The sequence below is a fragment of the Amblyomma mixtum genome, chromosome 9 (assembly GCF_055824585.1).
Source record: "Amblyomma mixtum isolate Tamu chromosome 9, ASM5582458v1, whole genome shotgun sequence".
Taxonomy (NCBI): domain Eukaryota; kingdom Metazoa; phylum Arthropoda; class Arachnida; order Ixodida; family Ixodidae; genus Amblyomma; species Amblyomma mixtum.
In genome coordinates, this window is record NC_143020.1 from 48,129,315 (window position 1) to 48,201,403 (window position 72,089).

The following is a 72,089-nucleotide window of genomic DNA, read 5'->3' on the forward strand; positions in this document are numbered from 1 at the left end:
GCTGGCAGAATGCGAGCCGGCCACCTCTTGGGAGCGCATGGACACCTTCAGGCCGCTGACGCAAGCATATAGGGCTATCACCCACTCTACCTCTTCCTGGATAATTTCTATCAAATTCTCTGGTAACGCTTTCAGACGCGCACCCTCCCATCCTCCTATATCCTATCCCAGATTCTCCCGGAAACCTACACCCCCACCTGCTTTCTCTGACGAAGCTTTCTCTGCTTTCTCTGACGTAACTGCACAGTTGTGGTCTACCCCCCGAGGTGGGACACCCCGCTCGCACCACTTCGACCCCTTGCTTCAGCTTCAAATATCATTCGGCCTCTCCCGCTATGTCCTACGCTGTTGTGCGCCTGCGGCTGGTAGTTGCGTTCACAAACACCGATTCCGTTCTCATTAGAATGGCAGACTCTTCAGCATGTGAGCAGTGCGGTTGCGATGAGACATCGGGCACCTACTCCGTGACTGCCCTCGTGTTCAGCGAGAGCCCGCCGTCCTGACTGCTACTCTCCGCCGCATGGACTTTGTCGTTTAACAGAATTCAAGATTCTAGGGCCGTGGAAAAAAGCGCAGCGCCTCCAACTGAAGTAACGCAGGGCGCCGCGTCTACAGGTCACGCGTGGCTAACCGCCGCCGCTGCGCGACGACTCAAAGTGTCTTCGGTAATTTTTTTATATTTTGTTTTTGATGTTCTTGCGACTGAGAGAAAGAAAACATAATCTACAGCTGGTATGACGTCACAGCGGCGGTAGCGCCACAGGTGCGCAGCGCGGCAAACGCACTTCGTAACTGCAGCCGGGATCTCTGAAGGAGCGAGTTGGTCGCCCATAATCTACAGCTCGTATGACGTCACAGTGGCAGTAGCGCCACAGGTGCGCGGCGCAGCGTAAGTGCAGCCGGGCTATCCGAAGGAGCGAGTTGGTCGCCCATATTCAATCCGCTAAAGGTCAAACGTAACTGCGGCCGGGTCACGCGAAAGATTGAAAGTGCGAGTAGTATTCCTTTCGCAATAAAACCTTCATCACAAAGGAAAGCGATAAGAGCGCTCCTGAGGTTCTTAAAGGACTCGAGGTTGTGTTCCCGTCTATAAACTTTAAGCCTTAATTTGCGCCTTCTGTTGCCTTGTCATAGCGGTCGATGGACAATTGAAAAACTCATTTTGTTGCAGCTCGTTTTCCTTTCTTTCCCCTTTGTTCTCCTCCCCACGTGTAGGGTAGCCTGCTGGGCGTCGTCTTCTTAACCTCCCTACCTTTCCGTCCCTCTGTTTCTCTCTCTCTGTTCTCTCTGAACCTACCCTCTTGCCACACTTAACCATGTCATTTACTCGTGTCCAACGGATCATTGCCCGCGGGGCCTGGAGCGCCTGACAGGAGACCCTGTTGCGCACTGAGGACCCGGACACGCAGAAGATCACGACAGACTGGCGAACTGATGATCATCGACCGTCATGAACTCCTGAACACTCAGTGCAGTAGGGTCGTGCTGGGGCCCAAGGGCCCTAAACGCCTTTTAGTGAAATAAAGGTCTTTCCTCTTCCTGCAAGATTATCAAGCGCTATGCATGAATGCTGCAGGCTGTCAGAACAGTAAATACTAACCAGACAAACTAGCTGAAAATGAATGGTATATTATGTGGCGTTAACATGTCAAAAGTGCGTAACCTTTTAAGAGGCTTTAACAGAGGATCCTCCGGAATAATTTCCACCGCCAAATTTTTTGTAAGGGGTACTTACATCGGACAGCACACAGACGTTTCTGCTTTCAGCTTCTATCGAAGTGCATTTCCAGCGGCCGGTACTTGACCAGCGACTTCGTACCCAGCAGGCAAATGCAGCACCGCTAACGGACCATGGAGTGTTGTACTTATTGCCAGGATCTTTGAATCATTGAGTAAGACATCTGGAGCATAAATAATCGCGAATTCTGTAAACGTTTGCGCACAAATGAAACAACACATTTCGTACATGAATTCATTCACAGTAAGGCCTATGTTAATAGCATAACAAGAAGGTCAATGTGGGAGATTGACATTTTGTAATATTCCGTACAGCTTCGCAGCAACATGGACAAACACGGACACTCACATATGTGGTCTTCTTGATCATTATCTTAATGCTCATTCCTTGGAGGTCAATGTAGGCAGAGCTGTGAGACTTCAATCATCTCTGACTGCTATGGAGGCCCAGCTCTATGTCTTGGAATTCACTTTGTTCGAAGTGCACAGTAAAAAGGTCCTGGACTTTATTTGTTCGAACCTAACATAAAGGCACTAAAATTACGCCCAATTCAATTTCTTAAATCGGTTTGATCTGAAAAGGTCCGTATCCTTGAAATGCACGTTGCAGCTAGCTATCTGTAGAGTAGGAGTTACTCGCAGGGATAGGAAGAAGTTAACAAAAATAGGAAGTAAGGGGCGTGGTGAGACGGTGTACCCTTTGATAGCGGTGTACCACTGTGTACTTTCAGGCATTACTTAGAGCTGAAAAGCATTTGCAGTAGACGTGCATCTCGCAAGGTGGTAGCTGGCTTTTTTTTTTTTTTTTACTGAGCACCCAACCCTCTCCAATTTATACGCCTAACAACCTTTGGCGATCGACGAAATTTGCACCGTAAATCCTTGAACACAGGCGCGGCCTATTTGACGACCAGTGAACCAGTCGCAGACAGATGCTGGGTTTTAAAAAAGCCAGTTTTGGTTTAATCATTACTACGGAGCAGTGCGGAGTGAGGCCCTTTGCAATTTGCGCAGCAAGGCGCCAAATTGGCCAATTAGCCGTTCAAGCGTAGTGTTGATGAGGCATTTTGAATTTACGTACGGGAAATTCACCTATGCAAGACGCAAACTGTATCACGTCATAATTAAGTTAAAGTTGGAATCAATCTCCTGACAAAAATCATGATTGGTCATTTTGTTCATAAAAGCAAAGAGTCAAAGCAGCGCTCTAAAAAAGACAGCAAGAAAGTGGCGTAAATGACTGTTCTCATTTACCTCATCCTCTCCTTTTAAAGCGGTCGCGTTGAAGGTCCGGTTGTCCAGAATATCCCGTGTCGGCGTTTTAGGCGTAGGCGATGCAAGAGAAAAATTACGAGCATGACTCTGGCAGATGGGGACAAGAGAGCAACCTAGGAGGCAGGTGGACAACCTAGGTCACGTGACATTGTGGCGTCATCAGGACCTGCGCACCTGATAATGAATAACGAGCCCATTTTGCCACATCTCACTTAAATTAATGATAGATCGCTCGGGAAGGCCCACCACTGGGAGCACCTGCCATCGCATCGCTGCACCACTGTGCCAGAAGGGTTGTGAGGACTTGGAGTCCTCACACCCCAACATACATGGCGAGCATACACCACCAACATACACCACCACATACATGGCGAGCATATCGATGATGGTTTTGTTCCGGTGCTTGGTCAGTCCGTTGGTCTGCGGATGGTATGCAGTTGTCCTCCGATGGCTGGTTTGGCTGTCACGCAGGATGGCTTGCGTCAGTTTCACTGTGACTGCTGTTCTTCTCTCCGTGATGAGCACACATCGAGGGCGCCGTGCCACAGCAGAATGCCCTCCACGAAAAATTTGCCGACTTCTGCTGCTGTTCCGTTCGGTAGGGCTTTTGCCTCGGCGAAGCGAGTCAGGTAATCAGTCGCTATAATGATGCACTTATTTCCAGATGTTGACTTCAGGAAAGGGCCAAGCAAGTCCATGCCGATCTGCTGAAAGGATCTTGAGGGGAGTTGAATGGGATTCAGAAATCCTGCGGGTCGGGTTGGAGGGGTCTTTCGTCGCTGACAATCTCGGCAGGTTTTCAGATAATGTGCGACATCGGCAAACAGTCGGGGCCAGCAATACTTGTCTTGAATGCGGCGGAGAGTGCGACAAACCCCGAGATGTCCAGCTGTCGGCTCGTCGTGTGAAGCCTGAAGAACGTCTCTGCGCAGACTTGCAGGTACAAGGAGATAGGCTGTTTTGTTCGCCGCTTAGTTCTTCTTCACGAGGACATCATTTTGTAAATATAACGAAGACAATCCTCTCCTGAACGAGACGGAGGGCGAAGAAACCTTGCCTTCCAAGTACTCGGCGATGCATTTTAGGTCGGGGTCCGAGCGTTGCTGTTTTACAAAAGAGCTGGAGCTCATGGGTTCCAGAAAGACGTCCTCATCGTCGTCCGGCGGCGGTGCGTCTACAGAGGCTCGTGACAGGCAGTCGGCGTCAAAGTCCTTGCGTCCGGACTTGCAAACGACGGTCACGTCAAACTCCTGGAGGCGCAGGCTCCATCGAGCGAGGCGGCCGGAGGGGTCCGTCAAACTGGCAAGCCAGCACAGCGCGTGGTGATCGCTCACCACCTTCAATGGTCGTCCGTACAAGTAGGGGCGGAATTTCAACGTAGCCCAGATGATGGCAAGGCTCTCCTTTTCGGTTGTCGAATAATTAGTCTTGGCTTTGGACAGGGACCGGCTAGCGTATGCGATGACTTTCTCCACTTCGTCAGTTTTCTGAACACGGACAGCGCCTAGAGCCACACTACTTGCGTCAGTATCAATTTCAGTCTCGGCATTTTCAACAAAGTGGGCAAGGATCGGCGGGGACTGTAAACGACGCTGAAGTTCCTTGAAGGCTTACACTGGCGGCGTTCCCATTTAAATGGCACGTCTGCCTCCATCAGCTGGGTCAGTGGCTGGGCGATGCGCGAAAAGTTCTTGACAAATCGTCGGTAATACGCGCACAGTCCGAGGAATCTGCGCACAGCTTTCTTATCGACCGGTGGCGGAAACAGCGATAGCAGCTGCTTTCTGCGCTTCTGGGTGTACTCCCTCCTTACTAACGATGTGGCCTAGAAATAGCAGCTCTTCATAGGAAAAGTGGCAATTCTCCGCTTTCAAGGTTAGGCCGGACAGTTTGGTTGCGTCCAGTACTGTTCGAAGCCTTTTTAGGTCATCCTCAAAGTTCGAGGTGAAGACAACGACGGCATCTAAGTATGCCAGACAAATCTGCCACTTCAGGCCTGCCAGTACTGTATCCATTACTCGCTGAAATGTCGCTGGTGCGGAGCAGAGACCAAACGGCATCACTTTGAACTCGAAGAGGCCGTCTCGAGGGATGAATGCGGTCTTCTCGCGATCTGTTTATCGACCTCAGTTTGCCAGTAGCCTCTCTTGAGGTCCATTGATGAGAAATACTTAGCATTGCAGAGCCGGTTCAGTGTGTCGTCGATGCAGGGGAGGGGGTAGACGTCCTTCTTTGTGATGTTGCTCAAGCGGCGGCAATCAACGCAGAATCGAAGTGTGCCGTCTTTCTTTCTCACTAGAACAACCGGTGCGGCCCAGGGGTTTTTTCAAGCTCTATGGCGTTCTATGTTTCGTTATATAGGAAATTGGAAGCCTGATATTAACAGAGAAGCTCGACTTCCTGAATAAACTGGCGCTTAAAGTTCCCCTCCATATGTTTTCCTTTTTTGCTTCTGATATCAATAAGGCATTTTCATTCAGTGGTTCACATTGTTGCGTTGTATAGGAAATTGGAAGCCTGATATTAACCGAGAAGCTCTACTCCTTGCATAAACTACGGACTCTCTTTTGCCTTACACAATAATACAGCGACTGTGCATGTAATTTCGTGTAATTCCGCACTTCCATAGAGATCAAAAGCATGCGCAGCAGCTATGTTTGCGCTGACAAGTTTGATGTAGGCACTCGTGAATCCATATGTGATGTGTTGAGTGAAAGCTGGCGCGACCTAAATTTTAAAAAAGTTAAAATATTATGATTGGTGGCAGTGGCGTGATGCAATCATTGCAAAATATTCCGATGGTAAGACCCTCCAGTGATGCCGCCTATCCACCAGTTGTATCAGGCGTGAGTAGCGAAAGCAAAATATAATTTCATAATATTGATATCAAGCCGAGAAGCTTGAGCAAGGAAAACAACTGGCAAAACCCAATCTCCATTCCCAAGAGATATTTGGCTAGAAATGCAGCCTGCAAAGGTTACAAATTCCCCACTGCGATTCGTTTCACGGGATGCAAAATATTCGAAAAGAAAAATAGTTCACGCTGTTATCACGTGCGAAGCGAAAAAGTTCAGTGCTTTCCGAATAGGCAAAGCAATGCAAAGAAGAGCAATAGCACATGTTTTTTTTGTGCTTTCTCCTTCTCCATCCCAACTGTCGAGTAGTGTGGAGAACGCTTGAGCTGTGAAATCATTCTCCTTGGACCCTTTTAGGCTGTAGAGTTAAGCAAGCCTAATCGTGTTTGGTGCTTATGTTGTATGTGGAATTGAACACTGTTATGGCGAGTGTGAGTGCTCGAGGGTGCGGGAATTTCAAAGGTTTCTGAAATAATAGATTTCATAATATAATTCCTGAAATACAGTGTAGAAAGAGAGTGATAAGCTGTCATTTTTTTTTTTGCAAACAAGAGAAAAGGCAATGCGGCACAGATCTGCCAATGTGTTTCTTCCAAGTGAATTGGCATCTTTATCATTTCCTGATTGATTTATAATTCGGCTACGTACACGGGAATACTCAGAGACTTAGGTAGGCTTACGCCACAGCGCGCCCTGCGAACAAGTCCTCATTGCTGGTCGGTGTCCCCGCTGTACAGATGGCCTCCAACTGCGCCACATGGGGATTAGGAAGTCCGCTAATAATGGGCTTTAGTTGGCATGCGCACACCCTGTAAAAAGACGTGGCAGTTTCTCCATATTGTTTGCACTCTATCTAGTGTGACGGGTACTACTGGTGGAGTTTGAGGTGTTAAGAGAGCGTCAGTTGGTAGTCGGCGGATGGTGCCTTGTCTACAGTTTAGTGAGGAGTGGGATATGTCTGACTAACCTCTCTGCAGGCCTGTAGGCTCCGGGCAAATGCTGTTTATTGGCTGTATAACATATTCCTCTCCCTTGTCCGCCAAGGAGGAATCCCAATGTAAGAGAGCTCGGGAGTGCTGGTGGGTGGCATCATTCTCTCCATTTATTTCGATGTGCCCCGGAATTGACATGATTGAGGTTTGACCAGGGGAATCTTTAGGTTTCAATTTAATTACCGTCCATTTTAGAGCTTCTGATCCCAACGCTTCTTCCATTCTCGGTTGTAAGGAGAAGGGAAGCCAGCCAGTAACAAACCCAACAAAAAGAAACAGGAAGAAGGCAATTGAGAAATCAGATTAGAAACTATTTAATAAATAAGACTCACCTGGACAAGAACCCAGTGCCTCGTGTCACAAGACACCATGAATACTGGCACGTACCGCATGGTCTCCAGTCACTAATATATGTCCTATCTTCTCTGCTTAATTAAGTTTGAGTTTACAAATGATTCCGACTGCTGCGTAACGGTCAACTACATCCGAAATCTGTTGCTATAGTGTGTTGTTTTTGCGTGCCTGTGCAGTGTACGGTGTGAAATATTTTGTCACTTTTCCATTATTAGAAATTGATTTCTTGAATTCATTTTAATTAGTTGCTTGTTTGTGAATGTCCCTCGAGTCTGTGTATTGTAAGGAGCCAAGAGTGCTGACCATTCTGTTTTTTGCGCAATGTCTGCTTTATCTTTTTGTTGTTTTTTTAGGGGGGGGGGGGGTAACAATATTGTCACCAGACAGGACGTGCGGCTCCGGTAGTGGTGCTGGTAGTGGCTGCACCGCTCGCTGGGTTCCCTCACGGATGACGTCCCCTGTTGAAGGTATGCTTGCCGAAAGAGCATCCAAGCGGAGGTGTCGCAGTTCTTCGCGGACAATGCTCCGTACAACCTCTCGCAGCGCCTCATCCCCGGGGCCTGGCAAGGACGCGAAGTAGTGAGTGGCCGCTACATTCGCCTGACGGCCGTATTGGGCGCTCCGTTCTTGCAACGAACGTTCCATGCTCGTGGCTTCTTTGGCGAAGGCGGCGACGGTTAGCGGAGGGTCGCGCATGAGGCCAGCGAACAGCTGCTCCTTCACCCCACGCATAAGGTGCCGTACCTTTGTAGCTTCGGGCATGGCAGGGTCGGCCGGATTGAAGAGGCGTGTCATGTCCTCTGTAAACAAGGCCACGCTCTCGTTGGCCAGCTGTGACCTGGAGTGAAGAGCAATCTCAGCATTTTCCTTCCGTTCACTCGAGCTTAATGTGGCGAGCAACTCGCGGCGAAAAGCTGCCCAGTTGGAGAAGAATGCGTCGTGGTTCTCAAACCAAGTTTTCGCCGAGTCGACCAGTGCAAAATACACATTCATCAGCTTCCGCTCGTCGTCCCACTGGTTGAATGCGGTCACACGGTCAAAACTGGCCAACCAACCCTCTACATCCTCGAACCGGTCGCCGTGGAAGGATGGTGGCGACCGAGGTGCGAGAAGGACGAACAGCGGAGCACTGCCGGAGCACTGACCTGTCTGGCTGCCAGTGGTGGACGTCATAGCTCTCACAGACCTTGCCATGGCTCAAACTCGGGTTGCAGGCCTCGCAGGCGACGGCTCGCTTTGTGGACGGGTGTGGCGTCCGCGCGTTGGGAAGAAGCGTCACGGCTGTCGTCGGGGTCAGCGTACATGGGATGGTACCCAGCACCTCCACCAAATGTCACCGACAAACGCAGCAGGAAGCGGGAAGCACAGCCGTTTCCTAGGACGAGGCTCGCCGAACCGCGAGCTCATGCAAGACAAAGACGACGCTCGGCCACACGCTGAGAGTGTTAAGGTGCGGCCACCAGGTGGCGCCGGCACAGTGTCAGCAGTGTGGCAATATTTTTTCCACTAAACATAGGGGTTGGGAAAAAGCCACAATTGCGGTGTTTTTTCCTTCTCCTCAGCAATGCATTTGACCGAAAAAATGAACTTTGAACCTTGAACCCTTTCGTCGAGCTGCTTGATGACAGCTGAACAAAGCTAGATAGAGAGTAGTCAGTTGCTTTGAAAGCTTGCACATTGCAGTTCGAAAAACAGTTGAGTATCTACGATTGTGGCAACACAGTTCACTGTGCCGTCCCGCATTTCTCCTCCAGTACTCTTGGCACGCATGCATCAAGAGATCTGGCTGCTAGATAAGAGAGTGGCACATACATGTTTGTAGATAGACTAATTGTGTAGTTCCCTAAATCTTGACATTACTGAGTTGTGTTTGCTGGTCATAACGCTTCTGTTACGGCATGCATATAATTTTCTTCAGAGGAGTACGTTTGACAACAAGGCATTCAAAGGGCGCGGTAAACATGCATTCATTTAGGCATCATCTGCTTTTATTCATTCAAGTTCGAGGAAACCAAAATCAGAATTTCGTCTCTCGCTTAATTTGCGCAAGGTCTTCCTTCTTCTATACAACTCTCACTTACCACTGTATCTGCAGGACATAAAGCTCCTTCAATAGCGGAAGCAGACCGTTTGCTACTTCGAAAGCAACGTTATGAGCAGTGAAGAGAGCTGCCAATTTCATTTCTGCGGTTTGGAAAAAAGTATTTTTGTTCTCTTTCCTTGATCAAGTTGATATATATGTAAGGTCGTGGGTTTGCCTCCCTCTGGCGACATTTGTTTGTTTTTAATCTGCTTTAAGCGATAACATATTCAGTAATATTCTCAATTGATCAACACCACAAAATAAAGATATGTAAAAAATCTGTGTATATATATATATATATATCTTATCAGAAGAATAAGAGGACGACTCCGCACTGCCGGACTTCGTCGTCATCGCTTGTGGTTCGGGCGCGAGTCTCGTGCTCGAGCTGTTTCGTTCGGCTGGTTGTGCTTCTCTGATTACAAATTCCGTGAAGTTTAGACTGCGACTTACAGGGTAGAACGCCTGGCGTCTTTAACGCGAGGCTTCTGCTTGGCGAACCTGTAATTTGGGATCTTGTCATCTTTCATTGGCGACTTTCATCATGAGCGGACGTCTTGGGGCTGCGCATGCAAATCACGCTTGGCCTCGGCCAAAACCTTCTTGAGATAGAGAAGGTCTCTGCCTTTGTGCGTCAAGGCATTTTACCCTGTTTTACAATTCCATGCTGGCATTGAACTCTCATCTTTAGCATGACGGCGAGAATATTTTAAGAATTATTTTTATCCTTTGAACAAAGAGAATAAAGAACGTCTTATAACCAAGCTTTAACCTTTTAAGAACATCAAGGTTCCGGGCTAGTTGGTAATGCATTTAAAGGAAGAAACAGCGCGACGAAACACGGACACACGAAGAAATGACACACACACGAGCGCTGTGTGTGTATCATTTCTTCGTGTGTCCGTGTCTCGTCGCGCTGTTTCTTCCTTTAACCTTTTAAGCTCCGCCAGAATTCCAAGAGAACGTTTTTTTTTTCTGATTTCCATATGAAATTATTTTTTTCTCTGCCCACAGCTTGCAACTGAGAGTTGAACCCAGCTCCAAAAACTTACCACGCAGGGTAGAGCTCCAGTGGGTGCCGGCTCACTCTGGGAATCCAGGAAACGAGGCTGCCGATAAATTGGCCCGAGGTTTGATTTGCCGGGCTCAGGACGGCCTCGGTCCAGGTTTCTCGAGAGAGCGGGCGCACACCTTTGCAGAGCTCACGCAAATGCCCCGCTTGGACCGTCGGACTTACCCTCCTCCACACCCCTCCCTTACCCATTCCCAACAGATCCTCTGGAGACGCCTCCAGACCCGCTCTCTCTCATCCCCTCAGCTGCTATCTCTCTACTGTGGCACCTCCCCTGCATGCACCCTGTGCGGCGACCCTCACGCCACACTCTCCCACATCCTTTTCGGCTGCCCTGCTGATCCTCCCCCGCAGGGACAGCCCGCGTTATCAAGTTGGGAGGACTGGGAGGTCGTGCTCTCGTCTCCGGACCCGCCATCGCAGCTTGCTGCGGTGCTTCGGGGTGCCGACGTCATGGACAAACACCGCATGAACGTTACGACGTAGAGTGGGACCGTGCGGTGGTCCAGGGACCCAAGGGGGGTCTAAACACACTTGCCATGTTAAAGTTTTTCTCTCTCTCTCTCGCTTTTCCAGGAGCTTAAACTCCCACTTAGATGAACGTGTCTCGCGTTAGTGGGATGCACTTAAATACTAAGTTCATAAACGAGAGCATCGAAACCGCTAATTCCGATCCCAAATCTAAATTACCGGAATCAAAATTCAAAATTCGAAAAAGGACGCTCCAGGTTTAACGAGAGCTAAATAACAGCCTTTTTTTCTGCTGCTGTAGTGCTGTGCTTATTTGATCGGCTCCCGCCTTGGAGGTATGCGTCACATGTTTGATTGTCCGCCGTCCTGATAGCGCGCCTTTACCTCTGGGATTTTAACAAAGGTGCTTAGAGTTAAAGGAAGATCTCGGCCCCGGGAGAGAAGCCCAGCAGTCTCTGTTCAAACCTTGTTATAATAAAAAAGTTACTTTTGCTTTCTTGTCTTGTGATTAAGTCCCTGTTAAGCTCTCGAATCGTCCAACCGTTTCTGCTCTGGCGACCGGTGCCCTATGTCTGAGTGGCTGCGGCCCGAAGTGTTACTTCGAGGCATGTTGGCTGCGGCCGCAATGTTGAACCTGTTGTTTCGCCCAGAATTCATTTCAGCCGTATGTTGCTGCAGGTAACGGATATTTATGAAGAACTGCACTTTTTACCCTATTGGTTTCCGCTCCTGATGCCTTGCCGGCCTTTTTGTTCTATTATGTTTTCTATCAAGTTTGTGTCACGTAGCGCCTGCCTCGGTGCCCTGTAAATAGTTTTTTTAAGTCTGCACACACACACACACACACACACACACACACACACACACACACACACACATATCTAGAGCGCTTTCTTGGCAGCTGATTCATCAATGTCACATAAAGTCACCAGGAATTGAAAATTTTCTGGTTATTTCTTCTGGTGATTTCAGGTGAAAACAGGATTCAATACACCACGTTTCGGCTGCAGGACTAACCTTATTCGAGTGTACAGTACAACACAACAAAAAAACTCGAAAAAGGCTGGCCCTCCAGCCGAAACGTCGTCCAATAAATCGGTTTTGTTTTTCAATTTCTGCTGACGTTATGCAATATGTATATATATATATATATATATAGCACAATAAGGTAAACGTACTTGGTTGCTAGTTTAAAATAAGATGCGGAATTGAAAAACGTTTCGTTTATTGGGAGTCGACGTTTCGGACAGAGCCTGTCCTTTTTCAGGCTCTGTCCGAAACGTCGACTCCCAATAAACGAAGCGTTTCTCAATTTCGCATCTTATATATATATATATATATATATATATATATATATATATATATATATATATATATATATCATTTCGGTAAAGATTTATTGGGAGTCGACGTTTCGGACAGAGCCTGTCCTGTTTTCAAGACTGAAGTTACATGGTTCCTGCTTCTCTTCTTAAACGGTCTTCATATGTACAGGTGTTCGACACATGAGCCAAAACAAGCAGACGATGCGGGAGGGTAGAACGCCTCAAAGAAGAAAAGAAAAAAGAAAAGAAACAAACGGAACACGGCGGGGGGAGGGTAAATGTCGTCGCCCGCCACCCACGTTCGCGATCGCGGGGAGAAAAGACGGGGGAAGAAAAAAAAGGACGTGAGGGAAGCAGGGATGGCGGTCTCAGTCGCAGCACAACGGCAGCAGCAGGGAAGAGTGGCCGAAGCACCGAATAGATTTGAGGTGCAGTCGCGTGTTGTGGATGTAAACGAGTAAACAAAATTCAGCGAAACAGATCTGGAAAGGGCGGAGGACTTCAGCCACGTGTAACTCCTTCGGCACGATATGTCAAGGCGGCCACAATGGGATTCAACTAGACACACGCGGGCTGCAGCTGTAGACGCGCACACATGCACACACCCACAAGAACAGAAAAGCTTGAAACGTACGAGCCCTTTCTGGAAGAAAAGTCGCCTGACGCCACTATGAATGGCGGGAGTGCTTAAGCGAGGATTCTTTGATTGCGCTGCGCTCGTCAGAAAAGTCGAACTGGGGAAGGGAAGGGTGCGGTGTGGAATGAAGACATTTGTGTAAGTGTAGGGGGGGGGGGGGGGGGGGTGGAAGCTTGAAAAGTATTTGAATGGGAGGAAGGGCCGAGGCATATCAAGCCGGCTATCAGCAGGTCAGCACTGGCATTCCAAGGGGCGGATTGAAGACAAAACGCCCAAGCTCACGTTCATGTCATGGGTAATTGTTCCAAACTTATAAATAAAGTATGACTCGCGTTGCTCCCGTTCCCGGGTGTTGTTGAACCCACCCTTTAAGACTATTTATTTAGATGTGCCATAAGGGTGTTTTTTCTCATCAATGTGTTTTGACAAGGGCAGGTAGGGTAGAGATAGGGCATGAGCGTGGTGGTTATTAAAGCGAATTCGTAGAGGCTTAGCCGTCTGCCTAATGTACTTACTGCACACTGCACACACCGCATTCTAGGAGGTAGATAACGTTGGAGGAGTCACAATTAAAGTCGCCATTAATTTTTCATTTAGAGCCTGAGGCTGTGCTTATTGCACATGTTGTTGTTTGTATGTGTTTGCAGTACTGGCATCTACTTTAACACAGATACGGCCATATCCACAGGTGGTTAGATGTTTTTGAGTGTACTAGAATGTTTCGAATCTTTTTCGGTCATCTGTAGACTATGTGAGGGGAAGTAGTGAAAATTTTGGTGAGGCGCTCGCTTTGTTTGAGAATATTTTAGTGTTTTTAAAGAAATTTGTTTACACTCGGGGGGTTGCTTGTTAAGGTAAGTACCAAGTTTACTCGGCGATCTGTTTCTTCGCTGCGTCGACGTCCCTCTAATACAGTCTAGCCCGGTTATAACGAAGTCGGCGGGAATCGGAAATCACTTCGCTATATCCGTTATTTTGTAATATGCGGACTACGAAAAAAAAATGCAAACATCGGCATACCGGTTTATTGCCGCTGAAAGGAGTCGTCCAGCGTCCCCTGAACACGTTTCGCGAGTGCGGACTTCAGGATTGCGGCTTCCATACCATCCAACTGCGAACCAAAGATCTGGTCGAACTCCGGACTCCCGAGGTACATCCGTAGCGTGTCAACAGCTGCGATGGCCGCTGCAGCGGTGACCGGCTTAGGAGCACAACTAGCATCGTCGCATTCGCTGTCGGAGGCGCTCTCCGCCAAGGTCTCTTCCATGACACTCCCGGCAACTTCTTCAGTCGTCAAGTCCTCGGTGGCAACAAGGTGTTCGTCGGCGAAAACGAAGTCCATGTGGCTTAGACCCGCAGGCACATGGTTCAAGTAGCTAGCGGAATCCCAAAGCTGTTTCAAGCAGGCCGTCGCGGCGGCAGCATCAGCGGTTGCAGCGTCGTCAATCGCGGTAGCTTCGTCCCAGCAGGCGCGGCGTGCTCTACCGCTCCACGCCGTGACGCCGTTCAAGGACGGCGCAACACGAGACCGGCGAGCCATGCGATGCAGTGAAGCAACCTTTCGCTCCGAAGGAGAGCAGACGACGCCGCGAAACGGCGCCGTCAGCCGGATTTTGCGCTTATTTTCGCGAAAAAAATCGCCTCAAGGACGCAAAATGTGTTGATTGGCAGATTTTTTTTCGGTTGGTATTAAATCTCTTCGTTATATTCGCTGACGCGCTCTTATTTACTTCGTTAAAACCGGACCCAAAATGTATTGAAAATGCAAAAATGGGAATGGGAAATTGAAATCCCTTCGTTATAACCGCTATTTCGCTATAAGTGGCTTCATTATAAACGGGCTAGACTGTATTTCCTCTCGGTTGAGTTTAGATGCCATTTGAATTGCATCGTCGACAATATCGGGGGGACATCGTTGCTTCGTGAGTACTTCTCGCGTGCGGTTATAATGCCTAATGAACTTTTGATCTCGGGAACAGATTTTTTTAAATCTATGTGCCTGAGAGTATGGAATACTTGTTTTAGAATGACGAGGATGACAACTTTGAAAGTGCAAGTATTGTTGACGGACCGTCGGTTTTCTACATACGCTAGTGGTAAGAGAGCCTTCCTTTACCGAAATCTCAACATCTAGGAAGTTAATTGTGCTGTGGGAGTACATGTGAGTCAACGATATGCTGCGGTGTACAAGGTTGAATTGTTTAATAAAATGTCGGAGTTCTTGCTAGGTGTCAGTCCAAATTAAGAAAAATGTCAACCAAATAGCGCTCCTATCGGATGGGCTTAATGAGAATCTTGCAAAAATTTAGATCCAATATTATGCGTGAGGATGCTGTGCTGGCGTCGGTGGTGGCCATCCTTGTTCCCATGGCTGTTCCGTTAATTGGTAAATAGTGTTGATCGTTGAATTCAAAGTTGTTGTATTCGAGTACGATTTTCGCAAGTATTTCTAGAACACTTGGAGCAGGGGCCTCCTCCTTTCTATCTTGCTTGTACGCTTCGATGAGAGATGTGATGCCATCGGAATGAGGGATGTTAGCGTAGAGAGAGGCTACGCCTAATGCTACCAGAAAGGCTCCTTCCGGAAGTTTAAGACCTGCTAATTCGCGAAACAAATGGTTTGTGTCGTGTATGTAGGGTGGATGTTTTGTTGGAATATGTGTGATTAATGTGTCAATGCAACTGGAAATTGCTTCCGTAATAGCGCCAATGCCAGATACTATAGGGCGGCCAGGATTATCCTTTTTGCAGATTTTCGGTAGCAAATAAAATCGACCTGGCGACAGGTGTGGTTCGGTGAGGGCTTCAGATAACCGAAAGGATATGTCCCCATTTTTCGCAAGCTGCTCCACAGTCTCTGCTATACGCTGTTGGTATTTTGGAGTTGGGTCCCCTTCAAGAGGCTTATGGAAACAGGTATTAGTGAGTTGTCTCATGCCTTCCTCAATGTATGCTTCACTATCCATGACTACTGTACCACCTCATCTGTCCGCTGGCTTTATGATTACATGTGTACGTCTGGTGAGTGCCTCCTATGCCTCACGTTCTTTTTTGGAGAGGTTCGATCTTCCTGGAGTGTGGCTTTTGTAGGCGCTAATTATGTCATTTTGGATCGCATTAATATACATGTCTAAGTGTTCTGTAGCATTAGATGTAGCCTCTCTCTACACTAACATCCCCCATTCCGATAGCATCACATCTCTCATCGAAGCGTACAAACAAGATAGAAAAGGGGGGGGCCACCGCTTCACGTGTTCTAGAACTACTTGAGAAAATCGTACTCGAATACAACAACTTTAAATTCAACAATAACCATCATTTACAGCTTAACGGAACAGCCATGGGAACAAGGATGGCCCCCACCTACGCCAACATCTTCATGCATAATATTGAATCTAAATTTTTGCAAGACTCTCTCATTAATCCCATCTTATACAAACGCTATTTGGATGACATTTTTTTTTAAATTTGGACTGACACCGAGCAAGAACTCCTACATTTTATTAAAGAATTCAACATTGTCCACCCCAACATGTCGTTCACTCACGCGTACTCCAACAGCACAATTAACTTCCTGGATGTTGAGATTTCGGTAAAGGAAGGCTCACTTACCACCAGCGCATATAGAAAACCGACGGTCCGTCAACAATACTTACACTTTCAAAGTGGTCATCCTTGCCACTCTAAAACAAGTATTTCATACTCTCAGGCACATCGATTTAAAATAATCTGTTCCCAAGATCAAGACTTCATTAGGCATTCCAACCGCATGCGAGAAGTACTCACCAAGCAACGATATCCCCCCGCCATTGTCAACGATGCAATTCAAGGGGTATCTAAACTCAACCGAGAGGAATTATTAGAGAGATGTCGACGCAGTGAAGAAACAGATCACCGGGCAAACTTGGTACTCACCTACACAAGTAATCCCCCCAACGTAAACAAAATTCTTAAAACACAGTTCAACATTCTCGCATAAAGCGACCACCTTACCAAAATTTTCACTACTCCCTCTCACGTAGTCTACAGACGACCGAAAAACATTCGAAACATTCTAGTACACTCAAAAACATCTATTCATTTGGGGTTAGGGTGCCGACCCTGAGCAAAAAGTAGATGCCAGGTCTGCAAACACATACAAACAACATGTGCAATAAGCACAGCCTCAGGCTTTAAATGAAAAATCAATGGCAGCTATAATTGTGATTCCTCCAACATTATCTCTCTCCTAGAATGCGGTGTGTGCAGGGTGCAGTACATTAGGCAGACGGCTAAGCCTCTACGAATTCGCTTTAATAACCACGCGCTCATGCCCTATCTCTACCCAGCCTCCCCTTGTCAAAACATTTTAAAGAGAAAAAACACCCATTTGACACATTTAAATTAACAGTCTTACGGGGGGGGGGGGGGGGGGGGGGGGGGGGGGGGGGGGGGTTCAACAACACCCGGGAACAGGAGCAATGCGAGTCATACTTTATAAGTTTGGAACAATTAAGTTTGGAACAATTTTGTCTTCAATCCACCCCTTGCAATTCCAGTTCTCAACTGCTGATTGCCGGCTTGACATGCCTCGACCGTTCGTCCCATTCGAATCCTTTTCAAGCTTCCCCCCCCTACACTTACACAGATATCTTCGTTCCACACCGCATACTTTCCTTCCCCAGTTCGACGATCTTGACGAGCGCGGCGCAATCAAAGAACCCCCGCCCGCCATTCCTAGTGGCGCCACGCGAATTTTCTTCCAGAAAGGGCTCGTACGTTTCCGGCTTTTCTGTTCTTGTGGGTGGGTTCACGTGTGCGCGTCTACAGCTGCAGCCCGCGTGTGTCTAGTTGAATCCCACTGTGGCCGCCTTGACTTATCGTGCCGAAAGAGTTACACATGGCTGAAGTCCTCCGCCCTTTGCACATTTGTTTCGCGGTATTTTGTTTATTCGTTTACATCCACAACGCGCGAGTGCATCTCAAATTCCATGCACTTTACTCGCTGCTTCTGCCGTTGTGCTGCGACTGATACCGCCGTCCCTGCTTCCCTCCCGTTTTTTTTTTCTTCCCCCGTCTTTTCTCCCCGCGATCGCAAACGTGAGTGGCGGGCAACGACATTTACCCTCCCCCCTCCGTGTTCCGTTTGTTTTCTTTTTTTCTTTTTTTTTTGTTTTCCGTTTTCTTGCTTTTTTTCCTTCCTTGAGGCGTTCTACCCTCCCGCATCGTCTGCTTGTTTTGGCTCATGTGTCGAACACCTGTACAGATGCAGACCCTTTAAGAATAAGCTGCTCGATCTGCGCGACAAAAGGGACAAGGCGAAGCGCAGGGCGCAACGGACGGACATGCCAGAAGACTGGACGGTCTACAATCGGCTCGACGCAGCGGCAAGACGTCACTCCAACAAGCTCTATCGACGGCAGTGGGCTTCTCTCTGCAACACGGTGGAGAAGGATCACAGCTCGCGGCGGCTCTTCACCACCCTGCGGCGCATCACTACACCTCAGGCGAACCCTCAGCCCCTGGCCGCTCTCGCCATCTCGAGCGGCCAGACAAGCCAACAGCTGGCTGAGCAGTTCGCTGACCGATTCGCGCCACAGTGCCCCGCGAGCAGTGCAGTGACGACATCGGGCCCCAGTTTCGACGCCAGTTCCTCTTCCCCCGCCCCGGATGACGGCCCGTGCAACGCGCTCTTCACTGCGGCGGAACTGAACGACGCGCTGCGCCACTGCACCCGCCGCTCAGCGCCCGGGCCAGACGGGGTTACCTACCAGATGCTGCGCAACCTGGACGCGGAGCAACGTCACGTCCTCCTGCGGCAGCTAAACCTGGTGTGGGAACGCGGGGTGCTACCTGAGGAGTGGCGCACAGCGGTCGTCTGCCCGATACCGAAGCCAGGCCGCCCACCCACGGAGCTCAGCGGATACCGGCCAGTGGCGCTAACGTCAGTGGCATGCAAGCTGATGGAGCATATGGCGCTCCAACGCCTGCATGCGCGGGCCGCTGAGGCGGACTTGTTCGACGAGTGTCAGACAGGGTTTCGCGGGATGCGCTGCGCGGCAGATTCAATCGCGGACGTTGTCTCCGCACTCGAGCACGCCGTGGCTGCGCGCCAGGTAGCACTGCTCTTGCTGCTCGACGTGTCGAGTGCGTTTGACAACGTCCACCGTGCGGTAATTCTCGCGAGGCTGGAAGAGGCGGGCGTCGCCGGTCGTCTGTTGCGTTATGTGCAGGGGTTCCTCAACGCGCGCACTATTCGCGTGCGCGTGGGAGCGGCTCTCTCTCAGCCCCGCCCGGTGGATCTAGGCGTGCTGCAGGGGTCGGTGTTGCCCCCGTTCCTGTTCAATGTGGCGATGTCGGTGGTGCCGGGCTGTCTGCCCACAGGCAACCGGCACCGCGTGTACATCTCCATATACGCGGACGACATCGCTCTGTTGTGCGTGGGACCTCCGGGCGAGGCTTCCCGCGTAAGCGACTGCCTCCAGGGGTCCCTTGACGCTATCGGCGACCGTTTGCGGGGCCTCGGCCTGGCGCTTTGCGCGGAGAAGTCTGCAGCCATGGCCTGCGGAGTTCGCAGATGCACCCACCTGGCGCCGCTGACGTTGGCTGGGACGCCGCTGCCGCGTGGAAGAGCTCCGTGCGGTACCTCGGCCTGGAAATCGGCCAGCGCCTCTCCTTTCGCCCCGCGGCGACCAGGGCCTGCCAGCAGATGAAGAGGACTACAGCCGCCGAGCACAAGCTCACCGCCCGGGGCCAGGGGATTTCTCAGCAGGCTGCGCAGCGCCTCTACAACGCCGCAGCCTTAGGGGCGATACTCTACGCGCTGCCCCTCGTTACGGTGCGCAAACCATCATAGAAGGCACTGGAGGTGCAGCATCGCAAAGCGCTGCGGACCTGCCTCGGTCTACCCGGAAGCTCGCAATTCGAGGCGACATTGGCCGAGGCGGGCGCGTGGCCGCTGCAGCTACAGGCCACGCAGCGCTCGCTGCACCACATCGACCGCCTTCACCGCGCACCAGACGGCGGGGAACTCCTGCAGCGCCTTCGTCAATACCCGCGCTCAAGAATGGGCGCGGCACAGAAGGAATATGACCAGCTGACGCGCGCCACGCCCCCCTACGGCCTCTGCTCCCCCTGGCCCCTCACGACGGAGGTACAGCGAGAGATCGTCGGCATCGCGGGAAAACGCAGCACACCACTATGTGCGGTGCAGCAGCTAGCCGGAGCCGTCATCTACGAGCAACTGCGCGACCATCTGCTTGTGTTCACTGACGGCTCCGCGGTGAGCGAAAACTGCTCGCTCGCCGCAGCGGCCACCATCCCCGCCCTGCAGCTGCGCCGCCAGCAAAGAGTGGCTTACCTGGGCTCTTCGACCACGGCGGAGCTACTGGGTCTTCGCCTGGGCTTGGACCTGGTGTTCACCCTTACTCCGCCGCCACCCAGGTGTGATTCCCGTGCCGCCCTTAGCCGCTGCAGACTCCCGGCCGTGGCACCCCGTTGCTGTGCGCGTTACGCGAGTGCATTGAGAGCCTCGCGGAGCGCAGATGCAGTATTCGCGTGCAGTGGGTGTCCGGTCACTGCGGCATCCGCGGCAACGAGCAAGCCGACGAGCTCGCCACCGCCGCACATCAGCTTCCTCCCAGCGACGAACCGCTCGCCCTGGAAGACGTGCGTGCGGTGATCTACGACCACCTCCGTCAGCAACACCCGGACCCTCGCATCGCGCGAGGAGAGCGCATTTCTCTCGTCGGCGCGCGCTCACTGTCGCGCCTCCAGCGGGCGATGATCATCCGAGTGCGCGTCGGCTGCGTATGGCCCAGGGAAAGACGGGTGCGCCACGGACTTTCGTCGAGCGACGCGTGCGCTGACTGCGGCGCAGTGGAGATATTGGAGCACATGCTCCTTCGCTGTACCGCTTCTGCAGTGCCGCGTCGCGAGATGCTCGCGGCCTACAGGGCGCTGGGAATCATTCCGGACAGTCTCTAAGCGCTCCTGTGACAGAACAATGGTGAGCCTCTGTGCGTTCATCGAGCAGGCGGGCTTGACTTCCCGCTTGCTCTACGCCAGGTAGTGCACGCGTGACACGAACGCTCCGTGGGTGCTACCTCGGACGGTATACGCGGCCGGGCGCCCCACCCCGGCCGGTAGTGCAGTGTTCCGCGCACGCGATCAGTCCGAGACAGAACGCTACGTGCGCGTGGCTATGTACATAGAGTTTACTTCTTTTGTAAGTGATTGAGCGCAGTAGCCGCTCGCGCGCACTTATTTTCAGACATTAGCGCGCGAGCGGCGCGTACTTGAATACTTTTGTATTTTGTAAATAGTGTACAAAGCTCTCCCCTGTCCTTTCTTGCTGTCGCTCCCCTCTATACTTCTCCTCATTATCCTCTCCCTTTCCCTTTCATTTCCGCCGGCTGCAGCTCGGGTGCTTAAGATATTAGATAGCAATTGCCACGGCCGGCAACACTTTTTTGCTTCACTTTTTTATTTTTAAATAAGCCACTACCACCACCACCAGAACCAGGAACCATGTAACTTCAGTCTTGAAAAAAGACAGGCTTTGTCCGAAAAGTCCACTCCCAATAAATGTTTACCTAAATGAAGTGTTTCTCAATTTCGCATTTTACCTCTAGTAACCAAGTACGTTTATCTTTTTATGTTCCATCTCTTCGATGACTGCTAGCAACGCTTCTAAAACAGTTGTCAGTAGCGCGTCGTCCTCTCTTTCTTTCTCGTGAATGTTTTTTGTGTTGCGCTAACTTTTATCAGAAAGCATGTGTGTAGCCTGATTGTCTCCTGGTTTTAGTTTGTTGGGTCATCGACAAGTCTGGCGACGATATTAGATTCAAGTCAAGCTCTTACCTAGGTTAAGCGCATCTGGTCTTTTCGCACCGCAAATAGAAGTTCATAAAGACGACGATGAGCAATGCACAGCGCGAGTGTGTGTTGAAGTTTAACGCTAGGCGTCATCGGCTGCGTCGATACCATAGTGCTCTCGCAATCCCCTGGAATGGGGTGAACCGCCAGCAATTCGCCGGGCAGACATCGCCCTTCGTTTTGAAGTTACCCTTCCCAATGCCACACCACCGGATGGCTTGTCCTCATCACCATCGGCACACACCTCCTCATCTTAGGACACTTCAAAGGTGCGCTGTTGTCCAAGGCCTCTTCCGAGACAGCTAAGGCTTCGGCTTATGCAGCCGAGCGGACCACGTCGCTTGCTGGCACGCTGATAGCCGATGGAGCACCAAACACGCAAGAGGATCACGCCTCACTTGGTACACCGCTGCCTTTCAGCGACGAAGGGGCATCACAGACGGAACAGGCTTGTGACACATGCGCCGTCTTTAGCCCCTCCACTGATTCTACAGAAGGGGTGTCCAACTGTCGTGGTCATTGGGTACCAGATGGTTCCTGTGAAGCAAGCACAAGAGTGCTCAGACAGACCCAGGTCCGGTGGCTTTGGGACTGGCGACGGGGATTTTAGAGGGTCCATACTTGCAGCCTATCCCTTGAAGCGATCATATCGCCGGAACTGATCACCCCATGTGCTTGACTTTCATCCGTGTGCATTGGATCCAGAACACACCGCTATCGCAGTGACCTCTCAAGATGCGCTAAGCGGTCCCAAAGTTCTATAGTCTGCTACCACTAAGGTCCTCATTTCCTCCAATCTTTGCCGCAGTCCTGGCCTTGGAACCCTATAGCCTCTAACCGAACGCGAAATGAAACAATATGCGCTAGCGCGCAAACTTCGCGTTTGGCCAAGTAAGCTAAATCGGCTGCAATATTTTTACTTTGTTATTCCTTGACCCTTGCTGATTCCTCGAAACATATTACACCGCATTACTACTGAGAACGATATACCGAACGTCCCAGGTTGAAAAAAAAATTGAGGTTTTAAAAAAAAAACGGACAGTCCTAGGTGAGTGAAACCACTGAGTGCGGTTGAGAGTAGCATGTTTTGGTCGTTACAGAAATTTGACACTGAGTGAATACCGTTTAGCTTTCCGTTTAGTATTGACTACAAGAATGAAGTGCCAGTGCGTAAACTGTATACTGCCTTTCAAATCACCTGGCTCCAATGTTCGCATCAAGGTACCGTAAACATTGTTCTTTTTTTGCAGACTCTAAGAAATGCTCCAAAATATAAAAGCTTCTACGTGACTGTGGTACTGCTTCAGCGCGCAAAGACGCATCACAAAGAACGAACCTCTCTTCTTTAAGCCCTAACCCGACGGGCCTTTGCAACGTCACTGCTGTTGTATTTCGCGAGCTTTCTTTAGAGGACGTTAAATAAAATATCATCAAAGGTATCTCTGCACATACTTCAGCCGGCTGTTTTCCAAGACGATCTACAACTTATGATTTCACACTCTATTCATGAATCCAATGCTTAAAAAGTTAGCTAATTATTCTTTACCAATAAATAAGTTTAAAGAAGAATTAATACCACACACTAATTAACTCGAATCTGAAAAGCACTTGGTGTAAAAATGCTGGGACAATCCGTCTTTTTTGAACTGCTTGTTGCTGGTAGCGGGGTTACCCGGTACGGTGCTTCAACATCAGATTTTTTTTCTTCACTACAGCAGTGCGATAGCGAAAAGGCAGGACAGCCATTTTATTCTACTAAATGCAGCTTTTATTCTCCAACATTATACTTTCTGAATAAGTACGCTCTATGTCTCCAAGATGTGAAATAAAAGGGACACGTGAACTAAATGGCCTGCGCTTCATTATTGAATATTTTATTCCGCAGTCGAAGAGACCTATTCGTATTCACTTTGTATTCGCAAAATTTTGTATTCGTACACTCTTACTCATTACACAGTACAGTATGTGCTTGGCAGCATTTGGGCGAGGGCGCGCTTCACGCTTTAAAGGGCGCCCCTTCTGGCAACGCGAAAAACGAGCATACTGTATTGCTTTCGCGCTCCTCTAGATGGCGCTACACGCTCATTTAGCATTATGTTAGTCTAAAGCTGGTCGAGAGTAACTGGAAATTTAAACCTTCTCCTCTGACTTCATGTGAGCCGCTTCGAGCTGCATCAGAGGTCATTTATCAGCGTAGGTGACGTCAACGGTTATATCTTGTTTCTATGAATAAATTCTAATCGCAACGCTAACGGTCGTTCAATGTTCAATGTTGTATGTTCTGCCAAGCTTAATAAGCATATTATTACACATTAGCTGCAATAATTATGTTGCGGGGTAACCTCGAGAAGAACAAGACGTGATGACTGATGGTGATGACATGACTGAAATGGCCTGGCATGATTGCGTCATCCCGCACCCCTAGCCATTTCGTCGCCATCCTGATCAATGACAATATCAAAACAGATTCAACGTTTGTTCTCAGAAATTTTCTTAACTTCTTATTGTTGTATGTACTAGGAAGGTGTGTGAACAGCCTTCCGCTTACCAACCAAAGCGTGATTTTGGACTGTTTTTTTACCTGTACCATCTGACGGCCGCTGAACGCAAGCGGCAAGTGCGGCAAGCTGAACAAATGGTTTGGTTGCCTTGGAATTGTGAGTCACTTTGATTACAGACTCAGACCGTCAGATTATCTGTAAACAGTGTACATGAAGCACAGAACTCATGACATCTAAACAGGCCATTCAGATAAGGTTTTCTGCTCCCAATTTTAACTAATGAGCATTAGATAATACGGCAGAAAAGCATCCTCCAGTTACGTGTAAAATAAATAAAAGTACCACTCACTGAATATCAAGGGAACAGGGAAGTTATGGGTATACATGCAACCGACCTGTGCCGAGAGCTTTACTGTTCATCCATTTGATCATCATTAAAGGATGCTCTGCTCAACGTTCATTGATGTTTCCAAAAGACATTACTGCATTTCCAAAACAAACTGGGAAGTTTATGAGCGCAATTTCTGCATATATTGCAAGATTTCACTGTAAGAGTCAATATATTCGCAGATCTCTGGTCGGCAGGGCTGCATTTTTTGCCGTTAACGTTATAGCTATCGCCAAAAGCTTTATCTATTGTTTTTCTAGGGCACATGTAAGTGCTGAATGCGAGCTATAGAAACGTTATACAAGAAAGATTGTTCTACATTTCGGAAGAATTCACCATTACCTTTAATATTCTTATACCGGTACCTTACAGTTTGTCAATAATATTTTTGTCCAAGAATGGAGGATATGCGTTATCGACGGTGCGCTGACACACATGTCACCTGTCCCACGCATTTTTAGCACTTCGATAACCTCTCGTTCTTTTTGTTAACCTGCCACGTGCATCACAGATCATAAACTATACAGCCGGCCTGTGCTGAAGCCCCCGTTTGGTGCTTCCTTATCCAGTCATTTATGCATCTACAGGTTTTGCCTATGTGCATCTTGCATAAGACAAGTGGAATGATGTACAGGCGCGGCCATAAGTAAACGGAGCACGCTATTGCGTTCGAAGTGCAATCCCGCTTCCCCATTGGTAATGAAGACGCGGTTTGTCTACAACAAAGCCGACCAACCTGCGCTACCAGCATGCTAGTACCACTGCTGGAAATTTCAATTAGGTGACGCGTGAAAAATATTCGAAGACAGCTGCGTGCTCCGTTTACTTTTGTCCGCGCCTGTACACGACTCCTTTTCTGCACGCGACTAACTTATCTATGTTTCTTGTGGCAGCGCGTTTCTTCATTTGCGTGGGTGCTGAGTATAGCCGCACCAGCCTGTTGGGAGCCGTGAACAAAACTCCAAGACCGCATTTTTGTTCCCCTTTTTTGAGGCGGTGGGACAGGTGGCGGATATACAGAATTTCTGCCCGTCGTTTCAGCTGCCCTACATGCGCCCTCACTTTAGTAGCACCTATGCCGGTGCTGAGCTCTCTTAAGAGCGCCGCAGAAACCAAAGACAGTTTCCCGATGGTAGCCGGCCTTGGACATACTCGTTAGGACTGAGGCTTGGGCGAGTTGGTATGCCATATTCAAAAAGAACAGCGCGAAATAGACAAGGACTACAGGAAGATACACACAGACAGGCGCTGACTTGCAACTAAAGGTTTATTGCTCGGAACGTGGAAATAATACTCAACTACACTTTCGTGAGGAAAACAGTACGTTGGCCAGACGGGCAGATGCCTGAACGAGCGCCTGAGAGAACATAATAGCAATGTTCATAATGCAGTTAAAGGGCAGATTGTGAAAGCAAAACTTGCCAGCCACACTTTCAACAAACAAAAGTGTTGAGTAGACACCCCAATACGCTGACACGAAAAATTATTGGATGGTTTGGTTTTATGGGGTTTAACGTCCCAAAGCGACTGAGGCTATGAGAGACGCCGTAGTGGAGGGCTCCGGAAATTTCGACCACCTGGGGTTCTTTAACGTGCACTGACATCGCACAGTACACGGGCCTCTAGAATTTCTCCTCCAAAGAAATTCTAGCCGCCGCGGCCGGGATCGAACCCGCGTCTTTTGGGTCAGCAGCCGAGCACCATAACCGCTGAGCCACCGCGGCGGCGAAAAAAAAAAATTATTGGAGGCGCTGATATTGGAGGCGCTGATATCGCCTGACTAAAACGCATGTGTCAGTAGTCCCTCCTTATTGTTGTCAACAAAAGAATTATAATTTCTATCTGCAGGGAAGCCTCATACAATGCAGTCGCCTATACAATGAGCCGCCTCTCTGTACAAAGGCGCTTTTGGAGGCTTTGGAAAAGGCAACCCTTTCCTCAACCACATCCGGCGCGTACACAGTAACAATGCGCCACTCATTGCCGTTCAGACAAAAATCAAGCACAATACACCGGCCATACAGGCACGAAAAATAGCCTGCACCTCTAGCCCCGGCATCTTCTTTACAAAAAGCACGCAGCCAGCTCGATAGTTTGGAATGAACAAAGGCGCGTCTAGTGAATACGGTGTCTTCGCTCACTCCCATCCTCCTCCCTTCCCTTCCGGCGAGGTTTAGGTGTCCACCGAGATATCAGATAAAACTCTAGTTTGGGCGAGTTGGTTCATGATGAAATAAAAACTGGTATGGCGCAAGAAACGGGGACACAGAAGGCAGTCCTGTGTTTTGTGAGATATCAGAGACAGACAGGGTGTCGAACCGGAACTGAACCCGAACCCGAAACCGGAACCGAACCCGAATTTTCGCCCGGATCCGGAACCGAACCGAACCCATATTTTTTTCGCCATTTTGGAACTGAACCCGAACCGGAACGATTCAAAGGAACCGTTCCGAACCGGTTCGGGACCCGGTTCAGCCCCACTTTTTCTGCATCCCCGCATACGCCTTCTTTTCCGACAAAATGAGATGATCTATCGCATAGACTTACCCACTCGTAGCTGTCTGCGCTGGGAAGTGCGGAAATCGTACGCAGCATATGCGACAGCAAACTTACAGGAGGTCTGGTGCCTGGGAAGAAGCCTAATTGACGCTTCTGTAATGTACTGCAGCCAATTCTAAACAGTTGTACGTCAGGTTAACGTGAAATCTTGAGTTATTACTCCTTCCTTTTAATATTTGCGTAAATCTTTAATCGAAGTGTTAGGACTGCTCTAACTCAGTAAAGTACTATAGACACGAAACTTTTTCTTGCGTGTTTTCTTCTTTCAAACGATGCGTTAGACGTTGGTGTACATGGAGCACCGCGTGGTATTCACCAACACATAATAAATAATTTATGCTTGAATTTCTTCTTGATCCTGTTTCAGTTTCACCAACATAACGATGGCTGTGACGTGTAGTGGAAATTAGGTCGCGTGAGGTGCTATAAACGGCAATATAACTGCTGATATGTCGTTCGTTGTAATTATAGGTCTTGAAGTCGGCTGATATAAGTGCTGCAGTGAGTCAAAACAACGTATCAGCGTTTGAATTAGTTTTCCCGTGCCTCACGTGACCTAATGTTGAACTCACGTCAAAGCCATCATTCGGTTGATGAAACCAACACAGCATGGGAGAAAAAATTATTTTCTAATTTATTTAGTGGCAGTAGGCGAATACCACACGGTGATCCATGTATTCTAATATCTATGGCGTCATTTTAAAGGAGACTTCTAAGTAAAGTATGCGAAGTCCTTTTGGCCTAGCATTTGAAACGGTGACGTAATCACCAATCAAAATTGCGACGGCCTTTAAACTTCTCCGCAGCGCACAACGCTAAGTGGGGGACGCATGATGACGTCATCGAACGTATCCGTACATTTTCAACTCATAAACGCCTGCTTTGAAGGAAAAAAAAACCAACGGAACCGAAGTCAAAGCCCGCCGAACGTTGTTTGGAAGCGTCCAACGAGGCACGGCAGGGCGTGGTTGACGGCAGCAGTAATTTAAAATCATACCTTCCGTGACATCACACTGAACTTCCCCGCGCTCCTTTGTTGCTTTAGAAGTGCAAAATTTAATAGTCGATTACGCCACTATTTTAAATGGTAGTGCAAAAAACTTAGTATTCTTTACCTACAGCCTGTATAGATTTGAATAATTGAGTGTCGCGAAATTCTCAGAAGTTGGCGCAGTTGCCCTTTAACTTGCACTGACATCGCGCAGCATACGGTGCCTTTTGCGTTTCGCCTCCATCGAAACATGGCCGCCGGGGACGAGTTCGAACCAGGGTACATCGAATAAGTAACCGAGCGCCCTAACCACTGAGCAACCGCAGTGGGTCGTGCAACATTTAGTTTTGTAGGCGCTCATTGTCTTAGACAGCAAGTTCTAAATAAAACCCCTCACGATGAGTCTCTAGGGCGATAAAGAAAAAAAATGGCTCAATGGCTGTGGAGCTCGGCTGCTGATTCCAAAAATACAAAAACCAGCGTGCTCTGTCGCGCGTCGAAAATCCCCAGCTGGTCTCCGTTAGTCTGGAGCCCTCCACTACCCCGTCTGTCATATAGCCCCAATGTCTACTCGACTCGTTAAACGTGAGATATTACTACTAGTATTATCAAAAGAAGGATGTATAAATTGGTGCAACTTCTTTTTTTTTAGAATCCGCATATTCTTGTTTGCCCGCGACGGAAATAAGCAACGAAAGGCGGGTTCTTGGCAACGGTGGAGATGTAGTAAAAAGGAAAAAAATAAATACCGATTACACAAAAGGGCAATGCGGAAATACATGTGCTCGCTGGCATGCGATAGTGATTACGCCCAAAAAGATGCTACTGCGATGCAATGTAACTACAATGAAGTGATTTTGTTATGCCGATTCGCTGAAATTGTTCTGCTTCTAAGAAAAAAATTCTGCCAGTCGCCAGCGCGCGGCTCCATCCGCTGTTCTCGCACTGCTCGATCTTGAATTCTCTGTCTGGCGACTTATATCTACTTTTCGCAGTCATATGTCCCGTTCTTAGTGTCTGACGCGACAGGCTTATGATTGTTAGTGTTGTTTTTTTTCTTAGAATGCTTGGGCGATTGAATACGTTGAGCCTTCACGACAATCTGCCTCGGTTATATCGGGTACAGATGGGTATTGGGGGGTGGTGAGATGGGTGAAAGTTTTTGAAGGTGCATTTTTACCAGTGAATGCCCTTGAACAACTAAACGAGTATGCATAGTCTTACCTCTGACTCCGTTTGGGATTCGTACTAATGGCGGCGCAACAGAAAACTCTGTTTACAGATGCTTTAGGCTATACGGCTATCTTGCAGGCTTCTTTTTATGGTTGTTGCATGGAATATTTGGAACCTCTCTGACCCTCCTCATGCCTTTCTTGACCGCGTCGAATTCAGCGATCTCGTCATAAGGCCTCACGTCACCATAACTCCCTGCGTCCGCCCGCACGTGAAAATTCCAGACGGTGCACACGCCATGAAAGGGGAACCAGTCAGGACGTTGAACTTGCGCAGCATATTCCTCCTGCGTTAAAGTGCACTGTGTCTGAACAGTGACCTCGTGGAACGCGGCGGTTCTGCGTCCTATGAACACGAAGAGTTCGCACGGAATTCAAGAGTTTTTCATCGCACACATAAATGTTACAATGAAATGTATGATGTCAATGGGTTTTTAAGAGACTGCTTCAGTAGTATGTTCTAAAAGAATACAGCATCATGACAAAAATATTATTTTATTGCTGAAATTGTTTCTCGTTGCTCGCACAGGTTGAAATGCACTGACTACGGCACAAACGCCCCTTTGGCGCGAAGGTAGTACGTACAAACATGTAATTAGGTCCATGTCTGAAGGGCGAAAAAAGTTTTTGTGGCCGAATAAAGCTAAGTCGAGCCCACTCATAGCGAACCTGACGGTCCCGCAGGTTCCATTCATTATATCTGATGTTCGTAGCAAGTGGATTCTTCTTACAACAGCCAAAAATACGAAGGACGCTTAAAGTGGGAATTATTTCTTACAAAGCTGCGTTATGCGTGCCAACTTGTGCAAAGCAGAGCCTGCCGCGGCTCTTTCCAGGCTATCTAGGGCGGTCATTTAATCCTCGTCAAGACCTTGCTGCCAACTATCAAATTTAGGGACGGGGTATAACTAATCATGGATGAAGTGTGCATGGCAACTGGTGGCAGGTCGGCCACGTAAATGCGATTCCTGGCAGTAGGAAGAGCTCGCACTTGGTGTTCAACGTCTCCGTCTGAGCAGGCGCTTCTGAGATTTTGTGGTCCGCAGGAACGTAGTTATCCGAGGAAACATCCGGTCGGCTATGGATCAACGAAGCGTTGCCAGAAATATGCGATCATCTGGTCACGCGTGTTTTCGAGCTCCTTCTGTCGTTACTGGGCTGATGCAGCGATGAAGTAGCGCAGCGCTTGTGGCGCAGAATGCATCCGTTGCACTGTCAGCTATATGACAATGCCTGCACATTGCAGCGGCGCCAAAGACTGAGACGACTGGGCAGGCTATGCATACCACGTGACTGGAATGGCCAGCAAGGATTTCAAAAATTATCTAATCGCTGTTTTTAGTCGATCCGCGAGATTGGTCGGTAGCTTCGCTTTTGACGATGCCCCTGTCTCACGCGCCCCGCGCTTCTTCTACTCATGATGCTTTGCCGAGCCGGCGAACGCGTAGGCAATGATTGCCCTCGTTGGCCATCGGCGCAAGTTTGGCCGGTGGTTACTTACTATTTCAATAGAGAATTATAGCATATCGTTACCGTGTTTACATTAGCATTTACAGTGTTACCGGACGCCGGACTTTCTGGTTAGCGCTGCGCACAGCAGTGCCGCCTTTTAATTACATTTCTGGGTTGACATGTTTTTTCCGGGGAGGTGTAATGACGGTTGAGAGGCGCTATTTCATATGCGTGCTTAGCGGAAGGACGACCTCTACAACCTCGGGGTAGTTCACCACGCCACCTCGTTCGCTAGAACCGAGTGGTGTGGCCAGAGTTGTTCGTTGTATCTGCGACGAATTTCCGTTGCCCTTATCCATATTTTCACGGTAGCACCACACCCACTCGAAATAAGCGAGCGTTCGTTATATCTGTGGCCATTAAAGTGGGCTCCACTCTACATCCGCTGACTTTGCTTTAATACACTACTATCAAAAAAGTTTAGGTAAGGCTGTAGATGTATGGGTAGAGGAAGTAATGACCGATCGCAACATTTGTCATCTGCCTTGTGGAGAGGCCGTACAGGTAAGTAAAAGCCAAGAGTGAGAAAACAGAATGAATCAGCAATCGCGAGCATGTCCAGAAAAGACAGGCAAGCACTTACTCACCTAATAAGCATAGCTGCCAGAAAGGGGTTGTTTGTAGCTTTGGAAATAAATGCCTGAAACAAGTTGGTGGACAAATGGTGCACGCCAGATTAACACCCCTCTGTATCACTCTATCAAGGGCGCAAAAAATTCTGTGGACGCAAAGGCTGCCTTTGATATCGCCCCAGGAAGAGTCCCAAACATTCTATCACGAACAAATTTTTTACTTTACTATAGTGAGAAGCCACGATTAGCTGAGTTTTTGAAGATACTGAGCTGTAGGGGCTCAGGATATATAACGTGAGTCACAAAGGCGATGTCGAATAGGTGATTTAAATAAAATATGGTAAGTTCTTTATGTTAGGGAGAGCCAGTGCTCCCACGAGGCTCTCGTTGGGTGGGGGATGGGCGGTGGAGGAATTCTCGAACATTTTCTTACCATGTAGTAAAGGAGGGGGGACTGGCAAGTCGGTTTCGGTGTGACGGAAAGGTATCTGTCTGTATGTGTACGTGCCAATACATGACAGTTTCATTTCTCAGTAGTGCGCGGGAACGTAGCGGTCGCGTGCGGCGGCAATTTTGGGGCCCCGTAAGTACACTGCGTACGAGACCTATTACTCGCGCTGGGGGGTCTCTCAAACTACTCAAGCAGGAGGGTCTTGTAGACGCAAAATGTATCGGCTTTTCGTCCTACACCTCATAAGGTGGATTATAGCGTATATACACAGCCGATTTTCATTTATTTCGAGTTCATTTTATTTTGCGGCTCTTACCGTAAATTAGTCTTTTTTCTGCGGACAATCAATAAAATGGGTAAAGTGAGAACATCTCGCATTAAACAATTTTTTCGTGCTCAAGTAACGCAGTAAACCCGACAAAAGGAAGAAAGGAGATGACACGAGCGCTGACTAACAACTGGTTATTTTATTCTGGAAAAAGTATATAAAGGCGCAGGGCACAGGAAACAACCCCCCCCCCAAAAAAAAAAAGAAACAGAACAAAGGCTAAAACTTAAAAACCATACTGCGCATGCACATCACAGTCGAGTCGTGACGTCTTTTTCAACGAAATTAGAAGAGTATCTACGGCATTCCCCTATCTCCTGGACCTCACACAATGCCAGAAAGCCTGACCTCTTAACTACCAAACTGATAGATGGTGTAGCAACACGCTCATCTGCTTCCCCACTTAGAAAGACAAGTCTCCTGTTTAATCACTCTGATCGAATTTTTAGGGAGATGGTGGAGGCCTTTACGATCAGGCAGGATGCAGATGATTCACTTGCCACATAGCGCTAAAAATACACGGACACACAAGAAATCACACAGGACGGGCGCTAGCGCTCGTCCTGTGTCTCTCTTGTGCCCGTGTCTTTTTAGCGCTATGTGGCAAGAGCACCATCACCAACTCGCCCAAGCTTCTACTCTGACTAAACTGATGCAGATGAGCGTGTTGCTGCACCATACATCAATTTCGTAGATAAGGAGCCAGGCTTTCGTGGCAACTGTATAAGGTCAAGGAGATAGGGGAGTGCTGTCTGCTATGGAATATAGTCTTCGAATTTCATTGAAAAAGATGTCATGACTCGACTACGATGTGCATGCGCAGTATATACTTCTGAAGGAACCAGCGCAGTATGTTTTTTAGTTTTAATATTTGCTCTTCTGTTTTTTGGATTGTTCACTGTGTCCTGCGCCTTCACATACTTTTCCGAAAATGTAATAACCAGTTGTTAGTCGGCGTCTGTGTCGTCTTCAGACTTCCGTTTGTCCTGTTTCCTGCGCTGCTTAAGCAACCGTTACCAACTAGCCCACTTTTATGTTCTCGTAAACAAATCTTTGCATTTTTTTATTTTATATAGCGATGTGCAAGAAAAAAGAAAACGCATATCACTGAAACCCTTCTGCATTCTAATTTTTTTTGTCCTGAACCCGTTTGAACCCGTTTGAACCGGTTCGAGACGGTCCGAACCGGTTCGAACCGGAACGGAATGGCCCTCTGGAGCCGAACCCGGAACTGAACCCGAAAGGCGTGAACCCGAACCGGAACCGAACCCGAAAAAATACCGGTTCGACACCCTGGAGACAGATACATTTTCTTTCCTCGAAAACCAATTTACCGACGAGCGAGGCGTAGAACCGAATGGGCGATGGCGTTCTATGGACTCCTTGGCAGAGTTGCAAGACGCTATCGCGTTCCACTGAAGCTAAACATCTTAACCACACATCAGTGACCGCACTTTAGGTCAAAAAAGTGCCCCCCTGAATTTTGACGGGTGTCCACCGAGATATGTGAGACAGTTACTGCGTAATTTCCTTTCCTCAAATACAATTTTCATGTTCTTCATTACGGGCCATCTTTGTCTTTCTTCTTTCACTCCCACTTCCTCCCTTTCTCTAAGGTGCGGTTCAGGTGTCCACCGAAATGACAGAGGATTACTGCGCCATTTCCTTTCCTCAAAAAGCGTTGCGTTCAAAGGGCAAGGCATCGCGCCGAACGGGTGGTGGTGTTCCGTGGATTGCCTGGCAGCGCTACAACACGCTGTCGCGTTCCACTCCTAAAGGCGAAGCTTAAGCGCCAATAATTATCAGTTAGTATTCCGGCATTAATCAGTAATTAACCATTAATTAGTGATTTGTCATCACTCAGTAATTAGTACTCGATTACATGTGACGCCACCAGTGCCACAGAAGGAGTCAAAGTGGTGCGGAAAACGCTTTCGCCTCTACGCACTTTAGACAGTCAAAGTGCCCCCTGAATTTTTTCACAGCTGATGCTAATCAAAGAAAGCGGATAACCGGACTTAGTCAATCTATTGACTTGTTCATGAAAACTTGTGGCTATTTTATCATGGTAAGACTTAAGCAAAGCAGAGCGAGGCATGAGGAGACAATGGCATTTTTTACAACTTTAGAATGCCCGGAGTGAAAATGGAGTAACGGTTTAGATGATCTAGGATGGTAGCCCCAGCAAAGATGCTTATTGCCAAAATGAAGCGATAAGCTAAGAAATTGAAGAGAGTTTCCTTTAGGTAATTCAAATGTGATTGAAACGATCAGAGGCAAGAAGAATCAAATAGTCATCAACATACCGAAAAATGTTCAATAATAGGCCGTGTAGATTCTTATCAATTGTTTTATCGATATGGCTAAGGAAAATGTTTAACAGAACTGGAGCTACCCGTGAACCGATACAGATCCCTGATTTTTACAGGAAAAACGACCCTTTCTAACCAGCAAATGTTGCCTTCAGGTAAAATGATACCAATTCCAAAAAGGAATCCACGCGCATGCCACTATGATTGATGAACTGCGCATCATCATTGCAGTCACAGATGCACGTCCGAACACTTTGCAAGAGAACATCGTGGGGGATATGATAGTAAAGATTCTCCACATCAGTGCTGAAAGCCCGAAGCCCCCTCGTGTCAGACGTCTGTAGGTGCTGGACGATATTTTCCGAATTAGGTACTAGGAACGGGTCACCAATTCTTATGACCGAAAGGCTCCTAAGCAAGAAGCCTGAGATGGCATATTGCCATGAACCCGCTTCAGGCACGATCGCCCTGAACGGAAGGTCAGGCTTATGTGTTATGAATGAGACAAAAATGTCCAACTGCGACACTTTTGCGCCCTTGACAGCTTTCGTTGGGCGATCCAGCGACATCTCTTCGAGCAGAGATATCGCCCTCTGCTTGACCTGGGCTGCTTTTTTAGAAACCTGGCGAAAATTCTTTTCCATTGCAACGTTGGCTTTTCCGGATACATATCATTGGGCACGACGATTGTGTCTCGTTTTTCGCGCTACGTTTTTCTAAGATGCAATTGCTCCGACTAGCCCAGTTTAGCTTACTTGTGCGTTCCTGGGATAGTAGTACTGATTGTACATTCATTTCACATTGGTTCTCTTTCCATCGCGTCATTGTTCTTTATTTCACCTTTGGTTCCTGGCGGGTGGAGCTTCGGACGTTGGGGAAGTGTGCAGAGTGGAGGTGTACTGGTGTACGGTGGGTGAACGTCGCTAGGCCATGGGTGGATGCTCGAAGGCGAATAGATATATTTTCCTGCTACAATTCTACAAGCCTTTGGGTTTTGTGTCGAAGTAATAGTATCAGCAGTAATGCGCTACCGGTGCGTGGTTGCGACGGGAAATTTATTTTATTTTATTTATTTTCACAATACTACAGTCCCTCATTTGGGTCCAGGCAGGGATGGCAGAAAAACACATTCACACAACAGTGTAGCAAATATACAATCTAAAATAGCTCAAAAAGTGCTTTGTCAAAATCAACAGCCGATGTCACCTGTAGAGGCAGGGCGTTCCATTCGTCAATAGTTCTGGGGAAAAAAGAAAATTTAAAAGCATTAGTATGCGCGAAGTATGGCGCTAAAGTGTGATTATGATGACGACGAGTTCTACGCGTTTCAGATAACTGTCCATAGGGGGCTGGAGAGATGCTTAGTTTTCCATGGATTAATTGGTGAAGGACGGATAGACGGGCTATCTTGCATCTGACGTGGAGACGTTTAATATCATTTGCTGCCATTAACAAAGATGGGGAACCAGTTCTGTTGTACTTATTAAATATAAAACTTACTGCGCGCCTCTGTATTTTTTCTAATTCTCTTATGTCTTATTTTGCATGTCGGTCAAATGATGGCGGCATATTCGAGTTTTGTTCGTATAAGAGTATTGTAGGCTAATAGTTTGCAGTTGCTAGGTGTGTCCTTAAGTTTATGGCGAAGAAAACCAAGTTTAAGTAAAGCTGAGGATTTAATGTGATCTATATGGTCATTCCATTTTAGTTGCGAGTTTAGAACAATACCAAGATACTTATACCTTGGCACTTCTTTAACAGAAACGCCATTACTGTGCTAGTTGAAGGGAAACGGATTTTTCTTCTTTGTTATCCTCAAGAGCACAGTCTTTTGAGTATTGATTTCCATGCCCCATTTTTCACTCCAGGAAACGACACTAAGCAGAGCATTATCTAAATGTTCCTGCTCAGAAACAGAAGATACGGGAGTATATATCATGCAGTCATCGGCCAACAGAGCAATCTTGACAGCTGAATTAACACTTGAAACTAAATCATTTACATATAATAAAAAAGTAGGGGACCGAGCACACTTCCCTGAGGGGCCCCAAAGGTTACAGGGAGTGGGGAAGAACAACTACCGCCAATCTCCACAAACTGCGTTCTGTTTTGTAGATAAGCTGCAATCCAAGCAATGAGCGGAGGTGGTACACCAATGAGTTTCAGTTTTAAAAGAAGCTTGCTATGCGGCACCTTGTCAAAGACTTTGGCGAAATCTAGAAATAAATATCAATTTGGCCTGGCTTGTCTAAAGCTGCACTAAAATTATGAATGGCTATTATCAGTTGTGTAGTAGTAGATAATCTATTCCTAAAGCCCTGCTGAGCATGGTTTAAGGCATTATTACTGTTTAATATTGCACGTATACGATTGGCAGTGATATGTTCGATAAGCTTACAACAGGATGACAGTAGAGACATCGGGCGGTAGTTGTTTACAGAGTGTCGATCATCATTCTTACAGACAGGAATAACCTTCCCTGCGAGCAAGTCAGGCGGCAAGGAGCAAGAAGATAAGGAGACACGAAATATTTTGGACAAAAAACAAGACAATGGTACTGCATAGCGCCGCAAAAAGGCATTAGGAATGCCGTCTGGGACGGGAGAACACTTCGTGTGTAATCGGAGTAGCATTTCAATGACACCTTCATCAGATACAATGTCTAAAGGTTGGAAGGAATCACAATCAAAACCGTCAATATTTTCACCTTGATAAGTTGAGAAAACAGACTGGAAATAATTATTAAAATCTGTGGCAATGCCCTTTTGGCACCAAACAACGCATCCATTCGTGACTATTTTTTCGATCTGCTTATGAGACTCTCTGATATGATTCCAAAACTGGCGCCTGAAGCGCCAGAAAACAAGATTTGCTGGTTTCCTGATGCATTTGTTGCTGACAACAAGTGTTCGTACATATCGCTCTTCACAGGTATAGGATGCACTGTCATGCAGTACCGGATACCAGGTCATTTCTGTTCCTAAGCGTCTTGCAAGTACAACTGAGGTGTAGGTCTTCCTTTTTCGAAGGTCCGTCAACTGCTATGTAGAACTTACACAGGGGTGTGCACCCGTTTCCCGCATTCAGGCTAGCGTGTCCTACCTACACCAGTTTATGTGCTCATGTGGTGAGCAGTAAAGCTGCAGTGAAAATGCTTCACCTCCAATTGCAATGTCTTGTGGGCAAAATTAAGGGTACCGCAATAGCTGGTCCACAGTCTGCGGGGTGTGCATATTTTAAAGTGAAATTTTGTGCCCTGCGGGCTATGATGAATGGGGACAAGGCTGTATTTTTCTAAATTTAATCCAATGTGGCGCGAAATTTCCAACTCTTATTCTACTAAAACGTTTTGGGATACCTGCGTTGTGAGCTCACGTATATTTGTTTTTGGTGTTTCTGGCCACACACACTGCTATTTCAGGTGTCGAAAATACCAAATATATTATTTGTAGCAAACATAAACACTGCGGATAATGCACAGGACGTAGACTGTACAGCAGAAATTGTGGTTTACTTGATGTCTCAGGGACTATAGTTCGATTACTCGATGACTCAGGCCTGACATGAGAACTAAGCGTCGTCTTTTTCCGGCAATAGCTGAGATCTCTGCGACCCTGTTAATCGGATTTTCTAAAAAATGAAGGACCACTTTAAAAGTATCACCATCATGGTTAATACGGGCAATGCAGGCCAAAGGCGTCTCCCATGTCTCTCCAATTAACCGTCTTTTGCGAGCTGCGAACATTGCATACCCGCAAACTTCTTAGTCTCATCCGCCCGCCAAACTTCCTGGCGCCCCCTTCTAAGCTTGCCTTCAACTGGAATTCACTCCGTTACCCTCAAGGACCAGCGGTTATCTTGGCTTCGGATTACATGCCCTGCGCAAGCCCATCTCTTCCTCTGATTGCGACTAGGATTTCAATAACCCGCGTTTGTCTCCTCACCAACTCCGCCTGCTTTCGATCTCTTAACCTTAAAGCTGTCATTTTTATTTCCATAGCTCGCTGCGTTGTCCTCAACTTAAGCTCAATGGACCAGCCGAACTCATTAGAGCAGCTATCAAGGCATCATCCGAATAAACGCATTACTAAGGGTATGGCGGACGTGTGACAGATTTGTCAACAATTCGCACGAGCCCTTCTATGTACAACCACCGCAGCACCCCTTCCTTCTGTTCCCGCAGCCGTGCAGTTCGGCTTCGTTATCCAAGGGAACCGAGCACGAAACCACAGGAAAGTTTTTGCCCACTAGAAAGTCGATGGGTATGTGGCGACATTTGAGATCAAACCCTGTTCCTTGGAAATGTAAGATCAATCCTAAAACCAGTAGTCCACTACTGTGGCCAGCGTCCCCTTTCGTTGCTTTTTCGCTGCCTTATATTAGTCTTCACCTTCCTCCTCGAGCAACAGTATAAGCTCTGCTTTTATCAGCCTTCAACGGCATTTAAAAAAAACAGGGCAATAACTCAAAGGTCGGGCCTTGATGTGATAAGCGTTTCATATCACGGAACGACTCTTAATGTGTAGAAATTCCATAATCTGCAAATAAATTTATAACGCACCCATATGTGACATCATTCCCTATCGACCCGGTAATTGTTCACGGAACATTTGCCAAACAGGAGAGCTGCATCGCAAGTGGTGACAAATGTTTCCCGCGTTGGCCTTCTATGTTGCCCGTTAGGGTGCGTTCAAGCGTTGCAGTTAATTCCAGATGAAGGTGTAAAGTACATAAAGAGCCTGCGTAGCACAGCTGTACTGCAGGCATTTCTAGCACGGTGTACAGCTTTTCAAGGAGGGCGTGTACATGAACCAGGTTGGGATGGGTTAAAACGGCATGACAGGTTTGATTTACTCTCGCGAACCGGATTGAAAAAGGCGAGGATTCTGGTCTAGTCTTCTCCTCCTCCACGAAGGCGCAATCCTGGCTTGGGGGACCCACCATGAGACAAACCCTCTTGTAAACGCTTTCAAGGAGTCTTTCTAAACGCTTTCAAGCAGTTTCAAGCAGGAAAGAGCAGAAAGAGGAGCCCGTTTTTTACTGTTGAGCTGCGGAGACTTCGATGCAGTGGCAGCGGCCGGATAAAGACGCCTTTGCACGCTTGCACTGCACTTCTGGGCACAGGGCGTCGCTATGGTCGAGTTAATACGGATCCGCTAAGTCTCAAATAAATTTCCAAACTCCCTGTCGCTCCGTCGTGGCCTTCATGGGCTGCTGAAAATTCTCGCATAAAAAATTGGCCACATTGGCCAAAAAAAAAAGAGGGGTGAGGTACGGGCGAAGTTTCTGCGCCGAGTAGTGTAGCCCCCATACTCACGTACTACCAGGGTCGTTGCCGACGTGGCGTTACTATAATGGCTGCAGCCGCTACGCTTTGGCTAGGCAGTAGTGTGCTTAGTCCAGACCCGCCCTGTTCTTGTTTTAACCCTCCTTAGTCGCACGGAGCGGGTTACCGTGGTGCGTGCCGCGACTAAGCAGCTCAGGTAATTTGGCCCAATATTGCAAATGAATGGTTTCACTATGGGCCTTTGTAAGACTGGCCTTTACCAATACATTTCCGATATTGGGCCGATTAGCTGTGCTGTTGGGGTACATTTTCCGGCTGACAACTTTTGCGGTGAAACTTCCGCGCAAACAACAAAAAAAACGAATAATATTACCGTACATGTTAATACAGTTCGCATTTTTGGCGGTGTCTGTTATATTATTTATCGCTTCGAACTACCCCCACCTGGGCACGCCTTCGTCCATATTCCATTTATTTTTCCGTGGCACGTTATACGTTATAAGCCAGGCTCAAGCGTCTTCCGCCGATGCTCCTCCTTAAATTTATGGTGCGTGGCGGCGCACGTCGTTTGACCAGGCTAGCGGGAACAATAATCGTTATAAGGTAACGATATGCTATAACTCTCTATTAGGTGGGGCCGTTTTTGTAAACATCACATTAATTATAAAAAGGTTTTACAGAAAAGGGAGTTATGTTTATTTTACTACATATCAATGGCCGTGTTTTGATTTATGAACAAGATCCAGCTCGCCGCAGATAATTAGGAGCAAGCCCCTTTATTTTGCCTTCTTTTATTAACTAAATTTTACCACAAAGCCACCCTTGTGAAATAATTTCCTTCGCAATGGAATACGGTAATAGAAAAAGCATGCGTTAGCAGTTTTCTATTTCAGCCCCTCAATAACCGTTCGAAGTATTTTTGTGTCCCCCAAGAAAAATAATTGACTAGAACAAGCTCAGTAATGACTAAGTTTGACAAGCAATGGTACCACATTCTGCATCACTCCTGCAGGGATCTAATTCGAACTTGGTGTCTATTCTTTCTTTTGCAGCAGGCTGCCTTGGTTTTGTTCTGCCTTTGTAAGTACCGATGATATCTTTTCAGCTCCCTCCAGAATCGCGTAACACGCTGTTCTATTAAATATAAATAAATATATGAATAAATATACAGCTAGAAACGGAACAAAGAACATGTTTCAGACATCATCAGGAAGCTGAGCATGGTCTTGCCCTTAATATGAATTAAAGTTGAACTGTCTTGCCCGTGTAATGCTGCCGAGGCCAGGATGATGCCAGGATGATAACGACGCCAGGATGTACAAAACGGTCGTCCGATCCAAAATAGAATATGCGCCTTCGCGTCTGGGACCCTAACATCAAGTTAACACTTCAGAACCAGTTCAGAATCGTTCAGCCCGTTTTGTCTTGACTAACTACTCGCGTTCGTCTAGCGTCACACTCATGAAGAGAACTCTAGACCTTTCAGATCTTTCACTGCTGCGTCATCTTTCTACTTTTCACTTTCCACAAAATATATTGCATAAAAAAACCGCTAAAACAAAGTCTTTTCACTGCTCTAAGCTATGTATCATCTCGTATTGATCACCGACTCAAAGTGAGTGTTCCAAGTTGCAGAACTAACCAGTACATCTAACCAGTACATTCTTTCTTGCCCAAAACCAGCTCAGACTGGAACCACAGGCCCGCCGGCATCGTCTCCATTTCCGAACCGCAAGATTTCAAACCTGCGCTTCTTCATCACCTGTGTTAACTCTCCTTATTGCATTTGTGTTTGTATAAATATACTTACCACTCCTATCGGTAACGCCTCTACGGCCCTGATAGTAATGAAATAAAGAAATAAATGATGTTCTTTTCTTTTTCAAAGTAGCTTTCGTCATCCACAGCGCAACAGATATTTTAATCAAAAGCCACTCACGCGATATTCTTACTTGCAATGGATGCACAGTCTTTGTCAAAAGTAACCAGGCTGCATGGTTTTGCTTCTCAGTCGTATATTTAAACTATTATGGCAGCCCTCAAGCTCTAAATCTCTGTATGGTAAGAAGAACCCCTGTCCTCACCTTCAAAGAACTTTTCGACCTTAAGGAAAGCCGTACAGGCTCTACTATACAAATGAGAAGCAAACCGTGCAGCCTGGTTACTTTTGACAAAGACTGTACTTTTGGAAACATGGCGAGAGGGCCGCCTTCACAGGGGCCCTATAACGCGCCATGAATTGTGTTCTAATCAATTGAGTAAACGTCTTCCACTCAATTCTTGAACACACATTGCGTGTCGTGAAGTAGGACCCATCCGATGTGTGTCGGCGAGTGGGAGAGTAGTTCCCCTCGCACTCACCAGATGTCACCCGCCGACCCACCGGCACCGACCCGCGCCGGACGTTGCCATAGCGCCAGTCGATGAGTGGACACGCCGCGCCACGCATCACTGCGCTGCCCCGCCGCTTTAATATTTTCGCGTTTGGCGTCTCTATAGCCTACCGTTCGGCGTTATTTCTTGTCCATCATTGATTGTTTGCGTGGCGCCGGCGCAGCGCGTCGCCGTAGTCGGCGTCGTGGCAGTTTGGCGTGCCAATCTCGGAAAATGGCCGGCGGTGCAATGCACGCGGGAGGCGCGGATGACGGTGTGAGACACGGCGCCGCGGACAGCTGCGCTGAGGATGACACGGAGGGGCTTTTAAAGCTAAAGGTCATCTGCCTCGGTGACAGTGCTGTGGGAAAATCCAAGTGAGTCAATGCTGCCTTGTAATCTCTCACTGCACAGTTGTCTTCGAACACTGACGACACCCTGTCCTCAATCATGCCTATGGTAATTAGGCTTTACGCATTGCTAATATTTGGCATGCAGTGCATTTGGCAACCAAGGTGCGAAGCATATAGCCATAATGCTCGTTAATTTTACATGCTGACGATAAATGTTTACAAAAGCGGGGAAATTTGTAGGTAAAATGGATTTTATGGGCCTAGGTTGTACAAAGAATATGTAAATTTGCTTACTCTAGCCGTGCAAAAGCCGGATAAGTCAGGTGTAATAAAACAAGGGTTTTACATGAACACGTGTACTTTCATGCCGCACAGCATATGCTAAGTTCAAAAACCGTACAGTGCAGTGTTTGAGCAGGTGACTACAACGCTTAAATCTTCGCTTTTAATCTTTTATTACTTTATTATTTTTTGCTGAACATTATCCTTTCATGACACTCTGCTTTTTGTACTTTTTAAACTACCAGAAATGGCTTATTTTCCATCCGCAGCTTAATACTTGTCACCAGTGGAGCGTCTTAATTCTAGGTTCTTTTTATTTACGTGCTACTTTTTAGCATTTCAGTGGAATTTATTACATCAGGTAGTCGTTACACGCCACTGAAGACTGTTCCGACCAAATCTGTGAGGGATACGCTGAGCCTTGGAAAAATGCTTCAGTGATTCTTTTGAAGCATGTCTCATTACTTCAACTAAACACGACTCGCAGAGCCTACAGAGCAACACCTAAAATCTCTGTTTCTATATAACTTCAAATATGGCTTTATAAGGCCGGATACATGTTGGACCGAATAACTCCCTTTCTGCTGTCACCACCTCACCGGGGACTCTAACCTCTGTTCTTCGCTAAAGGCAGCTTTTAGAGCTCTATATAGCCCATTGCCTACTTAATCGAAAATCCACAGCTAACTCGAAGCTCGTTTTACGAAACACAGGTGCTATCGTGATTTTCGGGGTCATTTTCGATTCCGGCTAAAAGAAGCTTCGGCCTACTGCTTACTTGTTTTGAGAACTTGTCTTGCGAGCCCTACCTATGGCACCTTCATCAAAATAACTGATTTAAAAAATCACCGATGAACACGAAGAGTGACAACTGTGCATATACAGTATATCAGCTTTTCAGAACAAAACCTTTCGGTGTATCCTTGCCTAATAATAAATGCTGCCGAACTTCTAACACCCCTCAACAATCGTTTGCTGACCGAAGGCTGCCGGTGTTTTCCGAAAATGGCAGACGCATGGCAGACGGGCTTCGCGTGAGAAAATCGCTGGATTCTTTTCGTTGTGCCATTAACCTCTTCCCAGACGTCGGAAATTGTGCCACTGACCCATTTGCTCTGGGTCACTTATATGCAGTCATGATTTCTGAGAAGTGTGCTTTCTCAAACCCCTTTCATCTGTCTCATTCTGTCTTCAAGGAATAAATGCTTCTTGTCTAATATGTGTAAATACGTAAACATTCGGTACGATGTGAAACGTCAAGTGAACAGAACCTGTCACCAAATATATTTTTTTTTATTTGATACCTCAAAGGCCCCTGGTATGGGGCATTACATGAGGGATATAATGTATACATAGCAGTTTTTACCTAGCAAGGGCCGACATAAGAACAAAGGCTTTTGCATAGTGTTTTAATGATGTTATTACAATTATCAAACCCCACTAGCAACATCTCTTTCGTCGTTTTTCTTGACGTTTGCTTCCACTAGCCCTGGCGCCATTTTTCCGGTGGCTATGCCTGATCGGTGTGGTTTGGTTTGGTTTGGTTTATGGGGTTTAACGTCCCAAAGCGACTAAGGCTATGAGAGACGCCGTAGTGGAGGGCTCCGGAAATTTCGACCACCTGGGGTTCTTTAACGTGCACTGAAATCGCACAGTACGCGGGCCTCTGGAATTTCTCCTCCAAAGAAATTCAACCGCCGCGGCCGAAATCGAACCCGCGTCTTTCGGGTCAGCGCCGAGCACCATAACCACTGAGCCACCGCGGCGTATCAGCTCATAGTGAAGGCAACAACCAATATCTGCACGAATAAGATAAGGATGTCAGGTCATGAACACACGGATTCGTAGCAGCGCGGGTGCCATAATTAACACAGCGTAAACAGGTAAAGCTTGAATAAAAATTAGATATCACTGCGGCAAACAACATTGGGCGAATGCGAAGGCATTGACGCCTCCGAGCTCCTTGGCCTCGTAGTTTTTGTTTGCCTCTCTTTATCACTTTCTTTTTGTTTGTAAATTAATTTAACCACTGAATGAGTGTAATTATGCTATGCTATAATTAAATATCGATTTATTTACTGCGATTATACCTTCTTTTATCTCAATCAACCATTTTGGTTTTTCAAGTTCGTCGCCGGGGTTGCTTTTCAGTCCACTTACTATATCCCCGTCCAGCCTATACAACGGTCCAATGGTTTTTGCTGATAATTTCAATGAAACTTTTTTGTTCCACTAATTATCACTCATCAAATACATTTCAATTCGATTCAAACTTCATTTTCACTCTTCTATCTCTTTTTCCACCATTTTGCCGTCCACTCAGTTTATCGACGACGCGCTATTTCGACATTTTTTCAACATTTTTGGCTGTAATTATGTTTCCTCAGTGACTCCAAAATGGGTATCAATAATTTTGCAAAAGACCGAATTACACACACCTCTCTTAATATCCTTAACGCAACCAAATTCTCACCAAATAATTCCGAACTGATATGGGTCCCAGCCCATTCGGGGAATCCGGGGAACGAGGCAGCCCACAATAAAGCCCGAGGTTTCGTCGACCGGGCAGTGGATGAGACTGGCTCCGTGAATTTCGCGAAGGACTCCATGATCACATATCATGATCTCACCAATCATTTTAAACTAGAGAGGAGAATTTCCCCCCCTCCAGACAAAAGACTTACTAAAGAACAAGAGGTTACGTGGCGTCGTCTACAGACGAGATCGATACGCACCCCATCACTCCTCGCGCGCATTTATCCAGATCTTTACAACCCAAACTGTAAACACTGTGGCCAACGTGCCACCTACGATCACATCCTGTGGGACTGCAAAATAGAGCCACCTCCGGGTGATCTAGTTACCGCTCCTTCTCTCGAGCGCTGTGAGACCGTGCTGGCTAGCTCTGACCCCAGAACGCAAGTTTTGGCGGTGGAGTGGGCTGACAAAGTCGTCGAGGGCCATGTACTCTCGACCACTTAACGCGATCTCTTACCAAGCTCTTTCCGGCGAATAAAATGTTTTACAATCAATTTTACGTAATTTTTGAACGTAATTTTTTTGCGCAGCATTCTCGCACCATCATCTTTCGATTAGAACCACTCGTTTGATGCTACCTCTCCTGAGAGCGTTACAACTGCTGCGGGCACGTTTCACGGACACGTTTTGGGATAGCCTAGAAATACTTTCGCATTAATAATCAGCCAGATTCTCTATCACGCTAGCGTCCTTCGTAATAGAAAACTGAGCTTGTTGCTCAGCTTAGTTGTCATAGGGGCAATGTCAGCCCATGAACTTGCATTGACTGATCGATTTAACCAAGCATTTTAATTCACAGTGTTGCCACTGTACAAGGCACCAGCTCTTACGTTCAGGTGTTTAGAAAGAGAAGGAAAGAAACGAGAGTAAAATGACATTGCCATGATGTAATTTTCTGAACTACGTCAAGGGCAGTGTCGTTGCGCGTGCGAAGACAAAAGCAGCGGTTGGGCTAATGCCCTATGTGCTACTACGTTTGCTTTCCACATTTCATACTAAACCGTTTCGTAAATCGCAGAGAAGGCCATGTGTTTATTTGTGAGGCTTCCTAAACGTTGCCAGTCATTAGAGGAGAAACTCTTACAATCTGTGCTATGTAGTTCGAAGGTCCCACTATGTGGCGCATTGTCTTTTCAATGAAGTTTCACGCAAACATTTATAGACATGTTCACTCACCCTTCTTTTTTTTCATTTCAGGCTTGTGGAAAGGTTTCTGCTGGATGCTTAGTATCCTTTTACAGATTTGTCACGAGTTTCTATGCATTATAATTTTATTGAGCCGGATGAGGTGGGTTTTGCGTTGAGCAGATGCTTCGGAGTGTTACACAGACCGGCCACTAGAAAATGCCACCTCCAGTTTTTCCTGGCCTGTACATATGTGGGTTTAAAATACCGGTTTAAAACCACAATTGTGCGTCCTTAACTGTGACATGTCTGTGCTTGTGCGTTCAGCAAAGCCCACCAAGTTTCGACATACGCCCTCACACTTTACCGGCACAAGACGAAAGTCGAAGGCGAGCCCGTCATTGTAGGTAAGCACGTTTGAAAAAAATAATAATAGTAATGGTTTCGGCTTGCGTACGCCCACAAAGTAGTGTTTATGTCGACTGTGGTTTCTGCTTACCTAAAACAATATACCAGGTGTCCCAGCTAAATGTAACCAAGCTTTTAAAAAATACGGCATGTCTTAGCCGTCTGAAACCAAATTAGGGTTGTTTAGAGTCGCGTGACCTAGTCTGCAGTATTTTTCTCGTTCTTGAAGGTTGGCTAATTAGTTAAGCTTAATTAACCAACTTTTTAATTATTGACTTGAGGAACAAAGTTTCAGTGGAAAAGTTGTAGATCGCTTTGAGAAACAGCTTACTGAGACAATTGCAGCAAAGTAATAATTACGTAAAGTAGTTTTTTTACCGGCCTTTAACCATAACCCGCACAATAAGAAAAAGCTTCCACGTGACAACTGTGCCACTTCAACGTCCCAAGGCGCGCCTTAAAGAATAAAATCCATTTTTTCTGAAGTCCTCTCCTCGATGAGACTTTGGGTGCACATTGGGGCAGAGAAGTGAGCGAGCAGCTGGTCACGTGATAACTTTCTTTTAAGGCCAATAAATGAAGCTACGTAAATCGTAACTTGACGGAAACAGCAGTACTAGCGGGTTTTCGAGGCGACCTAAAAGTTTCTCATTGACACTTTCTTCCTGAAGTAAATAATTAAAAAGTTAGATAATTAAACTTAACTAATTGATTAACTTTAAAGATCGAAAAAATACTCAAGACTAGGCCACGCGACTATGAACAACCCTCAGTTGGTTTCACTGGACTAGGACACTTCACATTTTTTATAAGTTTGGTTACATTTACCTGGGACACCTGGTATATTAGGCAGAACGTAGAGCGGATTGTATTATACATTTTGTTTCCTATTCACTTCTTCAGATTAAAAAGACGTTTCGATCTTGAGCAGACTATTATAAAGAGCAATTTTAAAGTTTACTAATTCTGTGCAAACCAAGTCATTATTTAGCAAATATTTGCTCCATGAAATAGTTCCGTGATATCTTGACCGATCCATTGGCAACCGCAACCTATCATCTACAGTACGTTGCTGTGTGAATGATTACTTAAGCAGCCATTAAATGCCAGGTTGTTTGAAACAGGAAGTATAGGTCGGTGTGCACTAAGCAAGCTCGGCAGAATGTTTTCTCGGCTGTCGTTATCAAGAATTTGGTGACAGTTTATCGACCACTGAGCAACTCGTCGCTCATCACACCCACTTAACGCAAACTGTCTGATATAGGAGCAGTTTAGAGATGATGACCGCGGGTGTGGCTCCGGTGTTCAGGTGATTAGTTATCGAAGAGCGCAGCAATGCTATTCGTTTACGGCTGTACTAGCATTACTGTAACGTGTTACGCTTCACATTGCTTTCTTGCTTCTTAGCACTTGCAAAGATTTTTGCGAATTTCCTCTTTTAAGCTACAGCTTCCATTGTATTTTCGTAGACTTCTGGGATACAGCAGGGCAGGAACGGTTCAAGACGCTTCACCCATCCTACTACCACCAGGCGGACGCATGTATTTTGGTAAGGAGTCTTCGTGAACACTCTCATAACTTTTCACCTCCGGAAATCCTGCATGGTTTCTACAATGATGGAAAAAACATTATTTAGGCGATGGGGTGCGAAAGCACTCGAATATTATTCGTTTTATTCCCTTAACTTTTAGCAGAGTTCAGTGCTGATTCTTGAAGGGAACTAAGTGAATTTTGGAGGAAAGGCTAAACTACCTTTTCATGAGTGTGAGAGTTCGTCGTCTTTATAGCTATACCGATGGCTCTTATGTTTCTTGGGTGCTGTGAACTTAAAGGCAGAAATGCGATTCTGCAGTCACAACCAGAAAAAAAAAAGATCTATTCTGAAATTTGGTTTGGCTTGGATTAGGGAGTTTAATGTCCCAAAGCAACTCAGACTATGAGGGACACCGTAGCGAAGGGCTCCAGAAATTTCGAAAACCTGGGGTTCTTTAACGTGCACTTACAATGCACAGTACACGGGCCTCTAGAATTTCGCCTCCATCGAAATTCGACGAGCTCATGGAATACCAGCCAGCTTCCTGGCACAGGCAAGGGTTGTTGTTGTTGTTGTAGCCTTTGACAGAATGGCACGTACCCACACTGGGGGATCGGCCAAGAATCGGGAGGTAAAGGTTGGCATTCACCTGTACATAGTAAAAGCAAAAGAAAAGCACACGGGAGACGATGAAAAAAAATAATATATATATATATATAAATATATATATATATATATATATATATATATATATATATATATATATATATATATATATATAGCACAATAAGGTAAACGTACTTGGTTGCTAGTTTAAAATAAGATGCGAAATTGAGAAACGCTTCGTTTATTGGGAGTCGACGTTTCGGACAGAGCCTGTCCTTTTTTAAGATATATATATATATATAATGGGTTCTTGCCTGTTTATAGCTGTGTTTTGCAACTGCTTCTTCTTCGTAGAGCCCCACCTTGTCGTCGCGATCACTGATGCAAGTTGACTCTGCCGTCATTTGTATTCATAGCGCATTGCTGGGTATCAGTCCTGAGCAACAACTTGAAGCTAATATTTTCGGTGTCAAAATAACACTGATACCTTTTTGAGATCCTGGTTTTAAAGCTAGCATTTTTTTACCAGCTAACTCAAAGGGGTTCTCGCTTTCTTCTTCCCTAATTAGGTTTTCGACGTAACGCGGAAGATTACCTACAAAAATCTTCCGAACTGGCACAAGGAGCTTCGGGAGCACCGGCCGGGAATCCCGTGCTTTTGCGTCGCCAACAAAATAGATGGTGAGCCCCTCATAGTGAATGCTGAGTACGTTCAGAATAGAAAAGCACTCCACCATGTAAGCACTGCATGCTTGCTATGTAGCAAAGAACTGGTTTCATCGTAGTCACACAGCAAAAAGTGGAAATGTCGGGAGGTGGCATGATGGACAGGGTGATACGGCATTTCAAGATCAATAATTGGTGCTGCGTCATTTGCTTTTACGGCGTATTGTTAGGAACATCACTGACAAAATATGTACATAAGAAACCTGCATTTTAAATACATGTCCATAATTTTCTGAAGTATATGCACGAAGATTTTTTGACTGCGCTTATTTGCCGAAAACCGTGGAGAGATTTTAGCTGGTAGTTTTTACTGTATTTACGGTTTGTGCCTCCTAACAAACATATCTAAATCAGCAAGTGCACAATCGAGCATAGCAGTTGTTCCAGCAATGGTACCAAAGCATCGCGCTGCATGAATTATACGTGGCTCTCTTTGAACGTTGTAATACACGCACACCATGATTTTCTGGCAAGAATAAGAAAGCCGTTTACAGCGGAATTTTCAGACAGAAAGAAGAGGCATTGCATTTTCAACCGTAAAAATTGCATTGTGTTAGAAATGAAAATATATACATATATAAGTTTGCTTTTGATCTCCGAATGATAGTACTACATTCGCATAAGTGAGGAAAGTAAGGAATCTTAACGTATTTTTTTATTGCCAGCTTGCCAAATAACAGACTTTCTGAAGAGTTTTGGGATTCTCTTTGTTGGGCTGGCATGTTTATGCTTTTGTTTCTACCGGTGAAACCGAGATTAGTGTTTTCCTGTCTTAAAATAATGTCCCAAAATTAAGGAAGGTCACTTAGTTCCAATGGTTCTGCACACTCGAAATATACTAGGGGTCCGTGAGCAGTACTTTTCATAACCCAAGCGAATATATAAAGCGAATTATATAAATTGAGAGTCTATAAAACGAATTCTTCGTAGATTTAGCTTAGGCGATTATCGTGACTCTCAAATCGAATAAAGGAATTTGCACGATTTCATTATCTTTCCATGTTTCGTTTCTTCGCTCGTTTTAATGTGGCCTGCTGAAAGCAGCACCAACTGTTTCTTTCTTTTTTTTAGCCGATACAACAGTCGTGCAAAAAAGTTTCAACTTCGGCCGGAAGAACGGAATGCCTTTCTATTTTGTGTCTGCCTCCGATGGCACAAATGTCGTGAAGGTGAGTTGCGACGCGTGCATATTCATGCTCTAAACAGGAAACAAAAAAAGGATCCTGCTTAGCAACGTTCTAGGCACTGGCGTACACCAAGACTGGCGATAAGTGTGGATATAGATGCTCGGTGCTTTAATACTGAGGGCAGGAAAGTTGTGACATCTGTGCCCCCTGTGCGGGCGAGGGTGTCGCTGAGAGACCTGTCGCTCATCCCACCCTCCCCATGTGGTTGCTCCCATCTCCCCTGTTCCACTGTTCCACTCTTACATTGAGGACTTGCCGTTCGTGATGATTGTTTTGACGACTCTGCCTTGTTTTACATGTCCCTTTTTTTAACGTACAAGGGGGTACGTTCGATCTCCGAATGATAGGGCTACATTCGCATGAGTGAGGAAAGTAAGGAATATTAACGTTTTTTTTTTATTGCCAGCTTGCCAAATAACACTTTCTGAAGAGTTTTGGGATTCTCTTTGTTCTGCAGGCACGTTTATGCTTTTGTTTCTACCTCTGGGCGCAATGAACGACCATGAAGAAGTAAAAAAAGTTGAATAAATAACCATTTGGGCACCGGAAAACTATGTTTCAAGAAGTGCAGCATATTTGTAGGCAAGAAAGATGGAGCGGTGACCTTTTTTTTTTTTTACGAAACAGGTATAAAGATATGCGTGTGAGTAATAAAATTACATTTGAGTCAGCGCTGGAAGTGCCATTACTACGTCTTTAGTCTTCTCTTTTCCGCGGTATCATAATGCAACCAAACTGACTTCCCCAACTTTCTGTGCTCCGTTCACTCAGCTATAGCAGCCGGAAAGGAAATGAAACAAACCTGCATGTCGGACACAAGAATTCGTTACATTTTTTGCGGGCGTTTGTCGTGCATCAGAAAATGATGACAAAAAAAAACGCTCCATTACAGTGTCGTGCTTAAAAGTTTCCAGAACAGCTTCACAACCGTGCGGGACAAATTTTAGATCTTTAGACGAAATTAAATATCCCGGTCATCGTAAATTCATGACCACTCAGGCTCTATTGAAGAGTTGTGAACTCAAGTTCTCTCTTTGGAATTACGGATAGGTGACGTGGTGCCGCGGCGATCCTAAGAGAACTCCTGAACTATCTCCATCACTTCGTGTACCTCATCTCGCTTCGTGCGTCACGTATGTGAAAGGTCGCGCTTTAAAATTTGAATTAAAATATTATTTCTTATAACGTCTCTCATGTCCTACTTATACTTCTATACTTCTATCTTTGTTCGAGCTTTAAATACACAAGTTGCTGCAGGCAAGTGTGAAACAAGGGTTATAATTTACATAGCGTGAAAGGTTTTCCCACAGAGTGAATGGTTAAAGACAACTTCACACAGCCACAACTAATTTTGCAAGCCTGCCACGAAGCACAACTTTCTTTACCTACATCTTGAAGTGCTGCTTTCAATGCTCGGGCGTAGATGAGGAAGTCAAAGGAGGAATTATCAGACACATGCGACTGTGCAGCTTCCAGTAAATAATCAGGCGTTATTTTACCTGGTAGAAGTGAAACCCGTCTATCAGGAACAACCTCTATAGAGCAGTACGATTAAACTAGCGCCCGATTATGCCTCGAATGTATCATTTTCTACACCAATGACATGAAAAGAACCCTGCATCATGCCATGATCCAGCACCAGCCTGCTTACCGCAAATCTTCTAGAGCACGGCCATTTGGGCTTATCTCCTAACCAATACCAAGAGACGGCTCATCCGACCAGTCACGGGGTACGCAAAGCATGATTCCGGGTACACAAGGCAGGTCTTTATTACAGTCATTAGGATGCATACCTTATACGTGCAGTGCGCAAGAGCCCTACAGTAATGCAGTCACAGCCACATTTTATAAAGGGTCAGAACAGCAACTTGGCCTTGTTGGTTTTCCATCCTGATGTTCACAGCACAGTACGTAGACGGGACACGAGAAGTGAGTCCGGTCTACGGTCTTTGCTATTAACAATAGGTTATAGTATAGTAATAGCCATAGCAGAGATTTTATTCCTTGTAAACACCACCACCAACGCTATTAGCATTATATAATAGCACGTCTTGACCAAAAAATACCGCGTTCTGGTCACTGCTGGAAAAAATTGCTATCCATGGGTCTCTTATGCACAGAAGCCTTTTGAAACGACAGTGTGAGGAGAGAAAGCCGTTGCTAATTATTTCGTCGTCAATGCATGCAGGTGTTTCGAGAAGCCATAGCAGCTGCCTACAGCTACCGCAAGGATCCTACTGACTTTGTAGACCAAGTCCTGCAAGAACTCGAGGTGCGTGATTTGTGCGAAGTGCGGCAATTTCAGCGAGCTTTTTATTGCCGATGTGCGGAGGCAAAAAAGACTCACCAAATATAGGTAGTACACTTTGTGGTTATGCTACTCTCCGGAAATTGCGCTTTGCTGAAGTCGGGCGCAGTGTACCGTTGCCTGCTTACATGCTGTTTTAGTTTAAAAGTCTCGTCTTTTGTAGTGAGTATAGCTCGAGGTTTTATCAAAATATAAAAATAGCAATCCAAATGATTTCACTCACTTGCTAGGAGTATTTCTGGCTTTCCCTACATTTTCGAGGAGCATTTTTTTTTGTGCTGCCGAAAACCGCTACATTGACTGAAAACGGAGGACAACACTCAGAAATTAGAAATGTATAATTTGTTCAAACCTGCTGCAAAAGTCATGCGAAGATATGAGGCTTCATCGTTCGCACATTCTTCAAAAAACACGTATGGCTTCTTCTTGGGACTTTCTAATCCAGGCAAAGAGAAATTATTTCGCAAAAGGCTCGCGGTTACAAACATCTGCCATCATAACCGAGCCTACTCTCATCTACCGCCTGATAGATTGCTGTTAGACCAGAGGGAGTAGTAAGTTCAACAAATGGGACAGACCAGCAACCATTCGTCGTTTCATGAACTTTCGCCCGAATTCACAAACACGCGTCCACTTTAAATGCATACCACTTCTCAATATAAGCAGTGCGCAACGAAAGCAAGCAAAAATAAAAAAGGTTACACCTCTAAGAAATAGGTGTAAGGAACAATATAGGCAGTGCAAAATAGAAACGGACGAAAATGTACACAATACACCTGAGAATAAAACTAAGACCACTACTTCTTCGCAAAACGCGGATTCGATCGCGGCCGCGGCGGTCGCCTTTCTATGAAGGCGAAATGCTAGAGACCCGTGTACTGTTCGATGTCGGTGCGCGTTAAAGAATTCCAGGTAGAAATTATCCGGAGCTCTCCACTAAACCCCGTCCCCATGCCGAGTAACTATGGGACGTAAACCTCAGAAAAAAAAACAATACCTCGTTGCACAACCACCAAACAGATTATTTCCCAAGCCACAATTAGCGATGATAAAGCTCGTCAGACGTGTTAAACGCGTTGTCGTTCACTGAAACTGGTCAGCGTTGGCGCCAGACCACGTGTGCGGCATGGGCGTGGGCGTATTAATGTCAGTTGGCTCATGGGTGTCTTTCTTCTACTACCAGCATGGCTTCAACCGCTACGGCCTGCCACTATGACCTACGTCACCGGGAACAGGGACCGATGAGAGAGGACGTAGTGACGTGGAAACGACAAGAATTAATGCATACTATGGCTATTAATGTAGACCATTGTCGAAATGATGATTTGACACAAACACTGCATTATTTTGTTCCCGTAGGCTTTTCCTCATAAGTCGACTTTCATTTCAGGGGTTCAGCAGTGATGGCGAAACCGAGGACACGTCTTCAACATCCGGTGGAAGCGCGTCTGTTAAACCGGCGTAAGATGAAAGTGGCGTAACGAAACAAGCATTCGCTTGAGGTGGTATTTGCCGCCTTTCAGCTGTATATATGGAAATATTTTCAGCGTGCCTTCGATTGTGGTGCTGTACATCAATTCACCAGTTGTGAGTACTTGACTTTAAGTAACAAAAATGCAGTATTTCTTAGGGAAATTACGAAATAATATGCATTTTGCAATAAAGGCAAACAATGAAATGAAGCCTGCTGTGTGTTAATAGTAGATGCTATCACTCACTTTCTCCGTTACGAACTGTACATTGTTCCGGAGATTGGATGAGGCAGAAACATGAGAAACAAAAGCCCCCTTTTTTTTTTAAAGACCGGGCGAACCATATGCACTCCTCCCCATTCTTATTCTTCTAGTTATTTCTCTTCCATCATCCTGATCAGCGGTCACTACATGCCCTAAGTAGACATATTCCCTTACCACTTCCACCACCTCGCTAACAATTTTAAAGTGCTGTTTCCAACCTAGACTGTTGAACATTACTTTGGTTTTCTACATATTAATTTTTAGATCCAGCCTTCTGCTCAGCCTGTCTAACCTGTCAGAAACAGTTGAACAACAAGCTGTTTACTTTTGTTATACATCTATTACATGTACACCTGTATTACGTTTTACGAGTCACTGGTGATTCTATCAGCCATGCAAGAAACATGTATAGTTTACGTCTACAGCAGTAGAGTTGCCGACCAAGCTATCACTGCAAAAAGAATATGGTAGAGTTGAACGATAGGCTTCGATGTAGTAAATCTAGTGAGGCTAAAATTTTTGGGTATTGTGATAGATAGTTATCTCAAGTTTGATTTACACATCCGTTCAGTAATTAAAAAAGCCTCATACGGCCTGCATGCACTTTCCAAATGCCGAAATTTTTTCCCCGTTGATGTGCTTGTTAACCTTTATTACGCCTTTGTCCATTCACATATTAATTACTGTGTGTCTGTTTGGGGATGCACATATTCATCTCACATCGCCCCCTTATATGCTTTTCAAAAAAGAGCTCTTCGAATTGTCGCGCAAAACATTCAGCATACTCATCAGGATGAATTATTTGCCGTTCTTGGTATCCTAAATGTATATGACCTAGTAACTTATAATACCGCTTCCTTAATTTATCAGATAATTCACAACACACTCAATTTAACTACAGTATGTCTTCGTCACTCACTACGCACGAACACGTCTACTACAAGACATCGGCTCTTGCTTCCTACAATACATACAAATTATGGTCGACAAACGTTGCAATTTACGGGTGGAATAATCTGTGGAATAGTCTTGAATATAACGTTCAAATTTCACCTACACTTCATGCCTTTCAGAAACAATTAAAACATTTTCTACGAAATTCAACCTAGTCTACATTTTTTAGTGCTGTGGTTTGTGTTTTTCTTTTCTAATTATAACATGTTTATTTGATATTGTCCCTAGTATCCAGTGCCTACTGCTGTAACATGCTTATTGTCATATAGTTGCGTTATTGGTTGCTGTCGTCTACGTCATATGTAATAGCTTATAGTGGTCGGGACCCTTAAACAAATTTTGTTGGGTCCCTGAAATTGTCTGTTTGTATTTCATGTTTTATGCTAAATAAATACTTTCTTACTTTCTTACTTTCTATACGGGATAATGATATGATATTGCACTGACCGTCATTGTCCCCCTCGAAAGTAAGGAGCCTACAGGGGCTTACACACTGTTCAAGGGTGGGCATGTCCTTTGCCTAAGCCTGCATGGAAGTACAAAAGACGTCGTGGTTCTTGTAATCGCTAGGTGAATAAAACGAAAAATGGCCGTATTGTTAACCGTGAAGGAGAGGTTGTGAGTTCGGAGATAAAGCTTATAACTGATACAAATGCAATCTAGTGTAGGTCGACGTGCCAAAATGAACGACTAAGGCTAGCTGGTCCGAGTTTTCAATAGAGACGTCAAAATGGCTGTGAAATAGGAGCGGACATGGCTAGTAAGGGCACTTTTACGCTCTGTATGATAGCCATTCTGTTTTGAAAAGAAGTTTAGAGTTATTTGTAACGATGAAGAGAGACAGAGTTGTATTTATTGAAGAGTAAGAGTCGTTGTTACCGTCGCTCATTATCCGCTGATTCTCCGTCCTCTTATTGTAAACTGGGTGAGTGACAAAGCGGTGTATTTAGTGAAGAGGAAGAGTCGCTAATATCGTAGCTCATTATCCGGTGCTTGTCCGTCCTCTTATTCTAAACGGGGGTAGATATGGGAAGAAGAACGAAGATTATGATGGCCGCCAATGTGTGCTTAAGGGAAGGGCGAATATAAGGGGCGTTTCAGCCGCTTGTAGAAAAAATGGAAGATGTCTCTACAAGCTGCACAGCCACCATGTTCCTCCATAAGGAAATTGCCGGCACCCCAATGCGAGAGGGTGTCAGTCATGGAGACACGATCTCTTTATTGCTAATCACCGCGTGCCTACAGGAGGTATTCAGACTTTTATTCAGTTGAGTTCGGGATAAGAGCGAATGAAGAATACCTTAGTAATACTAGATCTACTGATGACATGGCCTTGCTAAATAACACTACACGGTAGAAACTATTCCGGAAACCTTCATTACCGCGACTCCTTTTCGTTCCCTTTTTGTGTTCCATCGCTAACTCTATCCCCATGGCACGGCACGATAGAGGTGTCCACTTTGTGTGAAACAATTTCTGGGTCTTTCCTTTAACATCCCCCCTGCCCCCAAGCGCACGCGAAAGCACGCACGCACACACACGCACATAGAGGCATGTACGCACGCATGTACGCATGCAGTGTTCACTGCCGGCTACTCATGGCTTGTATGTCCTGTGTGCGTTTGAAAGCAATGTGAAAAAAAGCTGGAGCTGCAACGTCAGCCAATAGCTTCCCATGCTCTTAGGATACAATATGCTCTTAGGATACAGCTAAAATATCTTGCACGGATTCGGACAGTACTGGTTTTTCGTGGCAAATTTCCAACATAACGTTCGTCAACATTGGCCTGTGTGCAGTGAGAAGAACCAGATGCCTTTGCAGGAGGTCAGCAATTCTAAAACCTCCGAAAGACATTCTGGAGAGGTCTGAAATTTCAGTAGAAGGTTATCAGGCAGCGAGCTAGCGGCGGTCTCGTTCGGCTAAAGGCGCGCTCAAGCCTTTCGCGTGGCAACAGGTGTTGCTCTTGTGAAAAATGCGCACTTGTTGACGTCAGATTCACTAAAAACTCATGTCTGTCTCGGCAGAAGAAAGCAAGCCTGCGTAGGACAATGTGATAATAAATCTTGACATCCCTTTCAGAATATCTTCACCCACACTAGTATAACAACTTGCACATCTAATACACAGCGAAACGTGCAGTAGGCAAGGCACACAGAATATAAAAAAAGACAGAAACACCACAAGTCAGCAGCGGGAACGAACAACATAAAGACACTACAGCAGAATCCCTGGCAAGAAAAATATATATTGTCCCATATGTCAAAGCAATACCTGGAGCGCTCACACACGTCACGTATGTGAGCGAACACTGCGGCCTTAATGATAACTTATGTCAGCAGGGCTTATCCGTGCATACGGGTTTGTTTATCAAGCAAGTCATATACGAATTCGTAGTGGCACTCCGTTGTTTGCCAGGGGTACGGAAGTCCTCATCAATACACACACACACGAGCATTAGAGCTGCGATGATTACTTACTAAAGTACATGTTTCGAAGCTCTATGTGGATTCAGATGATTGATAAGGAACTCTCTTTTCGCCGTAAGGATTTTTGTTGGTGTGTTTACAATGTTTGTTTAGGGTGCCTTCTTCTGTGTCATTGTTCAGATGATTGATAAGGAACTCTCTTTTCGCCGTAAGGATTTTTGTTGGTGTGTTTACGATGTTTGTTTAGGGTGCCTTCTTCTGTGTCATTGTTCAGATGATTGATAAGGAACTCTCTTTTCGCCGTAAGGATTTTTGTTTATGTATTTATGATGTTTGTTTAGGGTGTCTTCTTCTGTGTCATTGTTTTTTGGTTCAAGTGCATTTAGAGTAAAATATATAAAAGGGTGTTATTCAGATTTTAAAATTGTTAGAACTGGTGGGTCACGAAAAAAATAACCAGAAAAAAAATCTGAAAAAAATCCGGAAACAAACTATTCGAACCGTGCTTCACATTTAGTATACTCTTTTCGTACCTCTAACGCGAATTAACAAAATGACTTTAATCTTTTATTTTCATCCCATTCCTTCTTTTTGACGTCCCACAGAGAGAGAAAACCTTATTAATGTGTATCTTGGCTGCTGAAGGTAGGCATCCTTATTCAAAAAATTGCAGGGGACACTTATAGTCCTCCTTAAGGGTATGACACGATAGTGTAATGGGTTAACTCCCATACATGCAAAAGGCTATTCTTTACATTCATAGATCCCTGGGAGTCCTCATACCCCTCTTGGTGCAGTGGTGCAGCGGTTAAGCGGTGCACCACTGCTCAGCGACGACAAGTGCTTCCAGCGGTTGCCCTTCTGAAGCCCAGGTTGATATTCCCGAGTGACAACTCATTATTTAACTGCCATCTGCCACAGAGGGCAGTTTGCTCGCTATCTGGTGGGCAGGCTTTGATGACTGCACAAGGTCACGTGACCTAGGCAGCCAACCTGCCTCTTAGGTTGCCCTCTGAGCACCACCTGCCGGGGTCATGCTTGGGATTTTTTCATCCACAACGCCAACGGCGAATTTTCTGGGTAACGGGGCCTTTAACGCAATCGTGTTAATACCCAACGCTGTCTGCTATCTGCAGCGCACGGCGCACCAGCAAAATACGGTCATTTGGTAAACTAAAGAACGCCTACTTTTTCCGCGACGTCTTTGAGATGCTGCCGTTTCCTCACGCCTTTCCATGTCATGCCGTAGGGCAGCTGGTTGCGTGCAGAAGCGCTACAGCTTCGAAGGGTTTCAATGGGTTGACTTGCATGTCGGTTTTGGAGCAAGGGAAAGTGTTTATTTTTTTGCAGCTGCCAGTTCAGGACAGCTTCCGCTCTCTCGACATTGCGCAGAAAAGGGCGAGGGAGGCGCACGCGATGGCCATCAAAAAGCCCTCATAAACTCTGCTTAGGAGAAATGCACGCTTAGGCCTTGGCCCGCTCTCAGGTCTGAACTCCCATTCGACATGGGGGAGATTTTTTTTTTTCATTTGTTGATCGCAGGCTAGCGCACGTGCACGCCCATTCCCGGGGAAAGTCGATTGCCATGACTCCTAGAAGATGAAGCGCGCAGCAACCTACACCTACGTGAGCAGCTTCTTCTCGTACCGTACCGCTACCGTCTTCTTCGGTTCTGAGCAAATCCCTTCCTACACACTGGGAAATTTCAGCACTCCACAAGTCTCAGTGCTGTCGCCATTCTTCTTTAATCTGGCTATGCTGCCCATATCTACTTGCGTTCATTTCGTCCCTACCTCAATTTCTCTCTCTACGCCGACGACATTGCCCTCTGGGTATCCGGAGGCTCTGATGGTCACATCGAAGATACCCTCCAAACAGCTACAAACAGGGTACTAGAGCATGCTGCCGCCCTGAACTCACACTACCAAATACTGCTGCTACCAGATATGAACTCCTGCTCCTTCCCTCACACCGTCGTTATCAACATTCTCCCTCTATCAGTGTTCATGTTAATCACCACGCCATTCAAAAGGCATCTTACATTCGGGTATTTGACCTTTCATTCAGGCTAACAGACTGAGCACTCTTACTCTTCAAACCCTTTATACGGCTGACGATCACACCCTCCGCCTCATCGGGCGCGTATACAAAAACCTTGGAGGTCTCCGTCAGTCGGAAGTTCTTCATCTTGTCCAAGCCTGTGTCCTTAGCAGACTTACGTACTGAGTAGGGTGCCTTCACCTCTCCCGCGCGGAAATCGATGCCACAGACGCTCTTCTCCGTCGTGTCCATAAATGCACTCTTGGTATTCCCACTAATGCATCCACCGAACGTCTGCTTCAAATCGGCATCATTTACACCCGCCCTGAGATAGTAGAGGCTCATCTCACCTCACAGTATGCCCGTCTTCCCCGTACCACCACTGGTCGGCATATTCAATCCCAGCATCCACTTTACCTCGATTACTGAGTCCAAGAACCCTATCGCCTAGCATATCCATTAACACCTACACATCCCCCTTTTACCGAAGAACAAGCACCCTATTCACCATCCACAACGACGTCAAAAACGGACGGAAACCCTTCAAAAACACCTTTGCCAAAGATGTGCTCCACATTGCTGTGCTTGAATATCCCTCCGACCTATCCTGTGCCCTTTCAGCCGTTGATTCCACCGGGCGCCATACAACGGCTGCCACAATACACGCCTCCTCTTCGGAGGAGGCGAAAGAGGAAGCCCTCGCCCTTGCTCTGACCACTCCCGATATTACCATCCTTGTCAGTGATTCTAAATCAGCCATTTACAATTTTAAGCGCGGGATGGCTATCCCGTCCGGCCCTGTGCCTACTTCTAAAACAGCCCCCAAACTACTCTATAACCTTTCTTTGGACCTCGGCACAAGCAGGCCTAGCTGGTATCGAGGAGGCTCACGCCTCCACCCGAGTTTTCAGCGTCTTGGCGCCGGACATGAAATCCGCCTTCGGCCACGTGGCCCCGCTTACTGCGCGGGACCGCCTCCTCTCTTCCATGATATATGACATCTTCCATGACATATGACATATGACATTCAGCCGTTGCAGGCTGAAAACTAGCAGAGTGTGTGGCAAAAGCGCCATACACAGGGCCAGTAAATACCAGAGAGAACGGTAAAACGCGGCATTCATCTGAAGAGCAGAACCATCGCGACTTTTCCGCTTTGCTTCCGCTTCTATCGCACGCACCGCTGCGTCTTGCCGTCAGGCTCTTCCTGCTTAAGCTCTCACCTCAGCCGACGCAATTCAGCGCACCAAGCATGTTGGCTGGTGCAGCATCTTCGCTAGTCGAGGGACTGATAGCATCCATCGCAATCGCAAGCTCGAGAGCGACTGAGATGAATCCTTTAGACTTTGGTGAACCGATGCTTCGGAGGTTGTGGGGAAAATAGGCTCCAACCCAAATGCTTCCACCTTCAGGCTTCAGGGAACGAATGCGCCGGAACTTTGCCCCTTCACCCCATGGCACCGGTGACCATGCCACTGGTAATGAAGCTAACCCCATGCAAACGCAGGGTTATTCGTCGCACTCAGGATAAAATACAGAAAGTTGTTTCGTTGCCATATGCAAGGGGTGTGGAACAATGTTTGCATAGTCAACAAAAACAAAAATCTCGTGTGTGACGTTCGAGCATGCTCCTCCCATTTAAAAGTCTTGGTCTGCTCTTTGAAAAGGCCGAAAGCGAGCCCTCTTCAGTGAAAACGCTACTGAGAGTGCTCATCAAGGCGCATTCCTGATGGATGACATGTCCAGGCACACCTCCTTCAAGATGCAATTTGCTTTCCAGCAGGGGTTCTGACTTCCGCTGAACCCAGGGGTTCCACGGGCTGCTCGTGTGCTTTCCATGAGTACAGACACTGGTTTGTGCCACCTTTCTCGTGCACTTCTTGCGGGCGCTTCCGGACCAGACACAGTACCTGGTTGGTTAAAGCTATCCCACAGTGACCAGCTCTTAGCTCGTTCCTCAGCAGTTTCCCGCCGTCGGCGTCGGCGCCGTTCGTAGTGCACACCTTTGCAGCACGTCATGATACTGAGCAGCAGTAACGGCACGGCGTGCTTATGTTTTGATGGGAGCTCTGGCGGTGGCTCGCCCGGCGAACTTTGCAGCATGCCAATGCACTGTTGCTGTGTACTACGTATTTTCAGAACGCCGGCGAGATATTATGGAAGGGGCATGGCGCACAAGGCGACTGAAAGCAACGAACTTTTCGAAGACTTCTCTTACAGATACGCTCATATCATATTCACAAATACCTCATTGTCGATTATGCTATTCGAAGTAAATTCTTCGGTGTAGTCATTCTAACCAATATTTGTTTCCAATTATTTGCACAATAACCGACCTGAAAAAATACACACATTTCACAGTACATGTCTAGCATAATCACTCTCAATAAGCTGGGACAAACCTTTAGCCATGAGGGTGGAAAATGGCAAGTTCACGTGTTTACACTTCTGGTAGGCTACGCCTCGTTCGACTCCCATAGGTAGCCTGTTGACCAAGCTTCTCTTCCCCATACGCGTACCTAGCGCGATGACTTCTTCAGTGCCCCCTCCCCAACTTTGCTTTTCCTCCCTCTCTCACGCACTACTTTTCCAAAGGCGCCTGACTTGGCTTGCAACGTCCCGAAGACCGATTGTCCCTCAGCCACGAGGCGCACCATACCGTAAGCGGAGTCATCCTTATTAAATTGCAACTGTTTATCCTCAGGGTACATAGAGTTATGAGCTCTAGCGACTTCGCCAAATGATTAACACAATGACGGCGCGACGCATGAGTATCAGTCAATTCCTTGGCCACTGGCACTGAACCATCACTGAACCAACGCTAATACCCGCAGCGTCCTGTGAATAACTGGGTTGATTCTTGGCTGAAAGGAAGTATACTCTGCATCACGGTCTGAATTAGAGCCTCAGGTTCAAGTTCGATTACCCAAGGTGGACTTCGACGGCGTTTAGAGTCCATGTATGCGATCGTAGGATGGCCATGAACGAGTCGGCAGCTTTGTACATGTGCGAACTTTACTTATATTTTCCCGCGGACGGGACGGCACCAACAACTTAAACGCGGTACGCTAGGCTAATAGAGTAAGCGCTCTGAGAAAACAGCAGAGAATGTTTACAACATTCGCTTCAGAGCAAAATCACTGAATTTTTTTGGCAAAGACTGTTTTTAATTATTTTGCATCCCTGAATGACTGAACTGAGGCACACACACATGATGGCTGATTCAATTTTCTCTCTCTTCTATGGGACACACGCAAAGAAGTTAAAGTAATATGCTCGGGCTCATTCTCTTCAGCCACATATCTTGTGACAGAGCTTGTGTATCTCGGAAGTCCTAATAATCGGAGTGGTCAGGGAGAGAGGTCTTCTAAGCTTCATGAATTATGAAACGTACGCATTAAGGAAAACAAGCAAACCTCTTTTTAATGAGGATATTCATAGAATGGCGTGGCTGAGGAAGAAGAAGACATCGAGTACCTAAGAAGATGTCTGGCGAACAGGAGAACGACACCACCGAATCTTCCTCCGCGCTATCGTCGAGTACAGCCTTGAGTCGTCTTTCGTACGGCGCCGAGGAGAGCGCTGATTTGGCAGCCGAGCTGCTCGAGCCGTTCGGAGTAATCTGCACGGAGATGGAGCAGCAGCTATCGGTCCTGAAGGAGCTGGGCTCTGCGGTTCCAGCTGACAGCGCCGACAGCCATGCAGTGGCCAACGCTGCGGCGCTAAACAGACTCGGACGATCTGAAAGCCCGCGATCTATCATCAAAGTCAGCGAGGGGTCTAAGGACCTGCCGTCGTCAACAATGAAAGGTGCGTGCATTCAGAAGCTAGAGACCTCTGAATGCAAAAAGGCATAACATCATTACTTGTGCACTCAAATTTCTAAACTTAAAAAATTTCATTGGTTTTCCCTCCCACTATGTATTTGCAGTAAAAGAGGAGCTACAGAGGTAAGGTCAGGTCTTCCACAGCTGGTATATGTGGGCTTAAAGACGTAGGTGGTGGTGATGGTGGTGTGACACTTTTATTAAAACAGCCTCTCTGTTAGGCGTTAAAAAGGTCAAGGCGACGAGGGCACGTTGGTGTTTTAGATCCAGGCAGGCGAGCCAGATGGGCCATGGTGGAGGTGGGGGGAAAGGATAGGCGGGGGACTGGAAGGCTGCGTGGCACTGTGTAAGGCAGTGTTCTATATTCTGCATATGTGTGTGGACAGTTTGGGCACTGAGGCGTGGAAGTGTACCGGTACAGATAAAGTTTGAATGGTGTATGTAGTAGGAGATAAACTGGATTCGGCGAAGAATGCGAGCTTCACGGACCGATAAGGATGAGTGTGGCGGTCTTCAATCAGCTAAGTCCAATTTTTTCTGCGTGTAGTATTCGTCGACAGTGCGTTTGAAAGCCCTGACCGCCTGCTTCGTCGGTGGGATCGTCCATGGGATCCCCGGCGCCCGGTGTATAGTTTCGCAGGCAAGCTGGTAAGCCAGCTCATTGCCAGGAATGCCCATGTGACCAGGAATCCACCGAAGGGTTGCCGGTCGTGGACTTAATGCTATTATGGCGTTCTAAGGCCGATCGAGTAGAGAAGGGGAGGGCTCTTTCGTGGAAGGCAGGCAGAGCTGCCTGCGAGTCTGTATAGACAACGCATTGGGGGGCGGAGGGTAAGGTGGCAAAGTGTGTGATGCCATCGGCGATCCCGTGTATTTCTAGGGCGAGCGTGGAGGGTGGAGAGGTGCATGGACCGGTTGTGTGAGTGTTGGTTGTAGAGAGGGAAGGGTGGAGGAAGAAGGCTGCTGTGGAGCCCGCGGTTTCCGTGAGACAGACGTCTATGTAGACCACCGCCGCAGCGTCTCATCGCTTTCTAGCTAGACTCCTCACCATCTAACCCCGTACGAGCTCACCCCCGCAAACTCAGCCCGAGGAATATTCCGGATCGACCGCAGCGGGCTCAATCACTCTCAACTCCTGGCTGGCATCTCCTGGACCCGCACCATCATCGGTGTACGGATAATGGGATCCACATGTAAAAAACGTAGAGGCACCAAAATTTTCGCAACTTGTTTTTTTAGAGGCGCGCAATAAACTATTTTACGTGAATCATCATTAGAAATACGCATACGACAAAAGAAGGATTTATAATCAATTATATTGCCATTGGGTTAATTCAAATTTATCTATCTGTTTTACGTACCATGAAGTTTCACGAAGTACTGTATTCAAATAGTGGCATATAGTCAAATGGGCGTAACACTGAACATGCGAATGCTCCGTTTGACATTTCGGAACTCAGCGAATTCGTTCCCCGACCGGGTGACTTTCAACAATCGAACAGTGCCTATGAGTTACAAGAAGACACAAGGTCATTCGAGGTGTACAGCTGATTATTCAGCTTCTCTCACTGCGCCTGTAGGGCAGCCTAGCATATTGGTTTGAGTGAATTGAAGCTAAAAAATTAAGGGGGCACTTTGTTGACGTAAAGTGCGGTGAGGCGAAAGCCTTAAGCGCGGTGTTGCTGCTTGTATCCCTGATGTGTGGTTAAGATGTTAAGCTTCGCCTCTAAGAGTCGAACTCGACAGCGTCTTGCAACGCTGCTAAAGAGTCCACAGAACGCCATCGCCCATTCGCCCCGCCGCGGTGGCTCAGTGGTTACGGCGCTCGGCTGCTGACCCGAAAGACGCGGGTTCGATCCCGTGTTCAAGAAGAACAGCGCGAAAAGACAAGGACCACAGGAAGATACACAAAGACAAGCGCTGACTTTCAACTAAACATTTAATGCTCGGAACGTGGAAATAAATACATCAGGCTCCAAGCAACAAAAAGAACACACAGGGGTGATACACACTTGTCCATGCACACAAAAATACAAAACAGATACAGCAGCATTACTTCCTTGCTGATAGAAATTCTAATTCTTTAGTTGACAAAGATAAGGAGGGACTACTGATACATGCGTCATTTAGCCGGGCGATTTCAGCGGCTTCAATGATTTCTCGAGTCAGCGTATTGGGGTGTCTACTCAGCACTTTTGTTTGTTGGAAGAATGGTTGGCACGTTTTGCTTTCGCAATCTCAGCAGTGGATGCCGAGGTGCCCTTTAACAGTATTATAAACAGTGATATTATGTTCTCTCAGGCGCTCGTTCAGGCATCTGCCCGTCTGGCCAACATACTGTTTCCCGCACGAAAGTGGAATAGAGGAAATGACACCTTCTTGGCATGCAACAAACTGATTTTCATGCTTTATGGAACACTTTTTTGGCGTGAATTAGTCATTTACTTGTTTACACAGTTTCCCCAGCTTTTCGGGAGCCGAAAAAACAACTCCTACTTGAGCTCGGTTGCCTATCTTCTTTAGTTTATGGGAAAATTTATGAATGTAAGGAAGAACTGTTGTCTTTTCTTTTACCTTGGCAGACTCTGTCAGGTCATTCTTTTTGTTTTTGCTTAAACTTGCGAGCATCGATTCAGCAACGGACACGAGCAGTTGCTTGGGATATCCTGCCTTCACAAGGCGATCAGTTTGCTGGTTGAAACTGTCCTGTTGAGAGTGAATGCAAGATTTATTTAGAGCGTTGTAATAGCATGACTTAGCCACGGCGCGTCTAACTAGCTTGGAATGCGACGATGCTAATGGAAGTAGAGGCTTGTTGCTTCGCGGTTCAAACGACCAGCAGGTATGATTCGGCGTAAACCTGGCTCTAAGATCAAGAAATCTAATCGTGTTATTTTCAGGAACTTCGGAAGTCAACGTGAGTGGATGAAGACACTGGACAAAAATATCTTGAATCCCGGTTCGATCCCGGCCGCGGCGGCTGAATTTCGATGAAGGCGAAATTCTAGAGGCCCGTGTGCTCTGCGATGTCAGTGCACATTAAAGAACCCCAGGTGGTCGAAATTTCCGGAGCCCTTCACTACGGCGTCCCTCTTAGCCTGAGTTGCTTTGAGACGTTAAACCCCAATAAACCAAACTAAACCAAACCTTCGCCCATTCGACTGAACGCCTTGCTCGACGGTAAATTGGTTTTTGAGGAAAGGAAATGTATCTCTCTCGCATATCTCTATAGACAGCTGAACCTCGCCTTAAGGAAAGGGAGAAAGATGGGAGTGAACGAAGATGCCGTATTATCTAGACGCGCCTTCGTTCATTCCAAACCATCGAGCTGGCATGGCGGAGTGTTTAGCGTGAGACCTGGGAGAACTGGGAGACCCTGCTGCGCTCGGAGGACCCGGCCGTGCAGACCATCGCAACCGGCCGGGCTGCCAGTGTTATGGACCTTAGGAACATAAACACTTAAGTGCAGTGGGGTCGTGCGGGGACCCTGGGGCGTGCCCCGAATTCCTTGTACAATAAAGTTTTTTTTCTCTCTCTCTCGCACTCCGCAGACCCTGGTTCGATTCCCCAACTCGACTAATTTCCAACTCGGTTTTATTTATTTATGTGGTCTGACTAGAAAGGTTAATTAGGCTAATTGGTCTTTACCATTGTTCTAATGCCATCCATCATGTCCTGTCACTCACCTGTCAAGTGGTGAAACTCTCTAGAATGTTCGACACAATCTCTATGAAACGTCTAGAAACGTCTAACTATTAGTAATGGTTAATGCCGCCGCGGTGGCTCAGTGGTTATGGTGCTCGGCTACTGACCCAAAAGACGCGGGTTCGATCCCGGCCGCGGCGGCTAGAATTTCTTTGGAGGAGAAATTCTAGAGGCCCGTGTACTGTGCGATGTCAGTGCACGTTAAAGAACCCCAGGTGGTCGAAATTTCCGGAGCCCTTCACTACGGCGTCTCTCATGGCCTGAGTCGCTTTGGGACGTTAAACGCCATAAACCAAACCAAACCTAGTGATGGTTAATGATAGTTAAGCACGACTTGCACACTTCGTGATACTAGTTAATGTATGGTTAATGATAGTTAATTTGACTTACTAGTGCACTGAATAATTAGTGTTAGTTAAGGTACAGGCGCAGTGCACAGTCCCACATGCCACTTCTTAACTGCTACTAATTATCAATTAGTAATTTAGTCATTAAGTACAATGATATAATCATGAAATCCATTTATATCATGTTCCGATGTCTTTCGAATGCACCCTATTACGTATCTATTGGCTATTGATTGGCATATGCCCATATAAGGCATGCATCCTAAACGCCGACACATTTGCTAACACGTCTTGGTCACGACAGTATGAGGCATTAAAGGCTTTCGCCTTAAAAATGACACTAGTCTACTGCAAACCTCTTGCAGTTATATTTGACTGTTGACATCAGAACAGAATCAGTCTGAGATAACTTTCGGTATCATTTTGTTACCTCGAGCAGATGAATTCTACGTCGCAATCGTGTTTTATAATGCCTTGAGCATCTTTGCGAACAAGAGACTACGAACGTTAGGTGTTCTCTCTCATTTACAGTACCGGAGTTACTCGCGACCAACCAGAAAGGCTATAATCGGGGACTGCGGAATATTTTCGGCCACCTAGGGTTCTTTACATACATTTACGTCGCCCAATTCAGGGTCCTTTTTGCATGTCGCCTCTTTCAAAATAGGTCAAAGTCGATGAGACGACCTAGAGTTCGTAGACAAACGCCACAGCCATTGACCAAGCTTTTCAGGTCCACAAGCTTTCTTCCATTGGAACTAGAGGCCTTCAACAAACTTTCTCAATGAATTCCACTGGGACAGCACTACAAGGCGGATTTTCCGATTTCGGGCATAGCTTGGTGCAGGTCTGGGTGGAACAAAACCTGGGTAAAGCCCTTTAGTTCGAGGATCTGCGTGGTGAAATGCCTTAAGGGTGAAGGACTTCATGATAAATTCCTTCCAGGTAATGGCCTTTAGGTAGAAGGCATTTAGTCCAAGGGCCTTTAGGTAAAATTCTTTAAGCATTTAGGGACCTTAAGGGCCCGCTGTAACTAGTGCTACTGCCGGACATTCTGCAATTAGCCTTGCTAAAACGTCTTCTATTTTTTTTTATGAATTGACTCAACATGTTGATTCAGGCTTAGGTGATATGCTGACACATGGCTACCAAATGTTTCTCCCTTGTGCAGAGGGCAAGTTCCACCTGAAGAAAGCGGAGTCTGATACGGTGGCGAACAAAACCCGATGGAGCTCCGCCCTCGACACAGCAACGGGCTCAGTCGGCCTCCTCGTGTTCGTGCTGGTTGGCCTCGTGGCAGTCTTCGCCTTCGCTATCATCTTTCGGGGAGGACGCGTCGCGTCTCTGGCGCACAGCGCCAACGCCTTGACACGCAACGACACAGCGCAACCGTCCGGATGAAAGGCGTGGCTTCTGGCGGGCCGAATTATGATTCGTTGAAACCATGTTTAGCTTCGAATAAAAACTGAACGCACTAACTGTCAGATTCACTTGAGGGTGATTAGTCTTTGTAGTGAAGTTCTCGTTTATTTCGCGGTTGACGAAAACAAAGAAAAACGCTTTTTTCAACGTAGAGGGGTTGAATAACGTGCATAATAACGGTAGGACAAGCGGATTATCCTCTCTGCCGTATTGCGTTTTTGTCATTTCAGATATCGGAATACGAAAGCCTGCCGGGAAATTATACTTCAAGCTATGAATTGTACCAGCTGCACAACAAGCATCCACAGGCTATGTTGAAGAAAACAGGCGCATAAGAATGAATGAAAGGAAATACTTCATAACGCTGTCCAAGTTCTAATAACTGGGAGGGGGGGGGGGGGGGGGGGGTTACGAACTTCTTGCCAATTCCATAACTTGAAAACATAATCCGGGATTGCACGCATTCATTTCTATTCGTTTAGCCCAAGGCTGCATCCTCGTGCACGTGAAATCAAACGCGTGCCTACTGATTTGAAGTCTCTACGCGGCCTGGAGTCAACCCTGCACAATAAAAATTCCTGCTCCTCCTCATTTTAAATCGCTCTTTAGAGCACAGGCTGAAGCTCAAAACCTTTTTTCAGTTCTCATAGGAATAACGCATTAGGTACCGCAAAGATTCAGCGGTAATTGACGCTTTTTGTCTCGTACAGAAAACGAAAAGCATGCTATTTATATGATATCTGCAATGCATGGCTGATTCGTGGTTTTGTTCGATAAGTCAGTTGAAGAAGCAGAAAAATTTTTGTCCGACTTTTTTGATGGCTTCTTAATGTCCATTGCAGGACAAGACTTTTTATTCATTTGTGTATGTTCTTCATCACGCTATGAATTAGGGCCTCCGGTTCAGGTCCGATTGCCCAAGCTTGCCACAAATGGAAGTTGGTGTCGTAGGGTGGCCATGGATGAGCCGGAAGCTTTGTAAATATTAGTATGGTTCTGTATCTTGCTGCAGACGGGGCGCCAGAAACATTGAACGGGGAACGCTAGGCTAGTACAGTAAGCGCTCTAATCAGGCGATCTCATCTTCACGCTGATAGTGTGGTCGAGGAAGAAGAAGACATCGAGTACGTAAGGAGATGATGTCTAGCGCACAGGAGAACGACACCACAGAATCGGCCTCTAAGATATCATCGAGTACAGTCTCGAGCCGTCGTTCGTACGGAGGCGAGGATATCCCTGAGATGGCAGTTGAGCTGCTCGAGTCGTTCGGAGTAATCTGCAGGGAGATGGAGCAGCAGCTATCTGCCCTGAACGAGCTGGGCTCCGCGGTTCCAGCCGACAGCGCCGACAGCCATGCAGTGGACAACACGGTGGCAATAAACAGATCCGAAGGATCTGAAACCCGGCGATCCATCATCAGATTCAGTGAGGAGCCCAAGGAGCTGCCGTCGTCAACAAAGAAAGGTGAGTCCAGTTGGAAGCTCACCCGTAAACGAAAAGGACCATGACTCTGCTCCATTAACAAGTCTACTTCTATGTGTTAAAAACTTTAATAGATTTTCCTACCGCTGCACGTTTGGAGATAAGGGGAAGCTACCACGATGAGGTCACGTTTTCCACTGCTGATATGGTATGTGGCGCTTAAAGACGTAGACAGAGCCATATTTTTTATGCGAAGCATATTACTAGAGCTACACTACAGCCCGTCGAGCGCGGCGGTGGAGCTACCATTGACCTTTAGCGTGACCACGTGACACCACGTGACAACATGACGTCACAGCAGAGGAGAGATGGGCTGCCGGCTCGCGCGGTCGGCCGCGGCGGTGGAGGCTCCACATCAGAGGCGCGGCGGCTGACCACGTGACAACATGACGTCACAACAGAGGAGAGATGGTCTGCCGGCTGGCGCGGTCGGCCGCGGCGGTGGAGGCTCCACATCAGAGGCGCTGCAGCTGACCACGTGACGCTACAGCAGCGCTATAAAGCTGAGCTTGCCTCGCTCTCCGGGCACTTACGAGGCGGCCAGGTGTTGGGATGCCGCCGAGAAGCAGGGCTGATTTGAACGAGAAGCGAAAGCTTCAGCGTGCCACAGAGACCGATGAAGAGCGGGATGAACGCCTGGCTAAGCGGCGTGCTCAATATGCGGCTCGGCGACAACGTTCTACAACAACTGAAGAACAAAGCGATGAACTCTACCAAGCCTAGCCATCAATATGCTTCGCATCTGACTAGGCTTAACCTTAGCTAAGCCTCAGCCATTTTTTAACCAATTTTTAAAGGGTGCAAGACGCTGTTATAATTGAGTTATCATCATAAATTCCTGACTTGTGTTTTTTTTTTTGCATTACCTGGTTCCTGCTTCAGATAGTATAAGATTTTACTGAGTATCCTACTGTGAACT

General features: G+C 46.7%; 1 protein-coding gene across 1 annotated transcript; it reads left to right on the forward strand.

The window, feature by feature from the left end:
- Positions 1–42,233: 42,233 nt before the first annotated feature.
- LOC149328920 (rab-like protein 2A) lies at positions 42,234–54,830 on the forward strand. The gene is made up of 8 exons (XM_089562000.1): positions 42,234–42,540; positions 46,534–46,563; positions 46,789–46,868; positions 48,339–48,418; positions 49,579–49,690; positions 50,807–50,904; positions 53,111–53,194; positions 54,621–54,830. Exons 1-8 carry the CDS (start codon positions 42,398–42,400, stop codon positions 54,693–54,695), a joined length of 702 nt encoding a protein of 233 aa, XP_089418126.1. The 5' UTR covers positions 42,234–42,397; the 3' UTR covers positions 54,696–54,830.
- The last annotated feature ends 17,259 nt before the right edge of the window (positions 54,831–72,089 follow it).

What these genes read in the sequence shown, in the direction of transcription:
- LOC149328920 (XM_089562000.1), top strand. Translation starts at nt 42,398, where the DNA reads ATGGCCGGCGGTGCAATGCACGCGGGAGGCGCGGATGACGGTGTGAGA. An exon ending in AGGCGAGCCCGTCATTGTAG is followed by an intron (nt 46,869 to 48,338) that starts GTAAGCACGTTT and finishes GTATTTTCGTAG; the next exon opens with ACTTCTGGGATACAGCAGGG. An exon ending in AAGTCCTGCAAGAACTCGAG is followed by an intron (nt 53,195 to 54,620) that starts GTGCGTGATTTG and finishes CTTTCATTTCAG; the next exon opens with GGGTTCAGCAGTGATGGCGA.